Source organism: Apium graveolens, chromosome 8 (genome assembly GCF_009905375.1).
Source record: "Apium graveolens cultivar Ventura chromosome 8, ASM990537v1, whole genome shotgun sequence".
Taxonomy (NCBI): domain Eukaryota; kingdom Viridiplantae; phylum Streptophyta; class Magnoliopsida; order Apiales; family Apiaceae; genus Apium; species Apium graveolens.
In genome coordinates this window covers 198,928,362-199,000,450 of record NC_133654.1, presented here as the reverse complement: position 1 = coordinate 199,000,450, position 72,089 = coordinate 198,928,362, and the positions used below count along the sequence as shown (strand labels likewise).

The window sequence follows — 72,089 nt, the reverse complement described above, 5'->3', positions numbered from 1 at the left end:
GTGGTCGGCATCTAAAGTTCAATAATTACGCGCCCTTAATAGGTATCTAAAGTTGCACACTTGTGCGCCTACTAAGGGTATCTAAGGCTAGTTCCGGAACTATAGCGTAAATTACGAACGGTTCAAAATCGTAGAGACTGGGTTCTAAAATTCACAAATACTTATATCTTCTAATTTTGAAATCAAAGTTTCTTAAATCTTATACGAAATTAAAAACAGAACTGAAATATATTTTCCGAAAATTAAAAGTAAGTCAAAAGTACTTACCTCAAAGTCGACACTTAAAAATCCGAAATTAACAACACGAACAAGTCTAACAATTAACAGGAAGAACATAATTAATTATTTTAATCTATAACAGATTTTATACAAATTTCACAAACAGGCGTCATGCTATATCACATTAACACAGAACAAAGCACTCGTCATTAATTAATAGAAGCTAAAACCTAATAAATAATTAATTAATATAACAACTAAATCGAGGTAGACACCATAATTTTACTTTACATTTAAGTATCCAGAGACTTTAAGCATGTTGACACAATCTAATTAAAACAAATTATATAAACAAAACTAACAGACCATAAGCATGCAAACATACATGGGCCTTAAAAGTCCAACATACTAATTAATCATGTAACAAATCAAGATCACATATTATACTTATGATAAGGCATGCATGTATAAATATTAAATTAAAAGAATCCCGCACACTCCCCATACCAAAAGTCGGACCCTGCATCACAGTATACTAAAATAATATAATAACTAAATAAAGACTTTGTACAAAAATCAATAAAACCAATCGGGCCTTGAGCCCAATAACATATGCACATAAATTTATCCAAATAATTTAGAAAACAAAAGGAACACAGCTAAATTAGACATGCTTGCAAAATTTATTTTTTATATGTATTTTTTTTAAAATAATCCTTACACATTTATCAATATTACTAGTAATAAACAAGTAACAAGTTGGCACCCTGAATTAAACTTTAACATGCTTTCTAATTGAGTAAGCATAATTTATTATTTTTAATCTGTTTAAAAATAATACTTTAGCATGCATATTGTGTCAAAATAAGTAACATCTAAGTCTAAAAAGAAAACTAGGATCTCTACAATAACACAAATCATGCTGTAGTAATTTCAAAACAAGTACGTAAAAACATGAATAGTACAAAAGCTAAAATAAAAGGTCAAAAGCATAGCATCCCTGATCAATTACATGCACTTGAATTGTACTAATTATTTAATACTAACAGCCCCAATAACATGAAAGAAACAAAGCAATTAATCTCAGGACAAATAAAATGGCTGAAATAGAGTCGTACCTGTCGAAGAAGAGAGTCGGCACGAGTTTTTATTATTATCTTATGGGGTTCTTATATAGGCAAACGAAACCCTAATTCTATTTAGGATATAATAATTTTCCTTTTAAAATTTACAACCTCTCCAAGTAAATTCCAAAAATAAAATATTTGGCACACACAATTACCTAAATTAAAAAGATTTCGATTTTCTAAATTATTTTTACACTTATTTCCACAAATAACAAATCTTTTCCCTCAATAACTTACACAAACAGTTTCCGGAATATTCTAAATTAAAATATTTATCTAAACGAAATAATATCTAAAATCTAATAAATAAAATCACGGATTTTACATTCTTCCCTCCTTAAAAGAATTTGGTCCCCAAATTCATAAAAATGAAATTAAATTAAATAAGTCGCTAAAGAAAAGAAATCATACCTTAATTGCGATAGTTGTCATTTCCTGTGAGCTGAAATACTCGTCCTTTGCCCATCTTGTTATTTGCTTCCTTCCTTGGTGGCGGTGGCGGGTTGTGCGGATAATTCGAAATCTTGTGTCATACTTCTCCGCAATGGAAACAAGCATCTGTATTCCAACGGCAGACTTTGTCGGGATGATTCTTGCCGCACCTCGAACACCTTTCTCGATCACCTTGACCTCCGATGTTATCGTACACGTGTGGCTTCTTGAGTGGTCCCCCTTGAAAAGATTGCCCACTAGTTTGAGTGAACCGCCTCTTATTCCAGCTGCCAGACGCCTTTTCAGATTCTGCCAAGCCCCTTTCGATCACTAACGCCTTGTTGAGGACAGCCTCGTATGTCTGAAGTTCAAAAGACGCCACAGAGTTCCTGATGTCGCTTCGAAGTCCCTCTTCCAATCTTCGTGCTCGACTGCTCTCATCAGCTACTAAGGTCGACGCGTATTTCGCAAGCTTTGCAAATTCTGCTTCGTATTGAATGACGGTTTTATCCCCTTGCTGAAGGCGAATGAAGTCTCTCTCTTTCTGCAGACGAACTGTTCTAGGAAAGTACTTGTCCTCTAAAGCCTTCTTGAACTTTTCCCAAGTGTACGGTTCAGGATTTTCTTCAAGATTCGTTGTTGTCTCGTTCTTCCTCTTCTCCATAAGCCACCAGTCATAAGCGCTTCCTTGCAATTGTTACACAGCTAAGGTCACCTTCTGCTGCTCATTGCTCCCAAGAAGTCCAAAAGCTTTTTCCATCTCTTGGATCCACATCTCGACTACTGCCGGATCAGTTGCTCCATCAAAAGTTGGCGGGTTCAAACGCTTAAACTGAGAGACGATGTTGGGCTTTGGTTGCTGATTCACAAGTACATCTAGAGTTTCAGCCAGCTGGTCAAAGACGTTTCCTCCTTCATCATTGTTGCCCTGATTTCCATTGTTGTTCTGATTTTCGTTGTTGTTCTGATTATCTCCGTCCATCTTTTCTAAAACCCACAAAATAATTTCTAAACTTGTAGTCAATAATCAAAAAGCACAAAAGTCAAACATATCAAATAATCACACAAATAAATATCTAAATCAAATATAATTTCTTAAGACCTATACGATAGTCTACAGGATCGCATCTTAGGGAATGTACTAGTCCCATACCTAATACACTCCGAAGAACAGCCTGCTCTGATACCAACTGTAACAGCCCGCACTTCCGGACTATTAAATCTAAATACCAAAACTTAAATAAAATAGATTCTTATTCGATATTTCAAATATATCACGAAGGTCAAAGCAGCGGTCAAACTCAATAATCAAAATCATAAAAACAGAGACGCAACTCCACAAATCCGACAATAATTGTCTAACGGATAATTAAATTCATTCTCTAAAAACAAAATCTTTATTCTAATTCAAATAGCACAAAACGAAGCAGCACAGATCTCCACATAGTTCTCATTCCTTAATCTTAAATGCTCCAAAATTCCGAACCTGAAATATAAAAAGGGGTGAGCTACGAAGCTCAGCAAGTACAAATTGACCAACTCTTAAACAGAAAAACAATGGGTGTTTTAATAAAACGATTTTTCTTAAAACAATAATAATTTTGTAAAACATTTTCTAAAATAAATCCAACCCAAAGTTTTATATTTTAAAAGTCAGAATTTAAAACAGAACAGAGCATATTTTATAACAGATCAGAACATAATAAAACAGAACGAAATGATAATTCTTATAAATACCACAGTCTTGATCTACGGCCACACTTTGCCAGTAGCCGGCATCTAATTCTTATTCTTATTCTTTATACCACACTTTGCCAGTGGTCGACATCTAAAGTTCAATAATTACGCACCCTTAATAGGTATCTAAAGTTGCACACTTGTGCTCCTACTAAGGGTATCTAAGGCTAGTTCCGGAACTATAGCGTAAATTACGAACGGTTCAAAATCGTAGAGACTGGGTTCTAAAATTCACAAATACTTATATCTTCTAATTTCGAAATCAAAGTTTCTTAAATCTTATACGAAATTAAAAACATAACTGAAATATCTTTTCCGAAAATTAAAAGTAAGTCAAAAGTACTTACCTCAAAGTCGACACTTAAAAATCCGAAATTAACAACACGAACAAGTCTAACAATTAACAGGCAGAACATAATTAATTATTTTAATCTATAACAGATTTTATACAAATTTCACAAACAGGCGTCATGCTATATCACATTAACACAGAACAAAGCACTCGTCATTAATTAATAGAAGCTAAAACCTAATAAATAATTAATTAATATAACAACTAAATCGAGGTAGACACCATAATTTTACTTTACATTTAAGTATCCAGAGACTTTAAGCATGTTGACACAATCTAATTAAAACAAATTATATAAACAAAACTAACAGACCATAAGCATGCAAACATACATGGGCCTTAAAAGTCCAACATACTAATTAATCATGTAACAAATCAAGATCACATATTATACTTATGATAAGGCATGCATGTATAAATATTAAATTAAAAGAATCCCGCACACTCCCCATACCAAAAGTCGGACCCTGCATCACAGTATACTAAAATAATATAATAACTAAATAAAGACTTTGTACAAAAATCAATAAAACCAATCGGGCCTTGAGCCCAATAACATATGCACATAAATTTATCCAAATAATTTAGAAAACAAAAGGAACACAGCTAAATTAGACATGCTTGCAAAATTTATTTTTTATATGTATTTTTTTTTAAATAATCCTTACACATTTATCAATATTACTAGTAATAAACAAGTAACAAGTTGGCACCCTGAATTAAACTTTAACATGCTTTCTAATTGAGTAAGCATAATTTATTATTTTTAATCTGTTTAAAAATAATACTTTAGCATGCATATTGTGTCAAAATAAGTAACATCTAAGTCTAAAAAGAAAACTAGGATCTCTACAATAACACAAATCATGCTGTAGTAATTTCAAAACAAGTACGTAAAAACATGAATAGTACAAAAGCTAAAATAAAAGGTCAAAAGCATAGTATCCCTGATCAATTACATGCACTTGAATTGTACTAATTATTTAATACTAACAGCCCCAATAACATGAAAGAAACAAAGCAATTAATCTCAGGACAAATAAAATGGCTGAAATAGAGTCGTACCTGTCGAAGAAGAGAGTCGGCACGAGTTTTTATTATTATCTTATGGGGTTCTTATATAGGCAAACGAAACCCTAATTCTATTTAGGATATAATAATTTTCCTTTTAAAATTTACAACCTCTCCAAGTAAATTCCAAAAATAAAATATTTGGCACACACAATTACCTAAATTAAAAAGATTTCGATTTTCTAAATTATTTTTACACTTATTTCCACAAATAACAAATCTTTTCCCTCAATAACTTACACAAACAGTTTCCGGAATATTCTAAATTAAAATATTTATCTAAACGAAATAATATCTAAAATCTAATAAATAAAATCACGGATTTTACATTTTCTGACGGTTTTCTATACAGACATTTAATCAAAAACTTTTCAGGCAAACTAATTTCTCACTTATTTCTGATGGCGCCCAAGGATTTAATTGTTGATGGAGCCAAGTTTGTACCAAATAACTATGCTGCAATCTTGAATAAGGTTGAAGCTCCATCAGATCTGCACTTTGTGCAAGATTTATTAGCCAATAGTGAGATTGGGTATGCTTTGACCCAACCTCAAACTATTTCAAGCAAATAAGTGCTCACATTTTGGTGAACAGGGCTTTTTGATGATGGTGGTGCTACTGGTACTCCAAGCATTATTTTCACATCAGGAGATGTCGAGCATGTGGTTACTCCTGGAGCAGTTCGTAAAGCTCTCCACTTACCTGAAGGTTGCACATTCTCAACAGTGGAATATCCTGTCTTACAACAGCTTATGGCCAGTCTGGGCTATGAGAAAAGTTTGGGAAAGCTAGGTCAACTGAAAAGATCTAATATCAGAAAGGAATGAAGCTTTTTCTTTGATTGTATCACTAAGACATTCGCCAATAAATGCTCCAACTTTGATGTTATTCCCATTATGAGTCAGCAAATCGGGTATGCCCTTATCCATCAAACTCATTTTGATTTTGCAAGTGTTGTGCTAGGTTTTATAGGGGATAGGATGACAGAGGATAGGAGTGTAGTATACTTTGCTAGATTCTGTCAGCTTATATATACTTTCTGTTGTGTTGATGAACCCCAACCTTCCAGTGATTTAATTCCACCCTTTAAGCTTGCAAAAAGGGCTTTTAATGATTTGTTAAATACTGATAATAAGAAACAAGAGCTGAGACCTTTACAGATACCTCAGTCTGTAAAACAAATCTTAGTAAATGCTGATCCCCAAACATATACATCTGTCTATCCTGATGTCCAACCCACCAACTCATCACAACCAACCCAATCTCCATCCGCACCTACCACAACTACACAAACACCTCAAACTTCTCAACCTCAACCAACTCAACCATCCATCAGGACATATTACAGACCAACACAGTCATCTCATCCTCAACCTTTAGCACATCCAGTGAAGCCTTCATCTGCCAAACCCAAGAGGACAAAGACTGTATCTCAGTCTCAGCAGAAGAGAAGGAGAATTATTCTGAGAGATGAGTCAGATAATGAGGAATAGGTTCCTAGATCAGAACCTGTTATTGTAGAAGTTGGGAAGATCACTTCTTAGAAAGATACTGAAGCTGGGAGTTCTAGGCCCTTCAAAAGGCTTAGAAAAATAAATTCTGATGATAAAGCTCCCATAGTGTCTCCTCCCTTGAAGAAAGTGAAGAAACAAAGAGCTCATAGGGACACAGTTGAGTCAAATTCAGAAGATGAGGAAGCAGCAGCTAAGGAAGGGGGTCAGGAATCTCTGATCCTAACATAACCAATTGTGATTGAATATCTTCCTTCTGTACAAACAGAATTTGCTGAAGCCACTGAATCTACACCACCACTGTCACCAACTCAAGTTCAAGAAACTTCTCAGGACAGAGTTCCTGTGTCTCCTATAGTTGATCTAGTACATGCTGAAGACTCAGGTACAAGTGCTGAAATTGATATTCATAACTTAGTTGTGCCTGACGTTTCGTACTTGGAAGCTCCACCAACTCAACTCACTCCACCAACAACACCACTTTTGGATGCTGATTTCAATGCAAATATTCCAACTACACCAATTCTGAATATAGATGATGAAGATCAGATTTTAGGTGGCATCAAAATTTGGATGTTGATCAGAACTTAGTTGCAGATCAGAATTTAGAGGATAATGTTGAAGCCTCTCTAGCCTCATATACTGTTATTTTATCCGAGGATGCTGATACCGCAGGCTCTGTAAGTTCTGATGCTGACAATGCTGAATCTACTGGTGAAGCTGCTACTAATCTAGATGCTGATGCAGCTGGTCCTTAGGACATGCACCTCAACAAATAGTTAATAAAGCTGATTTGATCAAGAAGTTTGTTAGAGAGGATGCACCAGTACCTTGGAGTGAAACTCCTAGAGGAAAGGAGTGGACTAAAGAATGGAACACAGTTAGTTTTGTTCCTACTGAAAAAATTCTTGCTGAGCACCTTGCTAAGGCTGATGAAATGCTGATAAATGATGATTTCAAGGCACAACTGAGAGTTACTGCAATGAGTACTAGGAACCTTCAAGGTCAACACTCAATAACTCATGACAAGGTGAATAAAATTCAAGAATCTCTAATCCAGCAAGATATGAATATAAAATTGGAAAAGAACATATTTTTTAAGCCAGCCTTTGACTGAATTGGGTATATTGAAAAGACTCAGGAGAAGCAACAAGATCAGATTTCTGAAATTCTAAAGAATCAAGCTTCTCAGCAAACTCAACTCAATGAGATCCAATCCTCAGTGAAATTGCTTGTCTCTCTTCTTTTACCTGCTGATGCCAAAAAGGGGAAGAAAGTGATTAAGTCCAAATGCAGATCTACTTAACCACTGAAGGGTAAGAATGATGGAAATGATGACCAGGGAAACTCTGAAAAGGGTAGAGGTCATGGTCAAGGTAAAGGTTCTTCATCAAGGACAACTGAAATTTCTACACAAAGAAAAGTTCTGATACTGGGAGAAGAATAAGTTCTGATACTGGTAAAAGGATAAGTTCTACTGGACATCTGGAGCTTGATGAAGAAATTTCAAAGAGATTATTTCTCAAAGAAAATCCAGGAATGGACTTTGAAAGTCTAAAGGAAGAAGAAGCCAGACTTAAAGCAGAAAATGTCAACTTCAAGTTTAAAGCTTCTGTTGTTGAAAAGAAACTTCCAAAACCTAAGGGTATTGTGATTAAGGAGAGGACAAATTTTGAGGCAACCAAATCCAAATCACAAGTAAAAGTAGATCCAAGGTCCATGGGCAAAGCAAAAATTGATGAACCTGTAAAGGTATATATGCCAATCATGGATGAAGAAAAATCTGATGAAGATGCTAGTCTGATTTTGAAGAAAAAGGATATTCAAAAAACCTCTGACAGAGCTCATGTTGTTCAGGATCAGGACTTAGTAAATTCTGATATTTCAGTGAAGCAAGCAACCTCTGATATAGCTCAAGTTGGCTTAATATCAGAAGATAAGGAAAAGGAAACCTCTGACATTGCTCATGTTAAACCTTCAAAGATTCTACTACCAGGATTCATAAAAACTCAACAGACTCAACCTTTGAAGACTACATCAAGTGGTTTTGAAGCAAGAGTTGTTACAGGAAAGGAAGCAAGTGACAAATCAGGATTGGGTAGTTCTAAAGAGAAGAGAGTAAACAATACTACCAATGATCCAACTTCCTTGAGTGAACCAGGAGTAGGAGCAACTCTTGAAAGATTGAATCAACTTGAATCTGTACAAATGGTTTACCACTCTGTTTTGAAAGAAGATATCATGTTATATTTTATGACAGATGGGAGGGTATTCCAGATCAGGGAGAATGCTATTCCATTGAAGTATTTTGAAGAACTGGAACATGTTCTATTTCTACTTCAAGTTAAAAACAGATCAACAGATGGTGCTGCAGGTTATTTAAAATCAAATATTCAAAGACAGAAGAAGCTTTACTCTGTAAAGTCTGATAGCCCATACTATCCTAAGTACAGATCTCACAGTGGAGAAATTGTTGAAATGAAGCCTAATATTGCTAAAATCATCACTACATTTTCTGGTATTAAGGGACTTGAATTCAATCTAGAGTTTGATAAAGCCTATATCATCAGACTAGATCAGGATATAAGGAAAGCTAAGATAAATGATTTCAGGGTTGCTATTTTTCAAACTGGTGAAGATACAGTTGAACTGAAGAATGCTAAAAGGAGGATGGTCAATGAACTTGAATATGCTGAGAGATGTCTGTTGAAGAACTATCTCAGAACAACTCCTGATATCAAAGAGATCAGAAATTGAAGCCAAGTCAAAGATCTACAACTGCTTAAATTCTGAAGGATATAGAGACTGAAGCTGAAATCAGACTTTAAGGATGGTAAAGCTATAAGGACTGTAAGTTGTAGTTATCTAGTCAAATTCTCATGCATTTGTACTTAATATTTTTGATATCATCAAATATCTGTTGAACTTGTATATTATGCTAATTTACAAGTTGGGGGAGATTGTTAGATATATTTGTGATGTCATGTCTAATATGATTTGTGTTTAGTTTTCAGATCTTACTTAACAGGACAAATCAGTACTTAACTGGAAATCAGTACTTATACTGAAGTCAGGACTTAAGATATCAGAACTTAAGTTGTCAGAACTTAAGTTATCAGGAGATATTTATCAGGAGATAATATCAGGACTTAAGGAGACTTTCAGATAAGGAAGGCCGCTGATTGAAGGAAAGAAGATCGAGTCTGAAACAAGAAGAGATATGCATGAAGAAGAATTCTTTGAGGAATAGAATACTTGAAAGAAAAGATAACTGATTGATATATATTAGGAAGCAGAATTATATTCGATATCAATTAGAAGATTATCTTGTAACTGTGTAGTATATAAACACAGACATAGAGTTTACACTATATGTGTTATCTTAATTGAGATTATTATTCATTGTAACTCTAGCAGCTCTCGTGATAATTTGTTCATCATTGAGAGAGAACAGTTCTTTGTAACAGAGTTTATTGTGTTGAATAAAATTTGTATTTTGTTACTTGAGTTCTTATATTCGATTTGATTGTAGTAAACACTGTATTCAACCCCCTTCTACAGTGTGTGTGACCTAACAAGGACAATTACAATCAAGATGCTTCCAGTAAAGGTCCGCAATCCAGTTCTGAATACTGTAAAATAAAATTTATCAAACAAATAGAAATACAGTACGTGCATAAATTGATATCAAGTCCAAATGTGTCATGGAAGATCAGTAACATATGCAACGTATATTTTTTTGCTAAGAATTATTAAGATTGTCTTGTACCTGTGCTCCTGAGTTCCTCTAAATGCAATCACTATTGCATTCAGATCCTTCTCTACCCCAACAAATGCCTGCACACAAAAAAATGTAAGGTTCCATTATTAACCTGTATTAAAGGTGTAAACTTGGTCACATGACCATCATATATGATTAAACATGGAATAACAAAAATGAAAATGTATGATTACAAAAAGGAGTAACGACAGTCAGAAATTATAAGGTTGAACTAAGTGCTGAAAGACTATTCTCTTGAACATAGACCATTCAATTTATATTAAAATATTTTGTCTTAGTTTCATATAGAAAGGTTTACCAATAGCACAACACTAAGAAATTAACTTTCAAAAATGAAGTCTCCTTCCTGCAGAAATGTCTGGAATTAATAGAATAAGTGAATCCCAAAATGAACTACCTTTTACAATAGAAATTAATAACAGTCTTTACTTTGGAGTCATCTCCCAAATTGATTTAAGCTATTCAAACAAGGGAATTGAACAATAATTTAATTTGACTTGAGAGATTTTCAACTTACCAAAAGTATAAGCCATAATTTCAAAACCCATCGCAGCTCCAACTGAACCAAATCGAAACTCCAAAAAGAAGCTGAAAATCCAAAACCCAAATTAAAAATAATTAGTTCAAGATTAAAGAGACATGAATTAGTTGAAAATTAAGTGACGAAATTAAGTCAATTGAAATAAAAACAAAAAACCCTAAATTGAGAAACTCTTAAAAACCCCTAAATTGAAGAACCATAGCCATAACCTCCGACTAAAGCCCTAATTAGAGGAATAAAATTTACTGGAGAGGGGCCGAGAGATATGTAGAGGTTAAGATTGAGAGTGAGAGTAAGTGATGTAAGATACTAAGATGGGGAGAAAGACAGAGAGAGATGTAGAGGCTGAGAGAGAGCGACGTAAGAGGGGGTGAGAGAGAGTGAATTCTACGAGAGAGAGAGAGAGTGAGTGGGGGGTTTAAACATAGTGAAAATAGAGTGGGAAAATGTTAAAATGAGAGCGTCGAAGTTGAAAATTGGTTGCCCGCTCTTAGTTATGCCAATATATTTTTACTTTCTGAAGATGTATTGATTTTAAAAATATATTTTATGAGTACAAATCTTAACTATTGTATTAGAAACTTAATTAATCAATTTTTTTATTTTTTAATTTATAAATTCATGTATCTATATTTTAATATTTTTCATTTTAAAAATTTATATATCGGTGCTCATACTAAAACAAGAGGGATTTATTTTATAGTTATTTTTTATTAGTTTTAAATATTTCAGTTTAATTTTTTTTACATTTTATTATTTTGAGAATTTTCAACTTTAAATTTCGTAAATTTTATTTCCTATCAAATTCATATATCACCATGTATCATACTTATTCAATTTTTATATCACCTTAAATTCTTGTAAAATTACTATTGAAGCTCAAAAATATATTATATTAATATTTGATACTCAAAACTAACAATTTTATATGTATGTTACAAGTTGTAACACTTTTATAGCTAATGCAATACCACGTTGTTGTCTAAGGTAACACAAAAAAAATAATGTTATACTAGGCCATGAGTAGCATAGCTAAAGTAACATATTATGGTAATATTTCTCCGGAAGGGGTTGCAACAGGTCATTTATGGTGTAGTGCAAGTAGCCTAAAATAATTAAACAAGTCGAGTTAGCCAAAACTTAGTTATAGTACTTGATTCATTTACTCACCAAAATGATACATCATGCATATGGGTTCTCGATCCTATGACAACTCGGGGTTAAAGTATCTTTATTGCAAGAGCCCAAGTCCAACTCTTTACAAGTCCGAGTCCAAGAGTTGGCCAAGTCCATTCACTCAGACATCTTTTCTCAAAAATCAACTTTTATTTATATGGCATGTACTTGGGTTTGGGCTCTTGTAAAGAGTTGACCAAGCCCAGCTACTCGGGCCTGACCAACTTTTTCCTTACACTCCAATGCTAAGAAAACAAAGAGCAGCCGTGACACGTACTCTCACGCAGCATTCGGGCTTATGTTGGAGTTGCTTTTATATCTATTGATTGCTTGAATAACTCACAACAAACCTTTCCTTGAAAGCTTTGTCGAATTTTTGACGCCTCAGAATGCGAAATGATTCAACATGCTCCAATAAAAACTGTATTTATTTTTTGGTACTTAGACTTCGATGCATAGTTTTAGTACTTGAATACAAAATATAACGGGTGTTGGCCCCAAATGTCACTATTTGGGGTCAAATGAACCTCGATGTCATTTTTTAAAAAATTGGTCCCAGATGTCACTTGAAAACGATGTTCCGGGGTGAAATTTTTAAAAATAGACGAAAAACGCAGTCTCGTGTTGAGTTTTTCTATAACAATTTTTTTTTGAAATAAAAGGAAAATACAGTTTCGTTTCGTGTTTTTGTGTAAAAACGCGGTTTCAAACTGAGTTTTTGCTGAAAACATAATTTCAGAAATTATTTCGGTAAAAAACGCACTCTCGTCTTAGTTTATGGATATAAAAACGGCGTTTCAAAATGAATTTTTCGTAAAAACGCAGTTTCTAACTGAGTTTTTCTCAGGATGCAAAAAAAATCATAAACACGAATTAAAGTTACGTTTTCAATTATTTTTTTTGAAAAAAAAAATCAAAACGAAATACGAAATCGCGTTTTAACATGTTCTTATGGGGTGGTGCTAAATGCAGTAATAATTTACTTTACACGGTAATCAGTAATTACCTTTGTAACCTTGTAGGTATTAAATGGTTCCTTCTTGTAAATTGAGTTGACTATACTGTGTTAATTACTGCTGCAATTCCCTGCTTCTCGGGATTAACACATTCTTCTTTCCCTCAAATTACTAGCCAATTTGTTGATTTATATTTATATATTTATATGTACGTTGCACTTTTTTAAAAAATTTAAAAATATTTTATTTTAAAATTTATATAGTACTTATTAGACATACTTGATTATTCAAAATTTTCTATTTTTTTAAAAAAATATATACTTCTTCCCTCCCATTCATTTTTATATATTTTTCTTTTTAAATGTCCCATTAAATTTTATACATTTCAAAAATTACAAGAAAGTAAAAAAAAATTTACAATACCCACTTACATCTTCTACTACACTAATTTATACATTAAATATTGATTGTTCACGTCACTTTACCCACTTTTTTTTTACTTTTTTGTCAAAATATTTCATTTTTTCTTAAACTCAATACCAAACGGGACGGATGGAGTAACTTTTAATTATTTTCTATTCAAATATACTATAAAATAATATTCAGACACAAAAAAAATAAATAAATTGAATTTATCAAACATCAAATATTGAAATATTTTTTTGACAAATAAAAGAGATATATTTAAAAGTTAGAAAAACAATATTTTTTAAAATAACCGTATTTTAAAAGAAAGAAAAGAAGTTACGCCTAGATATTTTTGAGAGTATTGTATTGTATAATATGTAAAATTGACATTTATAATTTGTCAATTTGACTATAAACTAAATTTCAAAAGAGAATTATTATTTTCAAATGTATGAAATATGTTATTATAATATTAATTTATCTATTTTCATTGTCGTCGGTCTTTTCTATTACAAATTTATATTTGTATATTTTTGGACTACAAGCCTACTTTTTATTTTAAAACTAGTGCTTTTGTTTATTTATGACAATGTGTTTTTGGTTTTGGAATAAAATATTGAATGTATATATATTATACAAAGAATAATTTATATATTAATTTTAAAAAGTAGAAATATGAATTTACAAAATATACAATTTTTTATAAAATTCTCAATTCCTGAAAATATTTGTAAAAATACTATTTTACTCTGAAAATATATGCAAAAATATAACTGTTTTAGTTTTCATTTCGGATTGCATTTTATGTTGCATTTTAGGTTGCAAATATGAGTGTAATTTACAGAACGTATTTTTTCAAAATAAAATAAAATTTCAAGTTGCAAATCTGATTGCAAAAATAGTTGTACGTATTTTTGTAAATATTTTTAAAAAGTGATAATATTTTTGTAAAATATTTGTAAAACTTGAATATTCATGAAAAAAAATCCCTTTCAAATAAAGCGAATTTAAAAAATGAGTAACATTCAATTTATAAATATATATATTTAAACAGTATGTATTGGTTAAAATAAAATAGGTATAAATTTATTTAAAAGTACAAGACAATAAATGTATGCACAAATAGAGCAACGTTATGTACACTCATCAGAGACTCGTGTACTTCTGTATACTCATGAGCACAAAAAATAAGGAAAGGTTAAATATGTACTCTCATATTACTATATAAAGCAAAAATTTACTGCATTTAGTAATTATGTTTATTAATAACAAAAATTTCACTCCAAACTTCGTTTTGTAGTGACATTTGAGGCTAATTATTCAAAAAGTGATATTGAAGATCATTTGCCCCAAAAAAGTGACATTTGAGGTTTTTTTTCAAATATAACATAATACATTTTTAGACTTTAATTAATTTTTTTAATGTTTCTAACATTTTATGAACCTATTTGAATTACAATACTTAACATAATTGAAAATTATAAGACTAGTAGATATAAAAAAATGTTAAAAATAATATTTTTGCCGCCCTTAAATTAGTATTTAAATGCACATGCATGTTCTTCTAAATAAAATACAACCATTATATTTAGCTGCACACAAATTTTTTTACACGTGATATTGAATATAACATGAAAAATAAATTAAAAAAAAGAAAATTAATTAATTAATTAATAAAAGTATTAAAACATAAATGATGTAGAAAAAATGACCAAAATACCTCTTTTTAGATGTCCTTTTGCCCAAAATACCCATTCTGGAAAAAGGTGCCCAAAATACCCACTAGATACTCCACCGATACTGGAGTATCAGGATAATACGCCAATTTCAATGGAGTATCAGGATGATACTCCTTTGTCAGGAGAGTATCATGGCAGATACTCCTCTGTCAGTGGAGTATCAGTTCGGATACTCCTTTACCAGTGGAGTATCAGTCTTGATACTCCTTTCCCAGTGGAGTATCACTTTTAATTTTTTTAATAAAATATTTTTAAAAAATAAAATTAAAATTTTAAAATTTTAGATGATACTCCACTGACAAAGGAGTATATGGGTGGATACTCCACTCACAAAGGAGTATATGGGTGGATACTCCACTGACAAAGGAGTATCATCCTGATACTCCCATGTCACTGGAGTATCTACAGATACTCCACTGAAAATGGAGTATATGGTGGGTATTTTGGACAGCTTAAAATTCTGGTGGGTATTTTGGGCGATTATTATTTAAAAATGGTTATTTTGGTTTTTCACCCAATGATATGTAATGAATTAAAAAAACGTAGAAGTGAAAAGGTGAGACCCAAGGACTGTAAAAAGCGGTGCAGCAGTAAGAGGGTAAAAATGTAAAGCAACGAACGCGATACAAAACAAATAGGATAGATAGATACACCACAAATACATAAACCTTGTGCTCACTCACTCTTTTCCCCAATCTGCCAAAACCCTCGGTTTTTGCTGTTTACTCTGTTTCTGAATATACACAAAATCTTTTTGCATCTACTCATCATATACTAGTAAAATTGATTCCCCTTGTATATTATCCCTGGGTAATGTTTTGGTGTTAGTGTTCAGCCGCTACACTTATCATTTCACATTGCAGATCTAGGGTTTAATCAGGGTTTCTCTCATTTCATCCCCCCATGGCTACTCCCTTTCACTTGCACCTCACTGCTGCTCAGGTCTCTCTCTCTCTCTCTCTCTCTCTCTCCCTCGCTCACTTCCCCTCTCTCTATCTCCCCTCCTCATCTCCCTCCCTCTCTCTCTCTCTCTCTCCCTCCCTCTCGCTCTCTCATCTCTCTCTCTCCCCTCCCCCTCCCTCTCTCTCTCCCTCTCCCTCTCTCCTCTCCTCACCTCTCTCCCTCCCCATCTATCTCTCCCTCCCTCTCTCACTTCCCCTCTCTCTATCTCCCCTCATCATCTCTCTCCCTCTCTTCTCCCCTCCTCATCTCTCTCCCTCTCCTCTCCCCTCCACATCTCTCTCCCCTTCTCCCCCCCATTTCTCTCTCCCTTCCTCTCTCTCTCTCTCTCTCCCCTCTAATATTTGTGTGTGTTTGTGATTGCAGGTTGGAACTTATTTTGTGGGACAGTATTACAATGCACTGCAGAACACTCCAGAAGTTGTTCATCAATTTTATACCGAGTCCAGCACCGTTGTTCGTACTGATGGCAATATTAGAGAGACTGCTTCCGCAAGGACGGTATATTACTTGTTATTTTTAGGTTCGGTAGAGTTTGCAGATTTTTTTAACCAACTTGTTTTGTATATATTAAATTTGGGCACTTTTAAAATGTTTGGTTCTTATTTGTGCTTCCTTAATAGATAAGTAATTGTCAATTTTGTTTATGTTGCTGGCGTGTCAGGCATGCTGAAATTTGAAAACATATGTGTGGTCAAAAAATCCGTACGGTCTAAGTTAATAAAATAGTTTCTGTATATTTTGAACTTCTACTGGGAAAAAATTTATCAGAAAAGGGACACAACAATTAGGAAATTAATGCAATCTAATGATGTTGTATTTGTTTATCTGAAGAAACTTTATTAAAATAAAATAGATATGAACTCCAAATGTGGGCTATAGTTCAGTTATTTCCCTCTACATTGCAAAGACGCCCAACATTCACTGAGAGCTTCTTTCTGCAGTACCCTTAGTTTCCACTAGGGGAATCAGGAAGCTTTCTAACCTATAGCGTAGGGTTTGTGTTTTATACTATATATAAATAGGGGTAAAACCCGAAGTTAAAAGTTTCTTAACTCGTAAAGGTTGTGTGTCAAGTAGCATGGCAAACCATATGGCCCGATTTCTCTGTACATGCAAAAGCAATTTGTATTAAGACTTGCTAGTATAATAGTTTTATCCGTTATTATTTTTTTGTCATATGAGGTGGATTGCGCTGTGCTTTGTGAGATTATAGGTGTTATTACTTTTACAGGTGTTCTGCGGAGATTATAGGTGTGATTACTTTTACCTATGTTGTGTGAGTAAGCAAGCAATTAATATTTAATTATTGTACTTGCTGAAGTGAAAGAATGGACACCGGGCCACTGAAAATCACTATAGGTTTAAATTACAATACCTTATAATATTTAAACCTTTATATAATTTTTTATTTTGTAAATATTTAAAGTTACCTCTTTGGTTGTGATAATTTTCTTACGTTATTGTAATTAATTAGGTTACCGAAAGTAATAAATTTATATTTCCAAACCGGGCTTTGTTGGTGGTATTAGTAATATATCCCTTTGATTTATCCCCTTTCTTTTAGGTTTTCTGTAAGTGACCTGCACAATCAGCAACTATATTATGAAATTCCATTGTGGGTATACTTCCCATATATTTCTTCTGTGTCCAATATTGATACATTTTCACTTGGATAAACTTGTTGTGTTAGTCATTTGACAAGAGTTGATTACATGATAGTTGTTATTTTCTGTTGGTTTTTCTTTATCGCAGCAAATCAATGCACTTATCATGTCACTCAACTACACTGGAATAGAAATCAAGACGGCAAATTCTTTGGAATCTTGGAATGGAGGTGTTCTCATAATGGTTTCGGGTTCTGTTCTTTTAAAAGATTTTAAAGGCAGGAGAAAATTCGTTCAGACCTTTTTCCTGGCACCTCAAGAATCAGGATTCTTCGTTCTCAGTGATATATTTCACTTCATTGAGGAGGATCAGATTCACCAATATCCAGTAGCCTATATAGCTCCAAGCATTCATGATCCCAAGCTGCATGTTTCAAATGCTATTCAGGAAGCAGGTATAGAGCTTGCACTTGTAGTCTTTCTACTGACTTCAGAAATATCTATGTAAGCCTATGGAATTTGTTAGAGGATTTATGCTAATGAATAACATACGGTGTATTCAATCTTCATTGTAAATTTTTTATGATTCTAAATTATACTTCATTATACTAAAAGTGATATTATATCATTATAATTGTATTTTTAAGAAAGCTGAGTCCAAAAAGATGAATTGCATTAGAAAGAGAAAGTTTAACTGTAGTTTAGATTAGAGAAGACGATTTCTGGGTTAAGATTTTAATATGAAAAGGATATCTGAAGTGTTTTAGGCGACTAGAGACTTGAAGAATTTTGGTAGGTTAATGCATGGAAATTTTGGAGAGATATAGGTTGCATAAGTCATTAATCAGCGTCCAAAAGCTCTCCGTGTGTATTATGTTAAAGTTTTTAAGTATGCTATTTAAGTAGTGGTCCTTTCCGGTCTTTTCATCTCATGTTGCTAAATAGCTACACAAACAAGTTGCTCATATTATACACACATATATTTACGTGTAAATGAATATAACAGTATATGCATATTTGTATTACTCACATCTATACATGTATATGCTTATAACAAGTTAAAGATAATGGTAGAGGAATTGCATAGAGTGTACTAGAATATTTAGAGAAATCTAATAAGTATACCTCAAAGAGAAAGTATTTGGATTTCGTTGCCAGTTTCTGTTGTTTTAAATAGATATAATAATTAATCTATATTTATTTCAAATTTTGGTTCTAAAATTCTATAATGTTGCATAGTTACCATTATAAACAATCAGCGTACAATATTTATAGTATTTGCGATGAGAAAATGCAAATATATACATATATGTAGTAAATTGAATGTATATTGTGTATTATTATTATTATTATTATTATTATTATTATTATTATTGAATCAGAAGCAGATGGGATGACATATATTCTTCTGCAGTGCCCACTTATATGCTTGGTGGAGATTTCCAGGCCATAGAATTTGTTGGTTCATCTAATGCTAAGGAAAATCCCCCCATTAATAATTACAGTTTCCCAGAGCAACGGCTACCACAAGTACCAGAGACTGACAGTACCATTAAAGGCAGCTTTGCAATGCAGTCAAATGGTTCACTTCAAAGTACCATAAATTCTGCACAAGAACATCCATCCACTCCTATTGAGGAACCGGCTGAGGAACCTCACAAGCACACTTATGCTTCGATTGTATGAACTACATCTTTGAGTCCTATAAGCCAAAACTTAGTTCGACACTGGACATTTTGGCTTGATCACAAGGGACTGACTTTCTTTTTTCTTTTTCTTTTTTATTCCTTATTCATCACCTTGAAGTTACAGGTTTCTAAAGGACATTCTGTAGCTGTACATGTTCATTCATCTTTCAAGAAGACGACGTCTCCTCCTTCAGAGTGGGATTATGTTCCTGAGCCATCGTCTAATCAGCAGTCTTTTACATCCTCAGTTGCACTTGACAGTTCTGGGAGGGATGCTGTGGAACAGGTTTCAGTTGTAGAAGATGAAGGTGACCTTTTTTACTTCATTCCTTTTGTTCTTTTCATTCTTGTTCACTGATGGAAGTTTATTAACACATTGTGTAAAGATCCCTTAACTGTTTTTCAAGGCAGTACCACAGCTGTTTATTAAGGTCTCCAATTTTGTGTTTTTATATGTAATTTCGATTACTGATGAACAAATATTCTTACTGCTTTAGCTTACATTATTTACAATCTTCCCTTGAAATTTAAATAGATTAAGTTTCAAGCATAATTGTTTTAATTTTAGTGTTTTTGTGTGCTGGCGTGCAAGCTTCACCACTATAGTTTTCACTAATGAGTAGTTTCTTACTGTGTCTCTCAATATTGTCGGCTCTTGCACTCATGTAGGTTTCTACCATATCTGAAAAATTTGTCTCTCTAGTCCCTGATTTCTGCATAATTTGATATTCACAGTTAAGATAAAGTCAGTTTATGTGAGAAATGTGCCATCTACTGTGTCTGCTTCTGAAATTGAGGAAGAGTTTAAGAAATTTGGTAGACTGAAGCCGGATGGCGTGGCCATCAGAACCAGACAAGTTAGTTCTTTTATCTCTTAAGAATTTTTGACTTGTATGTCCTAGTGATTCATATTAATCTTTTTTTAAACAATATATTGCCAATGTACAGCCAAAAGAGCTGGGTGTCTGTTATGCATTTGTGGAATTTGAAGATGCAGCTGGAGTTCAAAATGCAATTAAGGTAAGAATAACTGCAATTTTCTGCGGTACTGGAATTTCTTCTCAACAGAACTCATGCATCCTTGCGTCATCTATATAATTTTATCAATTGTTTTTTTTGCACAAGATAAGTTGTCCGCGTTTGGAGTTGCTGGCTTGTTGCTTAGCACTCTGTTTATTGCAAGTCACTTGGAATTTGTATGTATGCGGCTTCAGTCATTCACTGATTCTTTGTAGGCATCAACTGTTGAGCTTGCTGGACAACAAGCATTTATTGAGGAGAGAAAAGCAGACAGAGTCAATGCCTTCCGTGGAGGACGTATGCACTACAATCTTTATCCTTAGTTATTATTTTCTTTTACTCACCATGTTTCTATGTAACAATTATTATAATTTTAATGTTATATGATCCACTTGGTATAGTTGTCATTTGTGATTGCCTACTTTCTTGTAGTTGAAACCTTTATTTGATGTATTACTTGCTTAGAGTACAGGAGTATAGTAGTACACTATGTTCGAACAACTTCCAGCTCATGCACTATATATGCAATGTAGGAAAAATTTGCTGCCTTTGATAAATGATGTGTTTGATTTTGCTATTCCTATAATATTTACAATTTTTTTAAACACGTGGATAAATTATGTGCTGTTCCTATAACAGGGGGAAGAGGTAGAAGCAGGGGTAGCTACCATATGGATTCGTCAAAGGGACGTTTCAGTGTTCGTAACTTTAGTCGTGGCAATGGTCAGAATGGTGACTACAGCAGACCTCGAGGCAACGGAAATGGATACTATCGACCAAGTCAACGTCAAGAACGAGTATTTTCAGGCAATCAGCAAGTGTCGAGAAATGGCCACAACCCTTCGGAATGAAGTTTATTATATTTTTGTTGCTTAAAGTCTGAGAAACAGTTTTGAGCAATCATTTGCTTTTGGTTTAATATGGTATCGATAGCAATTGATCTCATTTGATTTTAGCACATTCATGGTATAGGTATTGGGAAAGGGAATTTTTTTACATAGATGGTTATTCCATTACAGGCGAAGGAAAAACTTTTTAGAACTTCCTGGCTGTATAAGTCCACAATGTGTGTGCTGGTTATGTTTGATGAAAAAGGGAGCCAAATGCAGGTTTTGTAATGCATGCTTAATAAACTTATGTATTAAGGGGCTTATACAAGTTCAGATTATAAATTATGTTTGCTAGACGGAAAAAATATTTTTAGGGGTTTATTCTATCAATGATTTTGAAGTATTTTTTTGGATTAAAAAATTAAAGTGTATTCAATTTTGATTTTAAATGTGAATACACTTATGGGGATGTTTGGTTGATTAACGTGTTCGGTTAATAAGAATCGGAATATTAAACCCAAAAGATAGTGTTTGGATTTATAATTTAGTAGGGTTGAATGAGAATCTCATTTACTCCATGCTTTTTCATTTTAGTTCTATTAACCTTCATTTCTATACCCTTTATTCATATTTTCGATTCATTTTAGTTCTATTAACCTTCATTTCTATACCTTTCATTCATATTTTCGATTCTCATTCTCATGATATATCCAAATGTACCATTAAATAATTCATTAGAATATGAAGTTATTTAATTTGGATTTAGTCCGTTCATATCTTATTTAGGAGAAAAAGTTTTTTTTTTCTTCCGATCCAAATTTTATTGTGGCAAATCGCCTCTATATGGTCGATGCTTGGTGTGGTGTCTCCTGAAATGTTTCCACTCATTTTTCCCAATTGTTTCCGCTAAAGTAATACATTCACAAACAAAACCAAGCAAAATAATGCGAGCTGAGAACAACAGACAAGAGGCCCATTTAGTGTATGAATGTTAATTTTTTTTCTTTCTAATGTAAATTACAAAGAAACAGGAACATATTTTGATGCCATTATTTTATAACTGCAAAAGCCTTTCAGCCTTGTATATCTATTCGAGCTTTTGAGGTTAGTGAACATTTATACATGTATCAATTATTAACTAGCTACAGCGTACATGACGTGAAATCTTATACCAGTCTCAACCGAAAGTAATGATTTGAGAAGGTGTTTTAGCTGCTTGAATAACTGGCAGCTGAATGTCATTTTGTGGGCCGCTATCAGTCGCTATCTTCATCCCCATCATCAGTTTCCCAGAGAAACCGAGCATATGCAGCTAGAATATGGCTGAAACAGGGCCCCGTTTTGTCATGAATCAAGAAATGAGAAAAATGAAAAAACACCCGAGGTCTAGAGGATAATAGAATAATAAGCATCTTTGTACCTATCTTCTGGAGCAGATTCAACTGCACGCTCAAAGTAACAAGAAGCTTTATTATGATCATGATGGAGTTCCCACACCAAATTAGCATACTGTGAATTTATTTCGCCATCTCGAGGGTCAGCTAGTATTGCACGTGAGTAGTAATCCTCCGCTCCCTTAAGGTCCCCCTTGGACTGAGCAAAAAGATTCATTAACTAAGCCTAATCTCGATACTCGGTAAGTAATGCTATTCATAAACAAACATAACAAATATGACAGTACTAATTCATATAAACACTAATAAAGCAATCCTTTTCATTTTATATTAACTTGGGTTCTGTTTACATCAATGAAACCTTTATACTAGAGAAATTGGTTACAGGTATCCACTCCATAACATTCAACAGCAGCTTGCTGCTGGCAGAGAGAACGCCAGCTAGTCAGTTATTTAAACCAGTGACCAAGTGTCAACATTATTGGTGCAGCAGCATCTGAGATTGTATTTAGATGAAGTCTTAACATCGAATAGAAGTTGCAAAAAGGACATTTAGATTTCACCTGATACAGGAATTGCGCATAATTTTTCAGAAACAAAAGATTAGAAGAGTTGGCCTCAACCATCATCTTGTAGTAGTCTTCTACATTGGCACCTTCACCAGTAGGTATTCCTGTATAATTGGCATCCCCATCAACATGATTATCAAGCCCTGCTGCAAGATGTATATCGGTGGTGCTAATTTGTGTTTCAACCTGGATTTTGTCTTTAAACTTATAAGCAATTTTAGAAATTTATTAGAGATGGCATAAAATGAAATAGCATCTAAAAATGAGATCAAGAAAAAAAACCTGGATGGCATCAGTTGATGCAAAATCTTCATGATCATCTACTTCCCACAAGAAACTAGCATATGCTGCAAGAACATGACTGAAAAACAAGAACTCCTGTCAATAGGGAAATCAAAATCGCTTGCAGGGGAGGCAACCAAAAAGTGTAGATTTCTCTCAAGGTGCAACGAGCTTAGCATATTGGAAAATTTTAGGTAAGAGCATGTCTAATGGTGGTGTAAAAATAAGTGTAGCTATTGCTATAATTTAGCACCAAAAAGTAGTTTTTTGTGCTAAAATAGCATCATGGCTCCGATGGTTGGTTCTATATTTTGTTCCAAATATCATCAACTCCCCGAGTACCCCACTATTTTGAATACAAGATTAATTTTTCTAGCTAACTTTTTACTTTTTGATGAGGTGGGATGAGGTGTATATTATAGCTCCACCTATCTTTTGTTCTATATTTATCACAAATTATAGAATTGTGCTATTTTAGCACAAGATATAGAACACCATTGGAGTGATAAATTTTAGTTTTTGTTCTATAATATAGGTATAGAACAAGATATAACACACCATTTGACTTGCTCTAAAAAAGACAAATTTCATTGGAAGTGTCAAATGACGTTTATCCATAAGCACAAATCACAACCACGGGAAAAACAAAATGCACTAGAATGGAAACACCCCAATAAAATAACGGCCTCCCAGGAGATCACCTAACATAGAATTGTAATACAGAATTTCATATGATAGATAACAATACGGAAGAAACAGACAAAATAGCCACAGTTCATTCATTTGGATGCTATCAATAAAATGGAAAGTGCGAGCGAAAAACAGTTACTAAATAGAGTCCAGCCAAGATATCAGCGCACAATACATTGACCTTTTGCAATATGAGAGGTCTGGTTCATTTAAATTTTAAAGTACTGACAGTATAATCTGAACTGGAATACCTCTCACCTATCCTCAGGAGCAGCACAAGCTGCACGTTCAAAGTAACTTAATGCCCTTTCTTGGTCATGATGTAGCTCCCAAACCAATTTAGCGTATTGCAACAGTGTCTCACTGTCTTCAGGATCTGCTACCGTAGCACGGAAGTAAAGATCTTCCGCTCCAGAAAGATCTCCCTTGGACTGTAATTAAATAACGGGGCAGTCCTTTACTTAATAGTAGACAATCCCTTACAAGTTTACTATCAAACTAAAACATAAACCAAAAGTAAAATCCACACAATCAGTTGCTAACTTTAACAGGTTCCTTAAGAAAAAATACTAGAGGAACAGAAACTATTGCATATGCATCTCTCCAGTCTCAGCAGATTCATTATTGCTCTGGCCAGTTCAGTACTGGACTTTAGCCACCTCAATGAAGAGAATACACTTTTTCAAGTATTTAACTACTGCAGCAAGTTTCATCTGCGATTACAAAGCATGTTATGTATCCAAAACTTCTAGATTTTAATTCATTTAAAGGATAGGATAACGTTCCTTATATTCAAGATTATAACATCTATCACTATGAAATTTTAAAGATCTTCAAGGAATACCTCTTTTAGATTACGACAAGCCTCTTGATGAGCATAAATTATCAGTATACCAATGAGTAACCGAATCAGACTAGTATCGTTACTCAATCACATATACTAACACCAAAGAGACAAACAAACATATTAAATCAAAAACATGGGGTGGGAGGACTCAAACCCAATAATCATTCCTAAATCGAGCTCTGATATCATTTTAACTAATCAGTACATCTAAAACCTTAAGGTATTAAAGGAACAACCCAACGGAATCTTGTACAATTCAACAAGTGCATCTAAAACTCAATATATGTAAACACATCATCCATGACATTATAATTTCTAGCAACAGAAATCATTCTAAAACTACTGAAGGCAAATAATCATACACTTTGACAAAGCAAAATCGAAAAGATAGCAAAACTGACCTGCAAAAGCTGAGCATAGTTCCTCAAGAACAAAGCATTAGAAGGATCCTCACAAACCAACTTGTTGTAAAACTCCTCAACATCTTCAAGTTGATCAAGACAAGAAGTCTTGAAATCAACACCAAAACCACCACCACCTCCAACACCATTACCATCCATTCCAAACCCTGTAGCAAGATACATAGGGGGACTCACTGGTCTCTCAAGTTGTTCAATTTTCAACTTGTCAAGTCCATGATAAAACCCTTCATTCTCATCATCTTGTTCTTTCTCATCACCATTTTCCTCTATTAATCCCATGCCATTTTTCTCAAAACTAAAATCACCACTGCCTATATTATCACCAATTGTCACAGACCTTCCTAAAGGCAATAACCCATCATTTTTTGCACCATCTTCAGAATTGTAAATGCAGAAAGAAGGTTCAGTTCTCAACATTGGATTAGTATTTTTACACCACTGATTGGTGAAACTATAGAAAAAGATTTCAACTTGATATAAAGGTTTGAAAATGGGAAGTTTAGAGATATTGTTGTAATATTGCCTTGTCTTGGTTTTTAATTTATTTATTTATTATTGTACTCATGTGGGGCATTTTTATCTTTTCAATGATTCTTGTTCTCTAACTTAAAATTTTGCTCTCCAAATAAAATTTTTCTTTATAAAAAAACCTAATTTATTATGAAATTCAAAACTTTAATGATAAAATGGTGACAGAGATTGCCACTAAAGTATGCAGTGGTTTCTATTGTATTCTTAGTAACCTTACGAGTACAAAAGCAACCAATTAGAAAAAAAATAATGACATAGATTGTTTAAATTAAGAACTTTGTCAAAATAATATTATTATTATTTATTTAAAAAATCAATTTATAATTATTTTTTGACCAATCTTTGATTTTGATTGGTTTTATTAATTTTAAATAATGTTTGAATAATTATAAAAATAAATAGTGTTTAATTTAAAATTAAAAACCAAGAACTTTTAGGAGCCAAACAGGCTCAACTTAAATTGGGGTGGATGTGTTTCCGATGAACATGGGTGCACGTGATTTTAGGTTTAGATTCCGGAAAGTATAGCCACTTGCGAATTAAGAATGCACCCCAAATCTTGATTTGTGACGTAAAAACTTCTCTTACAGAAATCGACCGATATTTTAAAAACTAATAATAAATTGTTCAAAAATTAGTTAAAAATATTTATCCGATTTCTGATAAATTATCTATAAATCATCCGATTTTTAAATCACAAATCGGTAACTCAAATAAATAATTGTGATTTCCAAAATCTGTAACACTGCATAAAATTCGTAGTTTTTTATATATATAAATGTGTGAAAAAAAATATTTTGTATTTGTAATTTTTATAATCTATCTATTGTTATGGTTATTTATTTCGAAAATCGGAACAATACGATTAATGTAGCAATTTGTGATTTATCGGGCAATTTTAAAAAACAAATGATTTATCAGGAATTTAATGAATCGATAAATATTTTTGACTAATTTATCAGCATTTTATTGATTTTTTTGAAAATCGACCGAATTCTTTAAGGGGTCGTTTGGTTCATCAAATTCTGGAATCAGGTATGAGTTTCAGTCATTTCAACCACATACCCGGTGTTTGGTTCGGAAAAAAAATATTAATACCCATTCCTCAAACCCCCAATGTATGGATTTTTCAAACCTAAGTGGGGAGATGTGTATGAGAGATCAGTATGAGAATCAATTTTATAACTAATATTTTAAATTCTATTTGAAGCATTTTAATATAATTGTTTAATACCAAAATAAATATATGAACCGAAAATATATTAAAATAATAATAAAATCATAGATTTAATTAAATTAAAATTATTGTCTTAAAATCTTTTAAATTAAAGACGTTCATTTCAGCACTCAACCAAATACATGATATCATATATGATACCTTAACCCCATATCAACTTACCCGATTCCTGATTTTCACCCAATAACACATCTTGAATGATTCCTAAGAAAGTCTAAGAAGGGACATTAATAACATGGGCATTTAGACGGGGCATGGGTCACTGATCCCCACTTGGCAAATTGTTGAGTTAATGTTAATATGGGTCATATAAGAATAAATGGGGTCAATAAATAAAAAATAAGTTCACATTGAATTAAAGAAAAATGCTCTGAAGTATGTACTTAATGTAGTGTTATTTTTCAACAATACAACAACAGAATTACAGAAGGGAGATTGAATGAAATTCTGATTTCTTTTTGGTTTTATGAAAACTCTTTATAAATATACAACTGTGTTTTTGAATAAGTAAGAATGCAGATTAAGCTTTTGAAGTATTCAACTGACACAAAGTAAATAAACACACAATTTAAAAACTTTCTGGTGGATTCGTCTTTCCACCAGAGATGTACATTTGAAGAAATATTTGTGATGCAAATTATGCACAACTGCTTACAAGTATTTTGCTACAACTTAGAATTTGAGAGTGTTTTCTAAAGATACATCTTTCTTTACTCTTCTGTTCTTACTTCATATCTAGAATACTTGCCACACTTGATTTATATTGAATCAAGTTTACATGTGCAATAAGACAAGAATAATATTGCTATCAGTTAGGTCCAAGCACATGCTTCTTCATTTCTTTGTCCAATGCAATCCAAGTAAGATATATCATCTTTGAACGTCCTTGTATTGCATGGAAATGGAAATGCTTCATTTTCTTCTAAAACATGTATTCAGGCTGCCACATTCCTTTTGTGCACTATCAACTCATGTGGCTCTGCCAGCCTCTGTCAAGTCACTATCAATTGCTATCTTGTTGATCATCCGTTAAACCTTCATAGATGTTATCCATTGACACTATATTAGTGTTATCCGTTGAAATTTTCTTGATAGCATCTGTTGACAGCTTTATCTAATATCCGTTGAAGACCTCTTGACTAGCTTATCCGTTGAAAGCATATTGAGTCATCTGTTGAAGCTTGTAGGTTAACAGTTGAAGATGTTTCCTTAACAGTTGATACTCTTTTACTTATATAAAATTACAAAGCATTTTAGATTTACACTTAACCCACCTATTTTGTATATCTTGCTAGTAGTTAACATGACTTAGAAACTATAATAACCCCCAAACCTCTTAGCTATCATAGTGTACAAAATGTGCTACATACTTTTTAATATAATCTACTCCTTCAACTGATAGACAAACTGTGGTTGTAATATCCGGGATATAACGAGTAATTATTTTTGCCAGTAAATAAATATTATGTGATTATTATATGAATTTTGGTGAATTATCTGTTAATTGGTGTCTGTGTTTGGATGTTTATATGTGGTAAAATTTAAGAATTTTAATTTTTATATGTCTAAAATAAAGTATAGATAATTTTGATATTTTTTTATTAATTTATATGTTATTATATAGTTTTATAAAGGATTTATAGATTTAATAAACTATTTTTCCGAATAATTATAAACTATTTTGTATAATCGGGAATCGTCCAACTTCAATCGTTTTTACATTTTTACAACCCGGAAGTCTCGGGAAAACTACTATATTATCTTCGCGTAATTCGTGTAACCAAAGAGCTGAGACCAAGACTGTATGTACAAAAAGCCTGGTTTTAATAATTATCCTAAAACCAGTACCGAAATAGATCAGTTTTATTAATACTTAACGATTAAGTATTCTATTTTTATATCCGATATGATCCAACGGGGTACTAATATTCCGTAAATATAAATAACCCTTACCGTATTTTATTTTGTACATATAATCATAATTAAACAGTAAAATTATATAATTTTCAGAGAAAAACCCTAGAATTCAAGGTGTTCTTCACAATGAAACTAACAAACGAAGGCATTAGCGAACTCAAAATTGGACGTGTGAGTAGCCAAAACGAAGCTTGTGAAGAGTATTACCAAAATCTGTAACTTATACCACTGCATAAACCACAAGTTAATTTCTGGAATTTTATTTAAATTCAAATTAATTTGAATTAATATATGAATTTTTTATTTTGATGTTGTTTGTATGATTTGATGTTTGCATGTTGTAAAAAATTTGATTCTGGTCATTTTGGTATATCATAATAGCAATTTGGAGTTCAAAAACATGTTCAAAATTGTGTTTAGTCTTCGAATTATAAAAGTAGGGTTTTTAATTCGTATGAATGTTTTCAATTAAAATTAGGGGGCTTTAGGGGTTATTAGTGAAGTTTATTGATACCAAAAGGAATCGATTGGTGGTGGTTTGATGAACAAACGATACCGGAGTCGAGCTGACCAGAGAAAAGAAGAACTCGCCGTCCGACGAGTTTTCTTCGAGTTATTCCGACCAACTCAGGGGTTATTTGTTGATTTCAATTGCATGGTTGTGTTCATGGTGAATTGTAGTTTAATTCTGAAGCTTGTGGTGGCAGGAGGATTCCGGGATCGCGTTCTCCGGCGAAACCCGTCATTTTTCCGGCGAGAGGTGTAAAATTTGTAGTTTAGTCCCTATAGTTTTGAAAACGATAAACTTTAGTCCCTGTAGTTTCAGAATTTTGCAAAAATAGGATTCCTGTTTTTAAAATTTATAAAAATCATATTTTCTATTTATTTTAAATTTCAGAAAATGGTTTTTAATATTTAAAAATATCAAAAATCATTATATTAATTTTAAAAATTATTTTTAATTCAAAAATAAATCTGAATTATTTAAATAATTATTTTTGTTAATAATTAATTATTCAATTGGTCAATTAATTTAAATAGTAATTTATTAATTGATTTAATTAGTTATTAATTAATTTTAATTGATTATTTAATTAAATTTAATTTTTTCTTTTGATTTAAAAATTCCGAAAAATAGTTTCGAGCTTTAAAATAATATTCTAAATTATGGTCAAGGCTTGATAATTATTATTAAATAATTTTAAATTCGAATTTGGGAATTTGAACCCTGTTATTTATTTATAAAACGATTCTGTTATCCGTTTTAATCCCGAAAAATGTTTAAAAATTCGTATTAAATACCCGAAAATTCATTTTAACCCCGAACCTTCTTTGAAAAGTTATTTTTACCGAATACCTTACGTGTTATGTGCCATGTTCTATCTTATTATTATGTGATATGCTTATATGTCAATTGTTTGACGATTTTCGTTATAACTTTCAATCCGTATATCAGATTTGGGTGAAATAAATGTTAGATAGAAGCTTATAACGAATAGAATAAAATGAGAATACATTTTGATAGACACTTGTAATGACTAGCAGAGGAAGTGAGGCGTAGAAAGGGAAAGCAAATGGTCAGTGAGTAAGAATTGATAGACGCAAGCAAGTAAAGTGAATGTCAATCGAGATAAGGCAAGTAATCTGAACCTTTCTTGAAATATGTTGCTTAGTATTCCAAATAGTTCTTATTTTATATTGCAAGTCCTTTGAAGTTCTTAACTCTAAACTCTGATTCTTCTTATTGATCTTTGAGCCGTAAGCCTTATTCTTTGTAAACCATTAATTGTTGAATTCCCAGATACGAACCACATGTATACGATACTACTCCACAAATATATACATACCATTTACTGAATACTGGAATAAATTTGTTTAACCTACAAACATTCATACCTTCTACATCAGAGGATTAATCATTGTAACTATTAAACCCTTGTTCTTCTACATCTGATTCTCTTACAGGCTAGAAGCCAATCTTTATACATACCTTGTTATACCTTTATGGTGTTTATGAATCACCCTATACTTTGAGACGAATGTTGTTTATAATTTAGTTCATTGATTTACATTGTTTATTACATTGTTATTATATAATTGATTTATTTTCTAAATGTGGACAAGATTCGTGGCCGTATTAGGCCAATCTGTGCCTTGGATCCTGTATATAGAGCAGAGTTGTGTGCCTTGCTCGGGGTTAGTGCATGACTGATCAGCAGCCTAACCTTGGTTTTTAAAATAAAATTGAATATCCAATTTTTATCATTGCTAATCAAGAAATATGATTCCTTAAATCAATTCATTTTATCATTGTTTAATCTCAGTATTATTGGTGTGACTTGCTGAGCTAGTTAGCTCATTATTGCAAATCTGTTTATGTTCTTTTCCAGTTAAGAAAGAAGTTATTGGTAGCGAGGATCCCAAGACCAGTGTGCGAGCTAAGATTCCAGGTTGAGTTGGATCAAGCTAGCTGGAGAATTTTGCTTTAGTTTTGAGTTTGAAAAGTTTGTAAGAATATTTATTATCCAGTTGTAAGTTAAAATGGTTGGGAATTGTTATAATGTATTGTTATTAAGGTTGTGGCTTGTGTGCATACTTTAACCTGTTGCGATCCGTGGTTATGTTAAGTTGGGTCATTGCATATGTTATTTCATACACAGGTTTATATATTGTGTGTGTCTATGTTGTGAACCCCAGACTTCTGACCCGAGTTTGGAGGGCGTCACAGGTTTGGTATTAGAGCTACAAGTTATAAATCACCGACACAAGCCTAAAATGTTGGGAATGGGTAGAGGGTTAGGATTAGGAATAAGAAATAGAAATATAGGATGTCGAGAGGTTGAGTGCGACTATATAGAAGGTCTTGGCATGGGTCATGTTGTGATTCGAGATTATTATCTTGCGATGTTAATTTTCAGATAGCATCGATGACAGATCCTATTATTCCTGTACCATATGATCATTCAGAGACTTCAGTTCGAGGACCATCATCTCCCCCCAGATCTGATCCACACCCTGCTCTTCCACCAATGTCAGCCATACTACATGTTATTCCCAAATAATGCAACATGAATTACAGAAGGGGGAAGGGTTGAATGTAATTCTGGCTCTTTTTCTGATTTTGAGAATGTTCTTACTTAATATATAACTGTGTTTGATTTTACAAGAAGTGCGGAATGAAAGTAAAATAGAAATTAAAACACAAAGCAATAAAACACAAGGCTTTAAAACTTTTTGGTGGATTTGGAATTATCCACCAGAGATATATATATAAAGATGAGAACTCTGTGATGCTTGAATAACACACAGCTGCTTACAAGTTGAACAACAAGGACAACTGAGAAATTCTTCACAGATTTTGCTTTTTCTATTTCTCTAATTTTTCTTTCTAACTTGGATACTTTTCAACTCGCTACTCTTGGTTTATATATTACCAAGTTACATGATAGTGAGACAAGAAAATAAGACAAACTGAATCTAGGGCTAACTTCAACATCATCACCAGCTGTGGGTGGCATGGATGAGATGGCATCTTTGGCTCTTTGCATGGAGGTTGTTGTATGCACCAGATTTAGCATTCTTTCAGCAGCCGTATTGTCATGTTTAGCTAGAACTTGATAAGCCGAAACAAGGTGAGTAAATGCCTCAGCTTCAAAAGAAACATAATCTAAGACATCTTGATATTCTTGCTGAATTAGTTGTTTCTTTTCAGCCTTATTGACATCCATTAACTCACTTACAATGGGCTTTTCCTAAATTTCAGTACCTGTATTTATCTCATTTTCTCTATTTTCTTGCATCAAGGGCTCCCCTTGGCTCACCACCTTCACACCCTCACCTTCACCTACTAAGGTGGAACTCCGCTCACTCACTTTTGCCAGGCTGGAAGAAATAGCCTGCATAATTTCTCTCTATTCCTCTCCTTTTACCTGAGAATAACTCAGCCTCTCACTCTGTTCACTCCCTTCCCTCAATCCTAGGAGTGATTGTACAACCACTAGCTCATTTACACTTATAACAATTGTGGAAAATTCAGTTTATGTAGTGAGTACCGACGGATGAGGAACATCCATCGGGGTAGTAGTTAGGATAGCCGACGGATGACTGCTGTTAGGCACATCCGTCGGGATACAATCACGAGCCGACGGATGAACAATATCCACCAGAATAGAGGAAATGATAGAGTTTGGAGTGAAAACTATTATGGACTCTGTGTAGATTGATGATAATTTAGGCACAGAAGTCTCAACAGTTCCTGAAAGAATTGGCAAATGAGCCAACAAATCATCTAAAAGATGATGCACGCTTGTACTGAGTTTTGGCTTCTCTAACAGAGTTAAAGAAGGAGAATCAGGGATTGATGTGTGAATCATATCCACATCCAGAGAATTGATGGGAGAGTTTTAAGTGTTTGGTGCTTCTATTGTTAAAGATTTTGGCTGTGACTCCACATTTATTAGAGCCACATCAAGCTGAGTTTGAGATGGTGCAGTGACTGAGTCTCTAGCTGCAGTTTGCACTATGAATGATCCCTGTGCATCCCCAAGTTTTCTAGCTTTCTTCTTTCTTGTATAAGTTTGGGGTGAATCTGTGTCCCTAACCCTTTTGGCCTGTGCTCCTGATTGGGAGTTTATTTCAATAGTAGCATCCTTTTGGGAGGATGAAACTAGAGATGTGCTAATTTCCTTATTAAGCACCACAGTTTGTTGGGAAACTGTGGTGTGGCTAGGTTTGGGTACACTCACCTCACCATCCTTATTCTTAGGGTTTCTTTTATGTTCACCCTGTCCCTCACGAACCTTACCACCCTTCACACTCCCCTCTTTGGTTTTGGTGGCTTTTGAAACTGGCATCTGTTGAGAGACACAAGAGTGTGGTTTCTTTGATTTGATTTTTGAAGTTTTGGATATTGAGGCTTGGGTAAGCATCTGTTGGGTCAGTGACACCGATGCCATAGCCATAATCATTGGCAAAGAAACTTGAGAGATGGAAGGAGTAGAGACAAAAGTATTTACCTCACTTACCTGTGGGCCCTCCATGATAGGCAAATAAACAAGGGGCACTTCCTTGTGGTGATCAACCCTATTTAAATATGCAATTGATCTTCTTTCTTGAACCCAACAATGCAGTTTGTTAGTTGGGTTCTCAATCACAAGATCCTCACAAATATGGTTAGCAATAATCATAAAGAATCTAGCATAATAAACATGCCCAGACCTCTTTTTAATCTCCCATAACTTGTAACCTAACTCAAACATGATAACATCACTCAAATTATAGTAATTATCAGTAAGTAGCATGTAGAGCATGTTAAGCATGGTAGCGTTGATAGAATCAAAGTTGCTTATCTTACCAGAAAATACCTTGATAACTACATCACACAGATAACTCCACTCTTTCCTAAGACCTAGCCTCCTAATCTCACTTAACTTAGTGGTAGGAAGTGCATAGCCAATAGAGTTAAGTAAACTAACTAAATCAGCATCTGTGTATGGTTTAGTAGTAGTGTTATCAGAAATTTTAAAGCATGCTTGAATAGTATCAATGTTAATGCAAAATTCCTTACCTTGAATGGATAGAGTTATTGTTTTGTCAGTTGCATGATACACAACAGTAGTCCACATCTCCTCCACAACTTCACAGTAGATTGTGGGTGATTCCAGCATGGCATAACTAAGCTTGCATCCCTTCACAAAAACTATCATTTTATGATAATCCTCAGAGGCTGGAATTTCTTTGTTCACAAGAGCCACAAAATTGTTCTTCTCATAAATGAATCCTGACTGAGACATGATCTTCACTACTGGTGCCATTGTTAAAGCAAGGAAATTTGCAGAGAGAAAGAGGATTTTGCTTTGAGGAAGAAGAGAGCAGTTAATTGCAATAGAGAAAGATAAAATCTAAAATAAACTTGAAATTAGGCTTTTATGTATTCTCATATCAAATGGGATAAAAATTAAAGGTAAAAATTAAAGACCTAATGAGAATTTCCCAAAATAGCCGTTTAAAAAGTAAAATAAACTGTCAAAATTCTGTCAATTACCCGTCATGATATACTTATAGACTGTAAGTATATCCGATGGATAATGTTCAGAACTTTAACGGCTAAGTTGTAGATAATTCGACGGATGAGAATAAAGCAATTATCCGTTTGATTTAAAATAATCCAGAAAAGTAATTGATTTTACCAAGCTATTCTATTTCAACAGATGATCAAATTTGATGGATAAGGAACACCCGTCGAGATGTAAAATTTGACTTAGCCAAATTTTCATCCAAAATAGAAAAATCAATCAAATTTCTGGCTGCATTTCAACTTGCAAAATTATCACAAATAGTTTAAGAATAATTAAGCATACCTAACTCACTTACCAACCTAGTGAAGGTGGATTCATCAAGTGGCTTGGTAAAGATATCTGCAAGTTGCTTCTCACTTGGAATAAAATGAAGTTCCACATTACCACTCATTACATGTTCCCTAATGAAGTGATACTTGATGTCTATATGCTTTGTTCTTAAATGTTGTACTGGATTTTCAGTAATGGCAATTACATTTGTGTTATCACAGAAAATAGGAATTCTTTCCACTTGCAGACCATAGTCCAACAATTGGTTTTTCATCCATAGAATTTGTGCACAACAACTGCCAGCAGCAATATATTCTGCCTCAGCTGTAGAAGTAGAGACTGAATTTTGCTTTTTACTGAACTAGGATACTAGCTTGTTTCCTAGAAATTGACAGGTTCCTGTAGTGCTTTTTCTATCAATCTTGCACCCTGCATAGTCTGCATCTGAATATCCAGTTAGATCAAAACCAGAATCTCTATGGTACCAAATGCCAAGTTTTAGTGTTCCCTTGAGATATCTGAAAATTCTCTTTATAGCTTTTAAATGAGACTCTCTAGGATCAGCTTGAAATCTAGCACAAAGACAAGTAACAAACATTATATCTGGTCTACTAGCTGTTAAGTACAAAAGTGAGCCAACCATGCCTCTATAACTTGAAATATCCACAAACTTTTCAGCAGTATTTAATTCAAGTTTAGTTGCAGTGGCCATGGGAGTTTTTGCAGATGTGCAATCCATTAGATCAACTTCTTTAAAAGATGATAAATATATTTGGTTTGACTAATGAATATTCCATCACTAACTTGCTTAACTTGTAAACCAAGAAAGTAAGTTAGTTCTCCCATCATGCTCATTTTATACTTAGTTTGCATCAATTTGGCAAACTTTTTGCAAAGTTTTTCATCTGTAAAGCCAAATATAATATCATCTACATAAATTTGAACAAGTATGCTAGATCCATTAACATTTCTAAAAAATAAAGTTTTTTCAACAGTACCTCTTGTAAAGTGATTTTCTAAGAGAAATTTTTACAAAGTATCATACCAGGCTCTAGGTGCTTGCTTCAATCCATAAAGTGCTTTCAAAAGATAGTAGACATATTCTGGAAAATTTGGATCTATAAAACCAGGAGGCTGACTGACATATACTTCCTCCTCCAAATCTCCATTCAGAAAGGCACTTTTGACATACATTTGATAGACTTTGAAATTGGCATGGGCTGCATAGGCTAAGAAAATTCTAATGGCTTCAAGTCTTGCAACAGGAGCAAAAGTTTCATCAAAATCTATTCCTTCTTGTTGACAATATCCCTTAGCAACCAATCTAGCTTTGTTCCTGACAACTATGCCATTTTCATCCATCTTGTTTCTGAATACCCACTTGATGTCAATTGGATTATTTCCTTTAAGTACCAGCTTCCATACCTTGTTCCTTTCAAATTGGTTTAGCTCCTCCTGCATAGCTAAAACCCAATCAGGATCCAATAGAGCTTCTTCTACCTTCTTTGGTTCTTCCTTTGAGAGAAAGATGCCATATAGACATTCTTCTTGAGTTGCTTTCCTTGTTTGAACTCTAGAAGATGCATCACCAATAATGAGCTCAAAAGGGTGATCTCGAGTCCATTTTCTCTGTTGTGGTAGATTAGCTCTTGATGAAAAGGCCTCATCATTGTCTTGATGTGTGACTGAGTTTTGATTAGAAGAAACTCTCCCTGAGTTTGTGAATCTTTGATTTGAAGAAGAAGTTCTTTCTATAAGTGATCTGTTTTGACTCTCATCTTCTCTCATTATTCCGACAGATGATGTACTTTGTATCCCGACGGATGAAGCTGATTGTCTACCGATGGATGATGTATTATGTAACTCGACTGATGCTGAATTTTGTGTATCATTGGAGATAGTCTTTTCTGCATTATCCTTAGCCACTATTTCTTGATCACTATCATTATTACTGTCATCACTAATCATCTCAACATTCTCAAATTTGAGGCTATCATGGAAACCTTCATCTTTTAGTCCTTCAATCTTCTTATCATCAAACACAACATGTACAAATTCCATAACAATGTTTGTTCTGAGATTATAGACTCTATATGCTTTTACAACAGCATATCCAATAAAAATTTCTTCATCTGCTTTAGCATCAAACTTTCCATGCTGTTCAGTTTGATTCCTTAGAATGTAGCATTTGCATCCAAAGACATGAAGAAAATTTAGAGTTGGCTTCTTATTCTTGAATATCTGATATGGTGTCATGCCTTTTGCTTGATTGATCAAGGAGATATTCTGAGTACAACATGCTGTATTTATAGCTTCTGCCCAAAAGTAAGTTGGCAGCCTTGATTCTTTAAGCATAGTTCTTGCAGCTTCAATGAGTGATCTATTATTCCTTTCCACTACACCATTTTGTTGTGGAGTTCTTGCTGCAGAAAACTCATGCATGATTCCATACTCTTCACAAAATACTCTCATCACAGAATTCTTGAACTTAGTTCTATTATCACTTCAAATTCTTCTAACCTTGAAGTCAGGATGATTGTTAACTTGCATTATGTGATTGGTGATGATTTCACTAGCCTCATCTTTGGACTTCAGAAAATATGTCCAAGAGAACTTTGAAAAATCATCCACAATTACTAGGTAATATCTCTTCTTTGAGATAGATAACACATTTACTGGTCCAAACAAGTCCTTGTGAAGCAACTGTAAAGGTTCTTCAATAGATGATTTTAGCTTCTTTTTGAATGATGCTTTAATCTGCTTTCCTTTCTGGCAGGCATCACACAATCCATCCTTTGAAAACTCCACTTGAGGAATACCTCTATCCAATTCTTTCTTGACTCACTCATTCATGGTCTTGAAGTTTAGATGGGATAGCTTCTTATGCCATAGCCAACTTTCATCTTGACTTGCTTTACTGAGAAGACAAGTTACAGATTATGCATTTGTTGAGTTAAAGTCAACTAGATTCATATTGCCTTTTCTCACTCCAGTGAGAACTACTTTGTTGCTTTTCTTGTTAGTCACAACACAGGCTTCTGACTTGAAAGTGACTGAGTTTCCCTTATGACAAAGTTGGCTAATACTCAACAGATTATGCTTGAGTCCATCCACTAGGGCAACCTCTTCAATGATGACATTATCCTTTGAAATCAAGCCATATCCCACAGTATAACCATTGTTGTCATCTCCAAAAGTGATACTTGGGCCAGCTCTTTCCTTGAACTCAGTGAGCAGGGTAGATACTCCAGTCATGTGCCTTGAGCAACCACTATCCAGATACCAAAGATTCTGTCTGTTTCCCTGCACACATCAAAATTAAATCAAGTTAATTTTGGTACCCAAGTTTCCATGGGTCCTGCCTTGTTAGCCTTTTTCTTAGATTTCATAGATTTGACCTCATTTGACTTGGGTATTTCAGATTCATTCTTAGTCATTTGATTTGGACCTTTGAAAGCATTCACTGAAGCAGAATTGTCATGCACATTTTGATTGACAGGAAATGGCATGCTATGTGCAAACATATTATTTCAGTAAGGCATGTTAAATGGCATTTGAGGCATACTAAATGCAGCATAATAAGGATTAGGTACAAATGGCATATTAGCAAATTGAGCATTTATATTTTATGCAGGAAAAGCATTCATAGGCATGGCTAAAATGTTAGTCATGTTGGGAAAAGAGGGAGGTGCAGACATGGGTGCAGGCTTAGCAAGATTGCAATTAACAGGCAGATGATTAACACTCCCACACTTAACACATATTTTTCTTGGTGCATATTTATCAGGTGTGTAGTTATATTTTTTAATTCCTACCTTCCCATTTTTATTATTTTTCCTTTTTGATTCTGTTTTAACCTCAATCCTTTCTAATCTGTCATTCAATTGCTTGATAGACAGATGACCAACATTGTCTCTCTTTTCTTTTCTCACTTGACTTGATTCTCTTGAAACAAAGTTTTTAGAAACTGATCCATATTTATCATTCCACTTAGCTAGCTTAGTTTTTCTAACTGGCTTACTTACATTCAACGGACGTGGCTCATTGTCTTTCGTGGCTCATTGTCTTTCGTGGCTCATTGTCTTTCGACGAATAATTTTCATCATCCATCGAATCCACATCCGTTGAAAGTCCTTCAACCAGATTGGAATCAAGCTTCTCCTTGTTCTTTTTCCAGGCTACATCACAAAAAGATTCTATACCTTGAACTTTAGTAATTTGAACATAGACATCTCTAGATGATTTCCATGCCTTAATTACTTCCTATTCTCGTTCAAGTTGCTTTCTTAAAATCTCCTCTTTCTTTAAGGATTCAGTTAGTTCATCTTTAGCAATATTAAATTCAATTTTCAATTTCTCAAACTCAACAAATTGAGTCTCTAGCACATTGTTTCTTTCACTTAAAAACACATTGTTCTATTTAATTTTATTGTTTTCTTTAGTGAGAGACTTGAGTGTAACACGCAGGTGATATAATTCAGTAGACATATCATTTATGGCATCATTACACTCAGCTTTAGATAAATGAGCTAGGTTAGTTGTGATTACCTGATTGTTTGATGAACTTGTCTCTGTTTCATCTGATTTGGCCATTAGGGCTAGGTTGACATAGTTTGTATCTTCATCCTCTTCAAATCCATCTGTAGCCCAGTCTTTTACTTGTGTAATGAAAGCCCTTTCCTTTTGCTTGAGCAACTCAAAGTATTTATGCTTATAATCAACAGGCTCAAACTTCTTTTTACCAGAATCAGGCTTTCTGCACTCACTAGCAAAATGACATGCCAAGCCACATTTGAAACACTTGAATTTACACTTATCAACCATGTTTTTGTTTGACTTAGCTGCTCCAAAACTCTTCTTGAATTTGAGCTTGAAAAATCTCCTGGATAGAAAAGAAAGATGCTCATCTATGTCATCCATGTCATCCATGTCATCTTGGCTCAACTGTTCTTCATTTTCAGCTACCAGCCCTTTACCCTTGCTCTCACAAACCCTTGAGTTTGATGCAGATTCCACAGCTTCAACCTTCATCTCTTTTTCCTTCTCTTGCTCAACAACTAGTGCAATGGATCCTCCTTTCTTCCTTCCTTTCTCCATCCTTTCATCTTGCTTTATTTCAAGCTCATAGGTTTTTAGAATTCCATACAGTCTTTCCAAGGTGAATTCCTTGTAATCTTGAGAGTTTCTTAAAGAGACTGTCATGGGCTTCCATTCCTTTGGTAGAGATCTAAGGAATTTAAGGTTTGAGTCTTTTGTTTGATAGACCCTTCCATGCAACTTGAGAGCATTCAGTAGCTTTTGAAATCTACTAAATATGTCAGTGAGTGACTCACTTTCTTCACTATGGAAATGCTCATATTGCTGAAATAAGAGTTGCATCTTGTTCTCCCTAACTTGCTCAGTACCATCACAAATAATTTGAATTGTATCCCAAACCTCTTTAGCTATTTTGCAGTTTATGATGTTGTCAAACATATTACCATCAACACCATTAAACAGTATGTTCATGGCCTTTTTATCTTTCCTGACTTGTTCAACGTCTGGATCAGACCATTCATGTGTAGGCTTTGGAACTGATGGTTCATTTCTTGTAGCATCTCTCATAGAGACATGATGACCTTTCTCAATGTAGGCCACATAAGCTTCATCTTGAGAAAGAAGATGTAGGTGCATCTTCACCTTCCAGCGGTGATAGTTATCTTTGTCCAGAAATGGAATTTTCACTCCAGCATCCTTTCTGATCATCTTGTTGATTGTGGTGATCTTTACACTCTTTGTACTTCAAGAGCTTTCTCTGATATCAATTGTTATTCCCAAACAATGCAAAAAGAATTGCAGAAGGGGGGTTGAATGTAATTCTAGCTTCTTTTTCTGATTTTAAGAATGTTCTTATCTAATATATAACTGTGTTATTCCCAAACAATGCAAACAGATTGTGCTTGAGTCCATCCACCAGGGAAACTTCCTCAATGATGACATTATCCTTTAAAATCAAGCCATATCCCACAGTATAACCCTTGTTGTCATCTCCAAAAGTGATACTTGGGCCAACTCTTTCCTTGAACTCAGTGAGCAGGGTAGAATCTCCAGTCATGTGCCTTGAGCAACCACTATCTAGATACCAAAGATTCTGTGTGTTTCCCTACACACATCAAAATCAAATCAAGTTGATTTTGGTACCCAAGTTTCCATGGGTCCTGCCTTGTTAGCCTTTTTCTTAGGTTTCTTAGATTTGACCTCATTTGACTTGGGTATTTCAGATTCATCCTTAGTCATTTGAGTTAGACCTTTGAAACCATTCATTGAAGCAGATTGTCATGCACATTTTGATTAACAAGAAAGGGCATGCTATGTGCAAACATGTTATTCCAGTAAGGCATGCTAAATGGCATTTGAGGCATACTAAATGCAACGTAATAAGGATTAGGTTCAAATGACATATTAGAAAATTGAGCATTTATATTCTCCGCAGGCAAAGCATTCATAGGCATGGCTAGAATGTTAGTCATGTTGGTAAAAGAGGGAGGTGCAGACATGGGTGCAGGCTTAGCAAGATTGCAATTAACAGACAGATGATTAACACTACCACACTTAACACATATTTTTCTTGGTGCATATTTATCAGGTGTGTAGTTGTTATGTTTGTTAATTCCTACCTTCCCATTTTTATTATTTTTCCTTTTTGATTCTGTTTTAACCTCAATCCTTTCTAATCTGTCATTCAATTGCTTAATAGATAGATGACCAACATTGTCTCTCTTTTCTTTTCTCACTCTACTTGATTCTCCTGGAACAAAGTTTTTAGAAACTGATCCATATTTATCATTCAACTTAGCTAGCTTAGCTTTGCTAACTGGCTTGCTTACATTCAATGGATGTGGCTCATTGTCTTTTGACGGATAATCCTTTTGATTATTCGACGGATAATTTTCATCATCCGTCGAATCCACATCCGTTGAAAGTCCTTCAACCAGATTGGAATCAAGCTTCTCCTCGTTCTTTTTCCAGGATGCATCATAAAAATATTCTATACCTTGGAACTTTAGTAATTTGATCATGAACATCTCTAGATGATTTCCATGCCTTAATTACTTCCTGTTCTCATTCAAGTTGCTTTCTTAAAATCTCTTCTTTCTTTAAAGATTCAGTTAGTTCATCCTTAAAAGTTTTACATTCAATTCTCAATTTTTCAAACTCAATGAATTGAGACTCTAGCACATTATTCCTCTCACTTAAAAACAAATTATTTTCTTTAATTTTAGCATTTTCCTTGGTGAGAGACTTAAGATTACACGTAAATGATACAACTCAGTAGACATGTCATTGATGGCATCATTGCACTCAGACTTAGTTAAATGTGCTAGGTTAGTGGTGATTACCTGATTACTGGATGAACTAACTTCTGTTTCATCTGATTTGGCCATTAGGGCTAGGTTGACATAGTTTGTATCTTCATCTTCATCCAATCCATCTGCAGCCCAGTCATTTTCTTGCGTAATGAAAGCCCTTTCCTTTTGCTTGAGCAACTCAAAGTATTTCTGCTTATAATCAATAGGCTCAAACTTCTTTTTACTAGAGTCAGGCTTTCTGCACTCACTAGAAAAATGACTTGCCAAGCCACACTTGAAACACTTGAATTTAGACTTATCAACCATGTTTCTGTTTGACTTAGCTGCTCCAAAATTCTTCTTGAATTTGAGCTTGGCAAATCTCCTGGATAGAAAAGCAAGATGCTCATCTATGTCATCCATGTCATCTTGGCTCAACTGTTCTTCATTTTCAGCTACCAGCCCTTTACCCTTGCTTTCACAGACCCTTGAGTTTAATACAAATTCCACAACTTCAACCTTCATCTCTTTTTCCTTTTCTTGATCAGCAACTAGTGCAATGGATCCTCCTTTCTTCCTTCCTTTCTCTATCTTTTCATCTTGCTCCGTATTAAGCTCATAGGTTTTTAGAATTCCATATAGTCTTTCCAAGGTGAATTCCTTGTAATCTTGAGAGTTTCTTAAAGAGACTGTCATGGGCTTCCATTCCTTTGGTAGAGATATAAGGAATTTAAGGTTTGAGTCTTTTGTTTGATAGACCCTTCCATGAAACTTGAGAGCATTCAATAGCTTTTGAAATCTACTAAATATATCAGTGAGTTACTCACTTTCTTCACAGTGAAAATGCTCATATCGCTGAATCAAGAGCTGTATTTTGTTCTCTCTTACTTGCTCAGTTCCATCACAAATAATTTGAATTGTGTCCAAACCTCTGTTGCTGTTTTGCAGTTTATGATGTTGTCAAACATATCACCATCAACACCATTAAACAGTATGTTCATGGCCTTTTTATCTTTCCTGACTTGTTCAATGTCTGGATCAAACCATTCATGTCTGGGCTTTGGAACTGATGGCTCATTTCCTGTAGCAGCTCTCATAGGAACATGAGGACCTCTCTCAATGCAGTCCATATAAGCTTCATCTTGAGAAAAAAGATGTAGGTGCATCTTCACCTTCCAGTGGTGATAGTTGTCTTTGTCCAGAAATGAAATTTTCACTCCAACATCCTTTCTGATCATCTTGCTGATTGTGGTGATCTTTACACTCCTTGTACTTCAAGAGCTTGCTCTGATACCAATTGTTATTCCTAAACAATGCAACAAAAATTACAGAAGAGAGGGGGGGGGGTTGAATGTAATTCTGGCTCTTTTTCTGATTTTGAGAATGTTCTTACTTAAGATATAACTGTGTTTGATTTTGCAAGAAGTGCAGAATGAAAGTAAAATAGAAATCAAAACACAAAGCAATAAAACACAATTCTTTAAAACTTTCTGGTGGATTTGAAATTATCCACCAGATATATATATATATATATATAAAGATGAGAACTCTATGATGCTTGAATAGCACACAACTGCTTACAAGTTGAACAACAAGAACAACTGAGAAATTCTTTACAGATTTTGCTTTTTCTATTTCTCTAGTTTTTCTTTCTAACTTGGATACTTTTCAACTCGCTACTCTTGGTTTATATATTACGAAGTTACATGATAGTAAGACAAGACAATAAGACAAACTGAATCTAGTCTAACTTCATACTGCTACATTACTCTATCCAGCATATTTGAATATCTTTATAATTGCATGGAAATGGTAATGCTTCTTTGTTCTCTAAGTCCTGCAATTAGGCTGCCACATTCCATTTGCAAACACCCGACACATGTGACTGTGTTGTCACTGTCAACTGCTATTTTGAATATGATCATCTGTCGGGACTATGTTGGTCATCCGTCAGGAGCCTTGTTGATTATCTTTCGGGAGCCTTTGTAGATCATCCGTCAGGATTCTTCTGTCACTTGACTCTATTTCACTTATGCAGAATTACAAGACATCTTATATTTACAATTATCCAACCTGTTCTGCTTATCAATCTAGTAGTCAACATGACTCATAGAATCCTACAACATCTACTCAACTAAAATATTGTTGTTTGCAGAAATCTGCTACAATACTTATTGTTACATAAGCTACACTCTCGATGGATGTTCAGAGGTCATCTGTCAGGACTATAAAGATCATCCGTCGGGACTATTATAGAACATCCATTGAGAGCTACAAAAACACTAAGTTAAATCTACTAAGGTGTTTTGTTCAACTTATCATCAAGTTCACAACATATTCCTAACACTACCTCATGTTGTGACAGCTGCACCTCTACAAGCTATTCCACCCTCTGGTATTAGACCACCTATTCGAGGACCCCCACCTGCTGATTCTGACTTTGCTGGACATTCAGTTACGGGTTCATCTTTCTAGTTTACCCCACACCCTATTCTATACCATCAGTTTGAGGCTCTTCTTTTGGAGTGAGAGGCCTTTTTGGCACAGATTCAGGAGCTACAACATATTGTGTGGACCATAGATGTGACAGCCTCAACCCCCGGGGCCAGGAGTTGACGTCACTAAACACAACCACTAGAAATATAAACAACAAAATTATTATTAATATATACTAGCACGACCCCGAACCAAGATTTGATCCAGGTTCAAGTATGATTCAGGCTACACATTATTACAAACCATATATTTAAAAAGTCTGACATACTAACTTATTCAACAACTCATCAGACTGCACGTGGTCTGATACTAACTACCTCTGAGGAGCCGGGTCCTGAAGGGGCGGAGATATATATATATATATATATATATAACAGGTTGCAAGGGTGAGCATAATCACTCAGCAGTACCAACATATTAATATTAAAATAAAAACAACAATGTAAACAGTTATAGGAACATAACTATAATCATGAAATCCGAAATCTGTAGATCATTTTGAACAACAGTAAATAAAGAAAAGCTGAGAAAACTGGATATCACTGACTAGCATGCTTTTCACAAAACAAATGTAGTTGTGTGTTGTGTAAGGACCAGATTCCAATTTTAGCATGCTATTCACATTTATAAATCCACTGTATCAATTACTTATTCCCTTACAGGAATCACAAAGCCAAATCAGATACGTAACGGATAAGTGAAGACAGCTGATCAGGATATCAACACCAGACGGCTCTAACTGCCATCCCATAAACCTGTTCCAGAACTCAGAGACTAGCTAGGTCTCTGACCTGCTGGACTAATCGGTTATATAATGCACGTAACCGAATTAGCCTCTACGCTACCTCAATAGGCCTACTCTAGCCCCTATGTATCCCATATCTGATCGTTTTATCCAGTTTTCAAAACACTTGTACCTATCTCATTTCAAAATCATTCATTTTAATAGCATACATAAAACTAGTTCACAAATTATTTTCATTCGAGATAGGTACCTTTCGAAGTTACTTTTCCCCAAAACAGGTTTAAAACAGTGATTTATAACTACAGGGGATACGTAACTTAAAACGTTTCTGTTCCTTTACGAGAATAAAACAACAGTTTATTCATACATACTAAACCATAAAAGAATGATCAGGGTACTTGCCTTACAACGCTTTCGAAAACCCTAAGTAGCTTTTACGCTGACTTCGGTCCTGGCGAAACTCGACTGGGATCTATAATAACAGAATACTCTAATCAGTTATACCGACTTGCTTGATATCCTCGACTCCTAATAACCCAATTCGATAACCCGACTCGTATAATAATTATACACGCAATCACGTAATCACATAGTCCGTATACAAATAGGGGTAATACGTTTCTCGTATTTAAAATAAATTTTTAAAAAATTTTGGTAGCAACTTTTCTGTTTATAAGCCTACCCATCAATTACAATCGACGTCAACAACCAACAAATCACAAGTCTCACCACATTACAAATTCCACAATCACGCAATTATTTACGTACAACTCAATATAAGATTTATTTTTATTTATTTATTAAGGTTAAGACTCAGATAACGATCATCACGGTCCAGCGTTGACTCACCGAAGTTCATCGTCAACGGCGGTAAAATTTACGGGTACCCGATTAATTCTGGGTTTCCAACGTAAATTTCACTGATTAAAGTATCATTTCCCGCACGCAAAAATAATTTCATTTCATAAATAGTATTCATTTATTTTCCTGCAGAAAAAGGAAATAGGAATTAAAATTTTAAAACCAGGCCCACTACTTCCATTCGGCCCAATAGAGAGGGCCCAAACAATCTGGCCCAAACCGCAAAGCCCAAAAGGAATCAGCTCAACTGAACAAACACCACAGAGAAGCACAACAAAGAAACACGACCACAAACACATGGCCGCAGCCGAACACACACACACACACACCTCCACACCCAAATGCACAAACACAACACTCACACTTCACTCACACACACAATCGAACACACATACACATATAATCAATCACACACACACAATCATATACATAATGATATGCATGTATATAGAAATCAAACCATCCAAGCTACAAATAAGCGGCGGCTCACCGGAAAAATATCCGGAAAACAGGAACAACAGAGACCGGAAACACTGGGAAGAAGAAGAGAACGAGAAAGGCGGAGGAGAGAGTAAAAGAGAGAGAGAGCAGAGAAATTTTTATAAAAGAAAGACAGAGAGAGAGTTCGAGAGATGTCGAGAGATGAGAGAGGAGTGAACTGATGTTTATGTGTGTGTTTGTCCAACTACCATGAAGCAATAAAATGAGACACGTAGCCAAAAATTAATAAACTGCCCCTGCCTCGATCGTTTTAGCTTATTTTATAGAGACGATATACAAATAAATTTTAATCAGGTCTGAACCAAAATAATCTTACAATATTATAAATACCCCGAACTTAGCAAAAACATAAGTTTCGAAATTTTAAAATAAATTTTTGAAACGCAATTTATACCCGCTTTTAACAATTAAATGAATCAACGCGCAAGTGAAATAAATCCCAAAAATTCCCAAAATAAATTTAATATTCTCAGAATATTATAAACTTCATAAAATATGAGTTTCGTGATTTTTTTAAAGAATTCTGGAATTAAATATGGATTTTACAAGTAAATACAATTATAAAATCATTTAAAAATAAATAATTAACAAAGAAATTGATTTCTCAGTTTTATAAGGTCCCAAGAACAATTATTAGCATTATAAAATTATAAAACCAATTTTAGAGACAATTCAAATATTTATGGAATTAAAACTGCAATAAAATCACTTTTAAAAGCGAGACAAAACCACATAACTGAATAATAAATCACACAATCCAACCTATATACCAATAAATCACAGATAAATAATAAAAACAACTCACCGCTGCCAAAGCCAATACACATATTTTATTTAACTAATTATTCAATAATTACACTTTAAAATAATAGTAATAAAAATAATAGAAAATATACGAGTCGCTATATCCTTTCCCCCTTAAAAAGATTCTGTCCCCAGAACCTGACTTAACTAAACAAATGAGGATATTTATCAAGCATGTCTGACTCTAATTCCCAAGTAGACTCTTCTACTCTAGGATTTCTCCAAAGGACTCTCTCTATGGGTATTGATTTATTTCTTAGGACTCGCTTTCTATGATCTAAGATTTGGATTGGCTGTGGATTCATATTCTATAACTTGATTCGAGTCAAGAGTATAGGGCTTCAACATGGATACGTCGAACACATTATGGATGTGCTGCAACTGCGGCTGCAATGCTATTTCTTAGGCAACCTTCCCTACTTTCTTCAAAACCTCAAATGGTCCTATAAATCCGGGGCTAAGTTTACCTTTCCGACAAAATCGTACTAATCTTTTCCAAGGTGATACCTTTAGTAATACCAGTGACCCTATCTCAAAGTTCATATCCTTTCGATGAAAATCTGCATTCTTTCTCTGCCTATCCTGGGCCGCTTCTAACCTTTTCCGAATCAATGCCACTACATCTTTAGTCTGCTGCACCAGCTCAGGGCCTAACACTTTCTTCTCTCCTACTTCATTTCAATACAATGGTGACCAACACTTACGTCCATACAAAGCTTCTTAGGGAGGCATTCCAATGCTGGTATGGTAGCTGTTGTTGTACGGAAAATTCAATCAAAGGTAAGTGTTCATCCCAATTTCCTTTAAAATCCAGGACATAAACTCTTAACATATCCTCTATGGTCTGAATTATTCTCTCACTTTGACCTTCCGTTTGAGGATGATAAGTGATATTCGTATTCTACTTAGTTCCCAAACATTCCTGGTTACCAAAAGTCTTGCTTTCATTCCGATACATCTTAGTATTCCCGGGTGGATAGAAAACTTGAAATCATGGGGTCCTCGCCAAACTTCACTCTTCCATTTAGTTAACTAGAAATACATTTTTTTGAGGAAAACCTGTAAATACCTTTGTTATTCTTTTGAGTATAATTTCTTTTCCAGCCAAACTGTCCATCATTTGATTCACGATCTTTTCTTAGCATTTTCTGATTCTTTCCATCACCTTTGGTGGAAAAGTGGTCTCATACAATTGCTCCTTACTATCTTCTGGCACCCGAATTTCAGTTTATAACTTTTCTAATTCCTTTACCAACTCCTCAACAATCTTCATGATATTCAAATTTTCTTTTCTACTCAGGACATATGTCCCTAAATAGACCTTGCCTGGGTGGTAGTTAATCAAGTAATCGTAGCTCATAATCAATTCTGACCAGATGTCATACTTTCAAAGCTTAGGATAAAGTTGCTACTTTTCAACCCTTCGTAGACGTATCTTCAGGTGTTTGACTTGGTCTTTTTTGGTCCTTGAAAGGGCTAGGATATTATCAATAAATATAATTACACTATCCAAGTAATCCTTATACACTATGTTCAATAAATCCTTATAGGTGACTGATGTATTTACTAATCCACATATCATTACCAGAAACTCGTAATGCCCATATCTCGCTTTAAATGCAGCCTTTGGTATGATTTCAGACTTGATCTTAAGTCAATCCTCGAGAAATAACACACTCCTTAAATTAGGTCACAAAAGTAATCAGTTTTACATAGGGTTACTTATTCCTATTCGTCAACTTGTTAAAATTTTGATAATCTGAACATAATCTCATACTTTTATCCCTATTTCCTTTAAATAACAGTAGTGCATCCAAGGAGACACACTTGGCCTAATCACACCCCTTTTCCAACCATTCCTGAAGTTGCTTAACTAATTACTTGATTCCTACTGGGCCATATAATATGGAGCTTTTGACACTGGTTCGGCTTCGGGTACTAAACCAATGAAAAACTCGATCTCATGATCTAGGCTAATCCTGGTAATTCATCTAGAATGAATTTTGGGAATTCATTCACTACCCGAATCTCTCCCAACTTAGGTGCTTTCTTCTTAATGTCCATCACATTTGTTAAATATACCTTACATTCTTACTCAAATAGCTCCTCTGCCCGCGGGTCTCTAATTAACATTTAAGACAGAGTTGACCCGCTGAACTCTATCTTGATTGGCCACTTCTATGGTCAAGGCTCGGCTAAGTTTTCCAATATCAAATCAATTTTATTCACACATTTCATTAATATAAATGACTTAGATACTTCCGGGTCGAATAAGACTTAACAGTTATGAAATTGAGAGATAATGTACCTGCGGCTATGTTCGAGTCCTCGATATTGGATTTCTTGGTTACTTTGAAAGTTTTGGATCTGATGCCGAACGTTGGTCTTTGGAATGCAGTACTTTGAGTAGCTGCTCTACAGCTTCTCGCAATATGGCCAACCTTTCCACAATTGAAACAAGTAACTCCTGGATTTTCTAGCTTGCACTCCGACTCATAATGACCTTTATGCCCACATCTGACACATTGAACATCCTTCTTGCACCTCCCACTATGTCTTTTACCACATTGATTACACTCCGCTATTGATAACCTGATCATCTTAACTTGATTAGAACTGACCGAAGCATTACTAAACTTATCCTGAGAAAGGTTTTGTCGTCTAAAACCCTTATCCCTCTTCCTTCCAAACTTTTTCTGAAACTTCTGACTAGATCTCCATTGCTTTTGTTTTACCTTCACAACACCCAATTTCCGTTTCTTACTTTCTTTTTCTCCGGAGGTTAATTTCTGGAAGGTTTCAAAATTAACAGAACGGTTTCCTCCTTAATGTTGCTGTTGCAACAGAAGTTGCTGCTGAATTAGTTGGATTAACTACAGCTGTTGTTGCTGTTGCTGGCATAACAAACCTAAAATTTCATTTATAACTGGATCCTCAGTACGACTAATGCTCTCTTCTTTAGACTGAGTAGCTTTCTTGGGTGACATTTTCCTGAAATATAGCATTAGATTTATTCAAAAATATAACGAGAATGCGTAATAGAAAATATCACCGTTCAAACGGTGCACCCGTATTAGGAAATGCTGACCAACCCGATTACCCATACCTTTATTATCAAGATCCATTTATAAAAGATATCTAGATTAACAACACCAACAACAATAGCAACAATATCAGTAGCAGAATCACAACAGTACAGGAAAACTAGAATATAAAGAAACTATACACCGTAACATGGCTCTTTGATACAACAACAACTGACTAACTTCCCATCACTACTCCTTGCCACAACTAAACTAATCTGATATACCGCAAAACTTGGCTGGCTTTATCAGCCACAAACTTCATGAAGCAAACTGGTAAATCAAGTCAAACTAAAGGAACCCTGGACTCTACTAAAAATACCAGTCTGAGTTTCAACCAACCATTCCTCCAAGGCAATTTCTTATCCCCTGTAAATGACCCATCTACCACTGAGTTAGCTTTTCTAAAGCTGTAACCTTCGATACTGAATCATGAATCCTCTCTGCTATATTCATTTCTGAGGTAGCATCCAGACATGGAACTTCTATTCCTCCAGAAAGTCGACTTTTCTTTACTTTCAATAACCAAGACTGTTTAACTATAAAGGTTACTGACGAATTCATTGCCATGGAATATTTAATTGAATTTCAAAATCAATGAATCAATTATAAAGGGAGGAAAAGCGAAGAAGGTATAGATATGACCGAGAGCAACCATACAAGTACATAAGATGGCCAGTCTTAGTACCATATGGTCACAACGTATAATTCGGTGGCGTCCCACCAGACCCTTTGTCACACAGATAAATAGTCAAATCATATGCATTGCTTGCCCCAATCACCCGATAGAATCACTGAGGAAAGAAACAATGTTTAAATAGAAATTCACAAATAGGAAGGGGAGAATCTGATTTGTAATGAGATCAACAGGACCCTAAGTGGCTTACTTCGCGTTCTTAACTTTCTCACAGGAAATGTAAGCAACTTATGGAATAGTAGCCAATTACTCTGGAAACAAAATACGTCTCAAGAAATAAGTATAAGGGTTCAAGATATAAACCACAGTACTGATCCACATTCACTATGAGACTTTGCTGTCATAGCAGCCGATGACTATTATCCTTCTATCTGAACTCATCGAGGTCGCACACTTGGTCCAACAACATTCCTTAACATAAAAAATGCGATATTTAGAAATAACATCGGTGTCTTTTCAGCTGACACATCAAGGGTCCGCTCATAAGCTGAATTCTCTCAATCAGACTCATTTTCCCGAGAGGGGAACTAGAAATCTCTATCGGACATTACCAATAATACATATACGAAGGAGACGTACTCTAAGCTAGGCTAGTTCCAACCAATCCTCAATAGACGTCAGGGTTACACTTCCAAAACCCTTGACTGAACTCATAGACTCGCTCCTCTGATTAAGTTGCTGACTCACATCTATATATAACTCTTCCTGCACTCTTTTGACTCTATCCTAACCTAAATCAGGGACTCTAATATATAGCTCTGATACCAACTGTGACGGCCTCAACCCCCGGGGTCAAGAGTTGACGTAATTAAACACAACCACCCGAAATATAAACAACAAAATTATTATTAATATATACTAGCACGACCCCGAACCAAGATCCGATCCAGGTTCAAGTATGATTCAGGCTACACATTATTACAAACCATTTATTTAAAAAGTCTGACACACTAACTTATTCAGCAACTCATCAGACCGCACGTGGTCTGATACTAACTGCCTCTGAGGAGCCGGGTCCTGAAGGGGCGGAGACTCGGTTCTGCCAAGGTCTGATTGGTCTTCTAGGCATCTGCGATATATATATAACAGGTTGCAAGGGTGAGTATAATCGCTCAGCAGTACCAATATATGAATATTAAAATAAAAATAGTAATGTAAACAGTTGTGAGAACAGAACTATAATCACGATATCCGAAATCTGTAGATCATTTTGAACAACAGTAAATAAAGAAAAGCTGAGATAACTGGATATCACTGACTAGCATGCTTTTCACAAAACAAATGTAGTTGTGTGTTGTGTAAGTACCAGAGTCCAATTTTAGCATGCTATTCACATTTATAAATCCACTGTATCAATTATTTATTCCCTTACGGGAATCACAAAGCCAAATCAGATTCGTAACGGATATGTGAAGACAACTGATCAATCTATCAACACCAGACGGCTCTAACTGCCATCCTATAAACCTGTTCCGGCACTCCGAGACTAGCTAGGTGTCTGACCTGCTGGACTAATCGGTTATATAATGCGCGCAACAGAATTAGCCTCTTACGCTACCTCAATAGGCCTACTCTGGCCCCTATCTATCCGATATCTGATCGTTTTATCCAGTTTTCAAAACACTTGTACCTATCTCATTTCAAAATCATTCTTTTTAGCAACACACGTAAAACTAGTTCACAAATCATTTTCATTCGAGATAGGTACCTTTCGAAGTTACTTTTCCCCAAAACAGGTTTAAAACAGTGATTTGTAACTAAAGGGGACATGTAACTTAAAATGTTTCTATTCCTTTACGAGAATAAAACAACAGTTTATTCTTACATACTGAACCATAAAAGAATTGTTAGGGTACTTGCTTTGCAACGCTTTCGGAAACCCTAAGTAGTTTTTACGCTGACTTCGATCCTGGTGAAACTCGACTAAGATCTACAATAACAGAATACCCTAATCAGTTATACCGACATGCTTGATATCCTCGAATCCTAATAACCAAATTCGATAACCCGACTCGTATAATAATTATACACGCAATCACGTAATCATAGTCCGTATATAAATAGGGGTAATACGTTTCTCGTATTTAAAATAAATTTTTACAAAATTTTGGCAGCAACTTTTCTGTTTATAAGCCTACCCGTCGATTACAATCGACGTCAACAACCAACCAATCACAAGTCTAACCACATTACAAATTCCACAATCACGCAATTATTTACGTACAACTCAATATACGATTTATTTTTATTTATTTATTAAGGTTAGGACTTAGATAACGATCATCACGGTCCAACGTTGACTCACCGAAGTTCATCGTCAACGGCGGTAAAATTTACGAGTACCCGATTAATTCCGGGTTTCCAACGTAAATTTCACCGATTAAAGTATCGTTTCCCGCACACCAAAATAATTTCATTACATGAATAGTATTCAATTATTTTCCTGAATAAAAAGGAAATAGGAATTAAAATTCTAACAACCAGGCCCATTACTTCCATTCGGCCCAACAGAGAGGGCCCAAACAATCTGGCCCAAACTGCAAAGCCCAAAAGGAATCAACCCACCTGAACGAACACCACAGAGAAGCACAACAAAGAAACACGACCACAAACACACGGCCGCAGCCGCACACACATACACACCTCCACACACAAATGCACGCACACAACCCACACACTTCACTCTCACGCACACATACACAATCCCACACACACTCACACAATCATATACATAATAATATGCATGTATATAGAAATCGAACCATCCAAGCTACAAATAAGCGGCGGCTCACCGGAGAAATAGTCGGAAAACAGGAACAACGGTGACTGGAAACACTGGGAAGAAGAAGAGAACGAGAAACGCAGACGAGAGAGTAAAAGAGAGAGAGAGAGAGAGCAGATAAATTTTTGTAAAAGAAAGACAGAGAGAGAGTTCGAGAGATGTCGAGAGATGAGAAAGGAGTGAACTGATGTTTATGTGTTTGTTTATCTGACTGCCACGAAGCAATAAAATGAGACACGTGGCCAAAAATTAATAAACTGCCCCTTCCTCGATCGTTTTAGCTTATTTTATAGATACGATATACAAATAAATTTTAATCAGGTCCGAACCAAAATAATCTTACAATATTATAAATATCCCGAACTTAACAAAACATACGTTTCGAAATTTTAAAACAAATTTTTGAAATGCAATTTATACCCGCTTTTAACAATTAAACGAATCAAAGCGCGGGTGAAATTAATCCCAAAAATTCCCAAAATAATTTTTTAATTCTTAGAATATTATAAAATTCATAAAATATGAGTTTCGTGATTTTTTTTGAAGAATTCAGAAATTAAATATGGATTTTACAAATAAATACAATCAGAAAATCATTTAAAAATAAATAATTAACAGTATATTGATATATTAGTTTTATAAGGTCCCAAAAACAATTATTAACATTATAAAATTATAAAAACAATTTTAGAGACAACCCAAATATTTATGGAATTAAAACTGTAATAAAATCACTTTTAAAAGTGAGAGACTCAATAATAAATCACACAATCCAACCTATATACCAATAGATCACAGATAAATAATAAAAACAACACACCGCTGCCAAAATCAATACACATATTTTATTTAACTAATTATTCAAAAATTACACTTTAAAATAATAGTAATAAAATTAATAGAAAATATACGAGTCGTTATAATATATGTTGACAAGAGTGCGAGGGAGCTTCAGGATGAGATTCATGTGACCTAGAGGGTAGCCGATGCTAGATTACATGGAGCTACTTGTGAGTATGCATCCCCCGGTGCTCTTTTGGGGTAGGCCAGAGAGATGTTAGAGTAGTTTACGAGGCTTGGAGGACCAGAGTTTCCCTGGAGCTAGACGACATAAATGCCATGACAGTTATATGTATATCAGTGTGTAGTGTGTATCATCAGATTTTTGGTTTGTATATATATAGACTCGACTTGCTGACTAGTGTGTAGGCCTAGTGTACCCTTTTTCTTTTATTGAAGCATTTCACACTTGTACTATCAAACTTTAAATATATATCATTACCTTTCCTTTTCCAGCATTGTCATTTACATTACTACACTTGTTTTATCTTACTTTATTTACTGCACCAGTTATAAACCCTTGTGATAACATGTTCCCTTTCCCCTTGATTGTTTACATTATGTAAAGAAGCATGCAATTTACTTATTTCAATAACTGAAAATATTTTCAAAAAGGGATACTTCTATTTTACCAAAAAATTTCAATAAAAAGGATTGGATTTAAAGGCTAAATAAGTTATTTGATTCTTTATAGAAAATGCCTCCTAGAAGAAATACCCGTTCTACCAGCTAGAATGAAGAAACCAACAACAACAACCAAGAAATTATAACCGGAATGCAAATCCAGGTCCGATAGACCCAACTATAGCCCAGATTCTTCAGATCTTGGCTCAACAAACAATCAACCTGACTCAACAAATAGAGACAGACCAATCCTCAGGTAACTTTTATGACTTTTCAGGCGGTGAATTCACCAGAATTTAAAGGTTCGTTAGATCCAATTGAAACAAGAGTTTGTTAAAGGAGATTGAGAAGTCGTTTGCTTTAGTCAAGGTAAGAGAGGAACAGAAGGTTTGTGAGTTACTACTTGAAGAATGAAGCCACCTATTGGTGGGAAACTGTTAAGATATTTGAAGGTACGGATGTTATTGCTTGGGATAGATTTAAAGAGTTATTTTTAGAGAAGTATTTTCCACAGTTTGTTCAGGATCAAATGAAATTGAAGTTTCTGGAGTTAAAGCAGGGGAATATGTTAGTAGAAGATTATGAAAGTAAGTGTGAGGAATTGTCCAGGTTTGTACTGTGGCGCCCTCCAGAAATTCGGCTGGAAATTTCCGCCGCCGTTTTATCCAATTTTCCAATGAACCTCTTCCTGTTATCCTCTGTTCTCCAAACTTACATCAATCGATTTCTCGTTCAATGATCTATTTAATGGTATACACTAATTCAACTAATAAACCTTGAATCAAAAACACCCAAAAATAAATTAAAAACATTCATAGCTATATAAATCCTAATTTACTAATTCAAGAATCAAATACAAATTTCTATATGTTATTGAACTCCAAATTCAACATATAATATACCAAAATGACCAGAATCAAATTATCTACAACATGCAATCATCAAATCATACAAACAACATCAAAATCAAAATTTATATTTAAACCCAATTTAATTCAAATTTAAATAAAAATATTGAAAATTACCTATTGATTCTGCAGTTGAACAAGCCACAAATTCTAAAAGTACACTTCACAAGCTTTATTTTGATTACTCAAACGCTTGATTTCAAGTTCGATAACGCCTTCGTTTTTAGGTTTGATCTGGAAGAACACGACGAATTATAGGATTTTTCTCTGTAAATTATATATATTTACTGTTTGATAATGATTATCTGCACAAAATAAACTACGATAAGGGATATTTATATTTACAAAATATTGGTACCCCGTTGGATCATATCGGATATAAAAATAGAATACTTAATCGCTAAGTATTGATAAAACGATCCAATTCGGTATCGGTTTTGGGATAATTATCAAAACCAGACTTTCTGTAAATACAGTCTTGGTCTCAGCGCTTTGGTTACACGAATTATGAGAAGATAATATAGTAATTTAATCAAAACATCCCGTTTCTCGAAAATACGGATTTTATCGATTTACCGAAATAAATATTGTATCGAAAAATTTGTGCCGGGAACTGCACGGGTAAAACCGTACTCCGGATCGAAAAAGTCAAAACACGGAAAATGCTCAAAATAATCAAATTGGGTTAGAAAGGAGTTTTCCTGAGACTTCCGGGTTGTAAAAACGTAAAACGATTAAAGTTGGACAATTCCCGATTATACCAAACAGTTTATAATTACTCGGAAAAATAATTTATTAAACCCATAAATCCTTTATAAAATTATATAACAACATATAAATTAATAGAAAAATATCAAAATTATCTATACTTTATTTTAGACATGTAAAAATTAAAATACTCAAATTTTATCACATATAGACATCCAAACACATATACCAATTAGCAAATTATTCACCAAAATTCACTTAATAACCACATAATATTTATTTATTGACAAAAATAATTACATGATATATCCCGGATATTACATCCTTCCCCCTTAAAATGATTCTGTCCTCAGAATCATCTAAGTAAACAGATGAGGGTATCTTTCACGCATATTACTTTCTAGCTCCCAGGTTGACTCTTCAACCTTTGGGTTTCTCCACAATACTCTTACTAAATTTATAACTTTATTCCTTAACAATTTCTCTCTCCTTTCTAGAATCTTTATTGGATTCTCTACATACGACAAATCTGCCTGAAGTTCTATCGGCCCGGACTCGATTACATGCCTAGAGTCTGGATTGTACTTCATAAGCATTAACACGTGAAAAACCTTATGAGTGTGCTCCATATGTGGGGGTAACGCCAATCCGTATGCTACCTTGCCGATACGCTTCAAAATTTCAAAAGGTCCAACGTATCCAGAACTTAGCTTCCCTTTCTTTCCAAATCTAGACAATCCTTTCCACGGTGATGAAGGGTTTCGAGCACATAAACGCAACGGAAACATTAATTAAAAATGTGAAAAACCAGAATTTTCGAAACCTATCGTAGGATCCATACAAAAAACATATATATTAGATATATTTGAGATGTCATGTCTAATATGATTTATGTTTAGTTTTCAGAACTTAGCAACATGACAAATCAAGACTTACTGAAATCAGGACTTACTGGAAGTCAGAACTTAATATCAGAACTTAAGGTCATATCAGAACTTAAGTGCGGGAAGACTTACAGTTAAGGAAGGAAGCTGATTTATAGTAGAAGATCGAGACTAAAATAAAAGAAGATATGTATGAAAAGAGTTAGAAGACTGGAAGACTTGTAGAAGATATCTGATTGATATATTTTAGGAGACATAATTATATTCCATATCAATTAGAAGTTATCTTGTAACTGTGTACTATATAAACACAGACTTAGGATTTACACTATATGTGTTATCATTATCGAGAAGATTATACATTGTAACCTAGCAGTTCTTAGTGATATTTGTTCATCACTGAGAGAGAACAGTTCCATTGTAACAGAGTTTATCATATTGAATATATCTGTTTACTGTTACTTGTGTTCAAAATCGATTTGATTGTAGTAACACTGTATTCAACCCCCTTCTACAGTGTTGTGTGATCTAAAAATTGGTATCAGAGCTTATCTGTTAACACACATACAGTAAAGATGCAAACAATCATGTCTGAAGAAGCACAAACTCCAACCAAGCCCACCAAAACTGAAGAAACTCAAAAGACTCAAACCCAGTCGATATAAGACTATTAGGGTTCCCATACTGAGACCTTTTGAGTATCCCATATGGAAAGTGAAGATGGCTATGTTTCTGGAAGCTACAGATCCAGAATACCTTGACAGAATTAATGAAGGCTCACAAAAGCCTACCAAGCTCTCTCTTGTAGTTTCTGATCAACCAGCAAAGACCATGCCAAAGGAGAAAGTTGAGTACACGGCTGAAGACATCTCATCTATTGCCAAGGATACAAAGGTAAGGCATTTGCTGCATAGTGCCATTGATAATGTCATGTCAAACAGGGTAATACATTGCAAGACTGCAAAAGAGATATGGGAAGCTTTGGAGACAAGATGCCAGGGACCTGATATAATCAAGAAGAACATGAGGACTATACTCACTCAAGAGTATGAGCACTTTGACTCAAAAGATGATGAGTCTTTAACTGACTTATATGACAGGTTTGTCAAACTCTTGAATGATCTGTCACTGGTGGACAAGGAATATGATCTTGAAGATTCAAATCTAAAAGTTCTTTTAGCTCTTCCTGAAAATTGGGATTTGAAGTCTATTACCATAAGAGACAACTATGACCTTACTGAAACTACTCTTGATGAAATTTATGGTATGCTCAAGACTTATGAACTTGAGATGGATCAAAGGAGCAAGAGGCATGGAAGAAAGTCAAGGATAATTGCTCTTAAGGTTGAGGATAAATCTCCTAAATTGGCTGCCTCAAAAAGGAGCAAAGGAAAGGCTCTAAGCATAAAGTCTGATTCAGAGTCATCATATTCTGATGATGTTGATTCAGATGCTGAAAGTTTACCTGAAATAGATGCTGATGAAGAGATGATGAAATTATGTGCTCTTATGGTAAATGGTATCACAAAGATAGCCTACAGCAAATTCTGAAAAGGCAAGAAGTTTTCCAGGAAAAGTGAAAGTTCTGATAAGAAAGGGTTCAGAAAGTCTGAAGGCAAGGGAGGAAAGTCTGACAGAGGAGACAACTCTAATGTCAAATGCTACAACTGTGGTGAAAGAGGCCACATATCTCCTGAATGCAAGAAAGAAAAAAGTGACAAAGGCAAAGCACTTGTCACAAAGAAGAAAAGCTGGACAGACACTTCAGATTCTGAACATGAGGTGAACTATGCCCTGATGGCAAATGCTGATAGCAGTCTTGAAACTGCTGAATTGAAGGTACCTCAAACAACTTATGTGACGACCTCAACCCTGGGTCAGGAGTTGATGTCACTAACAAAATTAAACTACAACCATAATACAACCAACTTACTTTTATTTCAATATAAACAACTCTTCCACAAGATCTTTTTGAGGTTCAAGTATAATTTAGGTTACACATTTACTACAATTAAGCTTATTGAACGCAACTTGTCGTAACTATTATTCTACATCAACTCACAGACCACACTTGGTCAGACACAACCCATTCAGAGGAGCTCGACACATGAGGAATTGGAAAATGGCCCTTATCAAGACAACAACATCTCCTAGGCATCTGCAATGCAAAAATATACAAACACATTTGCAAGAGTGAGCGATCAACCACTCAACAGTACCACTATATGAATACTAGGTAAACAATTTATAATAAGCAATTATAGGAACAAAAATCACAACTTGTTAGTAGAAAACAAGTAAAACAAGCGTAAATAGATGAAAACTGATGAACTGTTGAAAACTAGATCTTAAAAGCTAGCATGCTCTCTAAAACATTTTATTAACTGTACTGTGTAAATACCAGGGTTAAATTTTAGCATGCTACTTTCATTTTCAAATCATCTGTCCCATCGCAGGACCCATAAAACTATTTGTTCCGTTACGGGAACCATAAAACTTGTCCCCATCACAGGACCTATAAAACTTGTTCCTCTCCGGGAACCTCAAAATCACTTGCTCAGATATGAAAGTATTGGATCATCCCTGGTGAGACAGCTGATCAGGGTATCTCCATAGGATAACTCTAGCCTGGCTATCCTATGAAAACTTGTTCCGGAACTCAGAGACTAGCTAGGTCCCTGTCACGCTGGGCTGGTGGTTATAATAGGGTGCGCAACCACTTCGCCTCTTACGCTAACTTCCAGGCCGTTACGGGCCTCCTGCAAACACTCATTCAATTATCTGATCATTTTTATCTAGTTTTCCAAATCACTTACCTATCTCTTGTCAAAACAATTATAACATAACACATTTTCCAAAACATTTTCATTTTATTCAAAACTTAGAGATAGGTACTTCAGAAGTTACTTTTCCCCCAAAACACAAGTTAACAAAACAATTTGAAACCCAGGGGATACGTAACTTAAATCGTTCTGTTCCACTACGAGAATAAAACAACATTATATTCATATATGCTGAACCATAAAGATATGGTCAGGGGTACTTGCCTTAATACGGTTTAACACTAATTTCTGACTGGCTTTGCACCGACCGGGATGCTAAGGATTTCGACTGGAACCTACAGGAACCGAAATACCCTAAATTAGACGTCCGAATGTGCTTGACTTATCCTCGCTAACAGTCTACCCATACGATAACAAAACCCGACTCGTAATATACTCAATATTATAATACACAAATCAATTAGGGTTTACGTCTTCGAAAGCTGGTTCGGTGTTCATTTGCATAAAATAGGTATATTTGTCCTTTTACAAAATTAAGGTTATCAGTTTTGCAAAGTATCCCACCGCAACACCTAATCAGGTTTTGTACAAAATACTTATATTTAACCGATCGACGTTCCGATAGCCATTGGGTACGGCCTCGTATTTCCGTAATTAAATTTTCCGGAAATCGGGCAACACCTCCTTTGATTATCGGCTAACCCGTTGAATATCCCGACGTCAAAATAATCACAACCACAATCAATCGCAATTTAAAACCGAACCACCGATTTCAGTCATCAATATCAGTCCAAAATTCTCAATTACCAATTAAATACAATTATTAATTATTAGTCATGTTTTGTTGTTTTTTATGTTTTAATCATATTTTATAATTTTATTCAAAATTTGTATTTGTAATCGTAGGACTCAGAAATATTCATCGTAGTCCACTGTCGGCTCGCCGAGGCTTATCGCCGACGGCGATAAAATTCGTGGGTTTTCGATTATCCCGAACATCCTTCGCGAATTTCATCGATAATTATTAGTTAAATCTCGCAGCACCGAATAATTTATTTCATAAATCGAACCAATATTCGACTGATCATCAAAATAATCAAATACTTTCGGCAGAAAATTAAAGAAATAATCCCAACATAATACGACTCCAACAACAGAGGAACATAGGCAATAGCAACATCGAAAACAATACAAGCACCACAATACACCCCTCCATCCCCTCTGGTCAACTTGCCGGAAAAACAAAACGGCGGCGACCCGAGAAGCATAGGGCGGCACACGCAGAAACACAAACACTCGCACACACATATATCCCTGTAACGACACACACAAACACACGAAATACACACACACACGGAATCGAGCAACACAGGGGAAGAAGAAAGGAAACGGGAGGGAAGAAAGAGAAATAGAGAGAGAATATGAGAGAGGGATCGAGAGAGAGAAGAAAGAAGAGGGGAAGATGTGGTGGTATACCGGAGAAGGTGGTGGCGGCGGAGGAAGCGCGGAGGAAGAGAGGAAAGAAACGGGAGAGATTTTGTGAGAGAGATGAGAGAGAATGGAGAGATAAGGAAGGGAAAGAAATAAGATTTGGGGTAATTTATCATATTTGCTGTGTTAATACTACTTCTCGCACCGCATTTAACAAATAAATGGGAAATTTACTGAATACAGATAGGTCCAAAATTTGCCAAAATAATCTTAAAATCCCCAGAATAATTTAAAATTAATAAAATAAAAATTTTAAAAATTTTACAACATTTTCTGTAACGCGCCACGTATCCGTATTTTACAATTTAACGAGCAAAAGAGCGGGTGAATAAAAGCCAAAGAATTTTCAAAATAATTTTAAAATTCTCTAAATATTCCAAACACAATAAAATGTGAATTTCATAATTTTTGAAATATTCTGGAATTAAATACTGATTTTATAATTAAATACAATCAGAAAATCATTTAAAGATAAATAATCGATAAAATATTGATTTCTAAATTTTATACACTCCTAAAATAATCAATAAAATTATAAAGCAATAAAAATTATTTTAGATATAATCCAAGTATTTATGGAAATAAATCTTTAATAAAATCACTTTTAAGTATAAAAACAAAACAACACAGCTCAACAACTGATCACGCAATTGATCTTCGAACACCAATGATCACATATAATTAATAACAAAATAATATCCAGCTGACATAACCCATACACATCATTTATTTATTTATTTCATAAATACACATTTAAATACTACAGAAATGTACGAGTCGTTATATCCTTCCCCCCTTAAAAAGATTCTGTCCTTAGAATCTGATTTAATTAAACAAATGAGGATATCTGTCAAGCATATCTGACTCTAACTCCTAAGTGGACTCTTCCACTCGAGGATTCCGCCACAGTACTTTAACTATGGGAATAGATTTATTTCTAAGAACTCGCTCTTTATGATCTAGGATCTGGATCGACCGTTCTACATAGGACAAATCTGGTTGAAGTTCAATCGGTTCATATTCAACAACTTGGGTTCGAATCGGGGATATAACGCTTCAGCATAGACACGTGGAATACATTATGAATATATTGTAATTGCGGTGGCAATGCCAATTCATAGGCGACTTTACCAACTTTCCTCAATATTTCAAAAGGTCCGATATATGTAGGACTTAACTTGCCTTTTTTCCCAAATCTAACCAATCCTTTCCAGGGCGACACTTTTAATAACACCAACGATCCGATTTCCATATCCACGTCTTTTCGATGAAGGTCCGCATTCTTTTTCTATCTATCTTGAGCTGCTTCTAACCTTTTCGAATCAATATAATTGCGTCCTTGGTCTGCTGAACCAACTCAGGGCCTAATAATTTCTTTTCTCCTACTTCATTCCTATAGAGAGGGGACCTACACTTACATCCATACAGGGCTTCGTAGGGAGGCATTCCTATACTGGCATGATAACTGTTATTATAAGAAAACTCGATCAGCGGCAAGTGCTCATCCCAATTTCCTTTAAAATCCAAAGCACAAACCCTTAACATATCTTCAATCGTCTGAATGGTTCTTTCACTTTGGCCATCTGTCTGGGGATGGTAGGCGGTACTCATTTTCAATTTAGTCCCTAAACATTCTTGGAATTTTGTCCAAAATCTGAAATTAAATCTTGGATCTCGACTAGACATGATTGAAATAGGGACTCCATGCTTGGTCACAATTTCATCCAAATACAATTTGACTAGCCCGTCCAAAGGATACTTTTCATTGATCGGAAGGAAATTTGCAGACTTGGTCAATCTATCAATAATTACCCAAATCGCATCATGGTTCGATTTCGTCTTTGGTAGTCCTACTACAAAATCCATCGCGATTTCCTCCCATTTCCATTGCGGAATCTCCAAAGGTTGCAACAATCTACTTGGTCTTTGATGTTCCGCCTTCACTGTCTGGCATACATGGCATTTGTGAACCCAAATTGCAATTTCCTTTTTCATTCCTGGCCACCAAAAGTTCATCTTCAAATCTTGGTACATCTTAGTGCTTCCCGAGTGAATGGAAAACTTGGAATTATGAGCTTCCTGTAATATCTCATTCCTTAGTTCAGCCACATTGGGAATCCATATCCTTGAGGAAAACCTATACATACCCTTGCTATCCTTTTGTGTGCAAAGTTCTTCTCCAGTTAAACTATCTAATCTTTGATCCATCATTTCTTCCTGACACTTCCTAATCTTATCCATCAATTCCGGCTGAAAAGTGATCTCATACAATTTTCCTATATTTTTGTCTGGCACTTGGACTTCAATTTCCAGTTTTTCCAATTCTTTGGCGAGTTCCTCGGAAACTTTGATCGCATTCAACCTTTCCTTCCTGCTCAGGGCATCTGCCACTACATTAGCCTTGCCTCGATGGTAATTAATGGAACAATCATAATCCTTAATCAGTTCTAGCCATCTCCGCTGTCGCATGTTTAGATCCTTCTGGGTGAATATATACTTTAAACTTTTATGATCCGTGTAAATCTCGCATTTTTCTCCGTATAAGTAATGTCTCCACAGCTTCAACGTGAACACGATTGCTGCTAACTCCAGATCATGTACTGGATACTTTTGCTCATGAGGTTTTAATTGTCTGGAAGCGTAGGAAATGACTTTATCATGTTGCATTAATACACAATCCAAACCTTTCAAGGAAGCATCACTATAGATTACGAAGTTTCCTGTCTCATCTGGCAATGCTAGTACTGGAGCTGTTACTAATCTCTTTTTTAATTCTTGGAAGCTTTCCTCGCACTTCTCCGTCCAATTAAATTTCTCATTCTTCCTGGTCAACTTGGTCAATGGAGTCACAATCTTGGCGAAATCCTTTACAAATCTTCGATAATAACCTGCTAATCCAAGAAAAATTCCGACTTCTATCGAGATCTTTGGTTGTTCCCACTTGGATACAACCTCAATCTTTATGGGATCCACTTTAATTCCATCTTTTCCTACTACATAACCTAAGAATTGAACTTCATCCAACCAAAATTCGCACTTCAAAAACTTTGCGTACAACTGCTTCTCTCTTAGCCTTTGCAGGGCAATCCTCAGATGGTTAACATGATCTTCTCTAGTCTTCGAATAGATGTGTATGTCATCAATAAATACAATCACAAACTTATCCAGGTACTCTTTATACACCCGGTTCATTAAATCCATGAAAGCAGCTGGCGCATTCGTCAATCCAAACAACATCACTAAGAACTCATAATGTCCATATCAGGTTCTGAATGCAGTCTTTGGTATGTCTTCAGGCTTAATCTTTAATTGATGATAAGCTGATCTCAAGTCAATCTTCGAGAAATAGCACGCTCCCTTAAGTTGGTCAAACAGGTCATCTATTCTTGGAAGGGGATACTTATTTTTAATGGCCAACTTATTTAACTTCCGATAATCTATACACAATCTCATACTTCCATCCTTCTTCTTTACGAATAGTACTGGAACACCCCACGGAGATACACTTGGCCTAATCACGCCTTTGTCCAACAATTCCTGGAGTTGCTTAGCTAGTTCTTTCATTTCAACTGGAGCCATACGATAAGGAGCCTTTGAAACTGGTTCTGCTCCGGGAACTAAGTCGATGGAAAACTCAATCTCACGATCTAGTGGCAATCCGGGTAATTCATTTGGAAAAATGTCTAGGAATTCCCTTACTATTGGAATCTTGTCTAGGTCAAGTACTTCTTTCTCCACGTCTACCACATGTGCTAAGTAAGCTTCGCATCCTTGTCTTAACAATTTCTTTTTCTGTAATATCGAGAGAAATTTATTTTCGTGCCTTTGTCCTTGATAAGTCACCTTAATATTATCCTCAGTAACCATCAAAATTTTCTTCTTCTTACAATCAATATTAGCCTTATATTGGGACAACCAATCCATTCCTAAAATCACGTCGAACTCTCCTAGCTCGAAGGGTATTAGATCAGCCAAAAAAGAGTACCCGTGGATTTCTAATTGACACTTAGGGCAAAACTGACTCACTGAAACTCTATCCTGATTGGCTACTTCTATAGTCAAAGGTTCAGCCAAATCTTCTAACATTAAGTCCATTTTAACCACACAATTCCTTGATATAAAAGACTTAGATGCTCCTGAATCAAATAAAACTTTAACAGGTACGGAGTTGAGAGAGAGCGTACCTGCCACTATGTCCGAGTCCTGAGCATTGGTTCTTTTTGTCATTTTGAAAGTTCTGACTTTAGCTGTGCTGGATGTCGGTCCTTGAGATGTAGTACCTTGAGTAGCTGTCTTACAATACCGAGCAACATGTCCCACCTTCCCACAGTTGTAACAAATAACTGCGGGTTTCTCTGTATTACATTCGGATGCGTAATGTCCCTTTTGATGACATTTGAAGCACTGAACATCCCTTTTGCACGGGCCACTATGTCTTTTCCCACATACCTTATAATCCATTACGGAGTTTAATGAATGAGCTGGAGTGGAGGCAACTGAGGTGGCAGCAGGCCTAGCCTGAGGAAAATTCTGTCTTCTAAATCTCTTATTTCTGTTCTGGCCAAACCTCTTCTGAAACCTCTGACTGGATCCTCCTGGATTCGTTTCACCAGTGATGCTTTCAGATTTCCGCTTTTTATCACCCTTTTCCTTGGCAGCCAACTTCTGATCACTTTCAATTACCAGAGCGGCCTGAACTACGGAGGGATATGTCTTGAGCTGCAAGGCTACAACCCCACTGCGAATTTCTGGCTTCAGACCCTGCTAGAACCTCTTCGCTTTTTGAGCTTCAGTACTCACATACACAGGCACCAATCGGGCCAATTCCGTAAACTTGGCCTCATACTCGGCCACACTCTTTTTATCTTGCTTCAATTCCAAAAACTCAACCTCCAACTGGTTCTGCAAACAGTCCGGAAAATATTTTTCCAAAAACAACTCTGTAAACCTGGCCCAAGAGACATGGCCTTCTCCTTCCACGACACGGGTGGATTCCCACCAATAATTCGCTTCACCCTTGAGAAAATAGCTCGCATAATCTGATCTAAGATTATCACTTACTTGCGTGAGGGTGAAAGCTTTTTCTATTTCCTTTAGCCAAATTTTTGCAGCAACTGGGTCCACCTCGCCCTTAAACTCTGGGGGCTTTACCGACTGAAAAGATTTAAAACTCACAGTTTGGTTCACTTCTCTTTGTTGAGGTTGTTGCTGAAGCTGCAGCTGTTGTTTTTGAATTTGTTGCTGCTGCTACTGTATGAACTGCTGCTGCTGCTGTTGTTGTTGTAGAAATTGCTGCTGCTGCTGAAATTGTTCTTGCTGCTGGGCCATTTGATTAGACTGTTGGCGCAACAAATTTAGCAACTCACCCATAACTGGGCCCCCTTCAGAAGCTCTGCTAGAAGAATTGGATGGGATATTCTTCTTGGGCGGCATTCTTCTGAAACATAGCAAATGATTTTAGTTTAAAAGAATTGCCCCCGGGTAGCAACATTTCCATGTGCCAAAAGAATGCTGCTGCAATAAAATATTCCCACCCTCATTGAGTTGGGGTCCGACTGTAATGAGTGGCTAAATTTAACAAAATCAGCAATAATTGCAACAATAAGATAACAACAATAATAACATCACGACACTAGCAGCATGCAACAATACCTATAACAACCCCAACTAATATAGCAACTTACTAACTAAATTCACATGGTCGGACTCGTTCTCGTGGAAAAACTATCTAGAAATCCCTATTGGCCATTACAAATGGCACATATACCAGGGAAAATACACTAAAGATCAGGGCAGTTCCTGAATCCTCAAGATATGCTAGAGTTACACCTTCAAACCCTCGACTAGACTCTTAAGCTTGCTCCTCTAGATGTGAGTTGCTGATTCACACCCTATACACAAACTCTACACCTATCCGACTCTATTCCTAACCTAAATCAGGGACTCAAACCTGTAGCTCTGATACCAACCTGTGACGGCCTCAACCCCGGGTCAGGAGTTGATGTCACTAACAAAATTAAACTACAACCATAATATAACCAACTTACTTTTATTTTAATATAAACAACTCTTCCACAAGATCTTTTTCAGGTTCAAGTATAATTTAGGTTACACATTTACTAAAATCCAGCTTATTGAACGCAACCTGTCGTAACTATTATTCTACAGCAACTCACAAACCACACTTGGTCAGACACAACCCATTCAGAGGAGCTCGACACATGAGGAATTGGAAACTGGCCCTTAGCAAGACAACAACATCTCCTAGGCATCTGCAATGCAAAAATATACAAACACATTTGCAAGAGTGAGCGATCAACCGCTCAGCAGAACCACTATATGAATACTAGCTAAACAGTTTATAATAAGCAATTATAGGAACAAAAATCACAACTTATTAGTAGAAAACAAGTAAAACAAGCATAAACAGATGAAAACTGATGAACTGTTGAAAACTAGATCTTAATAGCTAGCATGCTCTCTAAAACATTTTATTAACTATGCTGTGTAAATACCAGGGTTAAATTTTAGCATGCTACTTCATTTTCAAATCATCCGTCCCATCGCAGGACCCATAAAACTATTTGTTCCGTTACGGGAACCATAAAACTTGTCCCATCACGGGACCTATAAAACTTGTTCCTCTCCGGGAACCTCAAAATCACTTGCTCAGATATGAAAGTATTGGATCATCCCTGGTGAGACAGTTGATCAGGCTATCTCCATAGGATAACTCTAGCCTGGCTATCCTATGAAAACTTGTTCTGGAACTCAGAGACTAGCTAGGTCCCTGTCACGCTGGGCTGGTGGTTATAATAGGGTGCGCAACCACTTCGCCTCTTACGCTAACTTCCAGGCCGTTACGGGCCTCCTGCGCACACTCATCCAATTATCTGATCATTTTTATCCAGTTTTCCAAATCACTTACCTATCTCTTGTCAAAACAATTATAACACAACATATTTTCCAAAACATTTTCATTTTATTCAAAACTTAGAGATAGGTACTTCAGAAGTTACTTTTCCCCCAAAACACAAGTTAACAAAACACTTTGAAACCCAGGGGATACGTAACTTAAATCATTCTGTTCCACTACGAGAATAAAACAACATTATATTTATATATGCTGAACCATAAAGATATGGTCAGGGGTACTTGCCTTAATACGCTTTAACACTAATTTCTGCCTGGCTTTGCACCGACCGGGATGCTAAGGATTTCGACTGGAACCTACAGGAACCGAAATACCCTAAATTAGACGTCCAAATATGCTTGACTTATCCTCGCTAATAGTCTACCCGTACGATAACAAAACCCGACTCGTAATATACTCAATATTATAATACACATATCAATTAGGGTTTACGTCTTCGAAAGTCGGTTCGGTGTTTATTTGCATAAAATAGGTATATTTGTCCTTTTACGAAATTAAGGTTATCAGTTTTGCAACACCTAATCAGGTTTTGTACAAAATACTTACATTTAACCGATCGACGTTCCGATAGCCATTGGGCACGACCTCGTATTTCCGTAATTAAATTTTCCGGAAATCGGGCAGCACCTCCTTTGATTATCGGCTAACCCGTCGAACATCCCGATGTCAAAACAATCACAACCACAATCAATCGCAATTTAAAACCCAACCACCGATTTCAGTCATCAATATCAGTCCAAAATTCTCAATTACCAATTAAATACAATTATTAATTATTAGTCGTGTTTTGTTGTTTTTTTATGTTTTAATCGTATTTTATAATTTTATTCGAAATTTATATTTGTAATCGTAGGACTCAGAAATATTCATCATAGTCCACCGTCGGCTCGCCGAGGCTCATCGCCGACGTCGATAAAATTCGCAGGTTTTCGATTATCTCGAACATTCTTCACGAATTTCATCGATAATTATTAGTTAAATAATAATGAAACACAAACACAAACACTCGCACACACATATATCCCTGTAACGACACACACACACACACGAAATACACACACACACGGAATTGAGCAACAGAGGAGAAGAAGAAAGGAAACGGGAGGGAAGAAAGAGAAATAAAGAGAGAACATGAGAGAGGGATCGAGAGAGAAAAGAAAGAAGAGGGGAAGAGGTGGTGGTATATCGGAGAACGGTGGTGGCGGCGGAGGAAGCGCGGAGGAAGAGAGGAAAGAAACGGGAGAGATTTTGTGAGAGAGATGAGAGAGAATGGAGAGATAAGGAAGGGAAAGAAATAAGATTTGGGGGAATTTATCATATTTGCTGTGTTAATACTGTTTCCGGCACCGCATTTAACAAATAAATGGGAAATTTACTGAATACAGATAGGTCCAAAATTTGCCAAAATAATCTTAAAATCCCCGGAATAATTTAAAATTAATAAAATAACAATTTTGAAAATTTTACAACATTTTCTGAAACGCGCTACATATCCGTATTTTACAATTTAACGAGCAAAAGTGCGGGTGAATCAAAGCCAAAGAATTTTCAAAATATTTTTAAAATTCTCTAAATATTCCAAACACAATAAAATGTGAATTTCATAATTTTGAAATATTCTGGAATTATATACTAATTTTACAATTAAATACAATCAGAAAATTATTTAAAGATAAATAATCGATAAAATATTGATTTCTAAATTTTATACACTCCTAAAATAATCAATAAAATTATAAAGCAATAAAAATGATTTTAGATATAATCCAAGTAATTATGGAAATAAATCTTTAATAAAATCACTTTTAAATATAAAAACAAAACAACACAGCTCAACAACTGATCACGCAATTGATCCTCGAACACCAATGATCACACATAATTAATAACAAAATAATATCCTGCTGACATAACCCATAAACATCATCTATTTATTTATTTCATAGATACACATTTAAATACTACAGAAATGTACGAGTCGTTATAACTTATGCCTTTCATACTGATGATATTACTGAGTTGAGATTGTATCTTAAAACCATGTTCATTAGTTATAGAGATCAGACTTTAACATGTGAAAGATTAACATCTGAAAATCTTGCTTATAAAAAAAGAAATGATTATTTAGAAAATGAGTTAGTTTTTCTTTATGTATTTGGATGCAAGTGTTTTGTTCTTAAGACTCATCCTGAACAACTGTCAAAATTTGATCTAAAAGCTGATGAAGGA

At 34.9% G+C, this 72,089-nt stretch overlaps 2 protein-coding genes across 4 annotated transcripts; one reads left to right on the top strand and one right to left on the bottom strand.

Moving 5' to 3' along the window:
* The first annotated feature begins 15,711 nt into the window (after positions 1 to 15,711).
* LOC141677778 (nuclear transport factor 2-like) lies at positions 15,712 to 21,511 on the top strand. 2 transcript variants are annotated; one of them, XM_074483844.1, is made up of 9 exons: positions 15,712 to 15,992; positions 16,377 to 16,511; positions 17,766 to 18,072; positions 19,032 to 19,297; positions 19,430 to 19,613; positions 20,041 to 20,162; positions 20,254 to 20,325; positions 20,541 to 20,622; positions 20,965 to 21,511. In XM_074483844.1, exons 1-9 carry the CDS (start codon positions 15,954 to 15,956, stop codon positions 21,174 to 21,176), a joined length of 1,419 nt encoding a protein of 472 aa, XP_074339945.1. In that variant the 5' UTR covers positions 15,712 to 15,953; the 3' UTR covers positions 21,177 to 21,511. The 2 variants fall into 2 exon arrangements, with proteins under 2 accessions (XP_074339945.1, XP_074339944.1); XM_074483843.1 differs by having other exon boundaries at positions 19,424 to 19,613.
* Positions 21,512 to 22,191: 680 nt separating this feature from the next.
* LOC141678344 (uncharacterized) lies at positions 22,192 to 25,877 on the bottom strand. 2 transcript variants are annotated; one of them, XM_074484636.1, is made up of 6 exons: positions 25,339 to 25,877; positions 24,349 to 24,521; positions 23,401 to 23,479; positions 23,113 to 23,322; positions 22,576 to 22,748; positions 22,192 to 22,478 (listed from the first exon to the last, which is right to left on the bottom strand). In XM_074484636.1, exons 1-6 carry the CDS (start codon positions 25,774 to 25,776, stop codon positions 22,412 to 22,414), a joined length of 1,140 nt encoding a protein of 379 aa, XP_074340737.1. In that variant the 5' UTR covers positions 25,777 to 25,877; the 3' UTR covers positions 22,192 to 22,411. The 2 variants fall into 2 exon arrangements, with proteins under 2 accessions (XP_074340737.1, XP_074340738.1); XM_074484637.1 differs by having other exon boundaries at positions 23,113 to 23,304; positions 25,339 to 25,876.
* Between the last annotated feature and the right edge of the window lie 46,212 nt (positions 25,878 to 72,089).

What these genes read in the sequence shown, in the direction of transcription:
- LOC141677778 (XM_074483843.1), top strand. Translation starts at nt 15,954, where the DNA reads ATGGCTACTCCCTTTCACTTGCACCTCACTGCTGCTCAG. An exon ending in TTCAGTTGTAGAAGATGAAG is followed by an intron (nt 19,614 to 20,040) that starts GTGACCTTTTTT and finishes TGATATTCACAG; the next exon opens with TTAAGATAAAGTCAGTTTAT. An exon ending in CAATGCCTTCCGTGGAGGAC is followed by an intron (nt 20,623 to 20,964) that starts GTATGCACTACA and finishes TTCCTATAACAG; the next exon opens with GGGGAAGAGGTAGAAGCAGG.
- LOC141678344 (XM_074484636.1), bottom strand. Translation starts at nt 25,776, where the DNA reads ATGTTGAGAACTGAACCTTCTTTCTGCATTTACAATTCTGAAGATGGT. An exon ending in TGTGCTGCTCCTGAGGATAG is followed by an intron (nt 23,480 to 24,348) that starts GTGAGAGGTATT and finishes CTTGTTTTTCAG; the next exon opens with TCATGTTCTTGCAGCATATG. An exon ending in ATGCGCAATTCCTGTATCAG is followed by an intron (nt 22,749 to 23,112) that starts GTGAAATCTAAA and finishes CTTTTTGCTCAG; the next exon opens with TCCAAGGGGGACCTTAAGGG.